This window comes from Prosopis cineraria, unplaced genomic scaffold, assembly GCF_029017545.1.
Source record: "Prosopis cineraria cultivar Desert tree isolate PC_DT_omini unplaced genomic scaffold, ASM2901754v1 PC7, whole genome shotgun sequence".
Classification (NCBI taxonomy): domain Eukaryota; kingdom Viridiplantae; phylum Streptophyta; class Magnoliopsida; order Fabales; family Fabaceae; genus Prosopis; species Prosopis cineraria.
Window position 1 is genome coordinate 6,548,920 of NW_026555338.1, and position 72,089 is coordinate 6,621,008.

The 72,089-nt window shown below is 32.1% G+C and overlaps 1 protein-coding gene across 1 annotated transcript; it reads left to right on the top strand.

Annotated features, from left to right (window-relative positions):
• The first annotated feature begins 3,165 nt into the window (after window positions 1-3,165).
• On the top strand, window positions 3,166-48,335 carry LOC129316440 (LOB domain-containing protein 7-like). Its single transcript, XM_054960869.1, has 4 exons — window positions 3,166-3,188; window positions 44,447-44,888; window positions 46,739-46,848; window positions 48,218-48,335. Exons 1-4 carry the CDS (start codon window positions 3,166-3,168, stop codon window positions 48,333-48,335), a joined length of 693 nt encoding a protein of 230 aa, XP_054816844.1.
• Window positions 48,336-72,089: the final 23,754 nt, after the last annotated feature.

Sequence of the window (72,089 nt, forward strand, 5' to 3'; positions counted from 1 at the left end):
ACATTCTAGATTAGTAAGATACATGTGAAAAATTATTAAAAATACATTAATATTAATAATAATAATAAAATTTGAAAAGTTAATTGCTTAATTTAACAACAAAGGCATGCTATCAAATACCAATAAAGCTTATAAAGGTTTAAATAACTTAAAAATCAGAGTTTAATAATATATAATTGCATAATTCCTTCACAAAAAAGATAAAAATTTCACAATAAAGTTCAAAATATCATGCTCAAAAGTCAAAACATCATGCTGTCAATTTTCTCTAATTTCCTATTCCTCTTGACTCTCTTGATTGACATTGTCATTATCATCCGAAGCTACATTTGAACTCCCAATGAGCATATCAACTGGTGATAATTCTTCAGATGATTTCCTCTCATTTTCAATCACCATTTCATTTTCTGCAATAAATGAACAAGTTTTGTAATATAATTTAGTGAAATTTGCTTCTAATCAAGAAATAAAAAAATATATGAAAATAATCACATATTACCATCATCTTGAAAGCCACGCAACCAGTTACGGGTGCAAATCAGAGCTTGAAAATTATCAGGAAGAAGAGTGCTCCGGTATTTTGTAAGAACATGTGAACCAATGCTAAATGCAGACTCACTTGCCACTGTAGTGATTGGAATGCTAAGTATATCAATTGCCATCTTCGAAAGAATTGAAAATCTACCTTTATTAGTATTCCACCATTTAAGGACATCCAACTCTTGATATACATGAGGCTAAAGTATTGCTTCATCCAGATAAAATTCAAGCTCAGACTTGCCAATAGACATAAAATCCATACTTGTATAACTAATCCAATCCTGCATTATGCAAACATTTGAAGTAACATATGTCTTAAAAAATTAAAATAAGATTAAAAATATAAAAAAAAACTTACATATAAAATCCCTTGAATATTGCTTGTTTTTGTTGAAGCATTAGAAGTAACGGAGGATTGAACTTGATACCCATGTGTTGGCATTGTTGAACTTGATCCAGCCCCAACATCAGAAATAGAAGTCACCTCTTTATACTGATTAAAAATATATTTCAATTTGCTTTGAATATTCCCAATCCTTGCATGGCAACTTATAGGATCAATTTTGGCATGCATATACTGTATCATTTGAAGCTTCATTCGTGGATCAAGCACAGCTGCAATTGCAAGGATATTGCTATAATCATTCCAATACTTATCAAACTTGTCTTTCATTCTTTTGGCCATTTCACAAATCACAAGGTCACCATTGAACATATTTTCATCTAACAAGAGTCAAATCTTTAACACTTGAGAGAAATACAAATTTGAAGTGGGATAACAAGACCCAGACATCAACCTTGTCATAACATCAAATGGCCTCAAGAAATTGCACATCTCCTCTCCTCTCCTCCACTCTTCATGTGTTGGGCAAGATGTGAAACTTGTATTATGACAAGATAAGCTGGTAAAAGCACAACGATATTTTAATGCACTTTCAAGCATTGCAAAAGTTGAATTCTATCTAGTGGGCATGTCCATTCGCAAGCCCATTGAATAATCAATTCCACCAACTTCATCAACACATTGCTTGAAAGCAATCATTCTTGCCTCTGATCCTCTTACATACTTAATGCTGTCCCTAATCTTGTTTAAAGCGGTACTTGTCACTTTTAAACCCTCTTGAGCTAACAGGTTTAAGATATGGGCACAACACCTTATATGAAAAAACTCCCCTTCACAAATCAAGCTTGCACTATCTTGCAAAGCTAGCCTTTCTTTCAATTTCTCCTGCATATTATCATTTGCAGAGGCATTGTCTAAAGTAATAGAAAATACTTTCTTATTTATCCCCTACTCCACCAAACAATCATATCCTTTTCTAGCCAATTCTACTCCAAAATGTAGAGGTTCCATGTGACAAAAAGAAAGTATTTTACTATTCAACGTCCAATTTTCATCAACAAAATAAGCAGTCAAACATAAATAACCTTCAGAGGTTACAACTGTCCAACAATCAGATGTCAAGGAAATTCTTCCAACACTATTTAACAATTTTTTTTTCAAGGTTTCTTTGTGCCCATGATATACTTTCATGACATCACTTACCGCTGTTTTTCTAGTAATGCACTTCACGCTAGGATTCAAGACAGTAGAATAATGCCTAAACCATTTATATTCAACAATAGAATAAGGCAAATCATGTTCAATTATCATCATAGACAAAGAATGTCGTGCCTCCTTTTCATCAAGTTTCCTAGACCTTAATTTTCCTTCTTTATCCATCAACATTAACCCAACATCATGATACTTAGCTAGTTGTGGAAAATTCTTAGTATGCCGTGCTAGATGAGATGTGCCATCAGCTCCAGATCCTGCTAGATCTTTATTACAACCATTACATCTAGCCTTTGTTTTTCCATCAATTATAACTTTGGAAAAAGATTTCCAAACATCAGACATGCAAGTTTTGACTCTTTTACTTCCAGAAAGCTTCCCTCCTTGTTCAGAAGCTTTTCTTTTACCAGAACAAATAGATTTTTCTCCTTGTTCAACAACATTACCCACCTTACTAGCATGCAAATTATCATCCACCTTACTACCACTAGCACCCACATTTTTATTACTAGTAAAACCACCAATTTCAATATATTTCTTTTGACTAGAAGACATTGTTTACTGCAAATAATGAGACATAAATAAAATTAAATAAAATCAATTAACCACCACTAAAAAGAAAAAAGAAACCCATGCCCCTCTCAATCGTGACTACTTAGCTAAGTGAGTATAATGATCACCAAACGATAGTATAATGATTAATGATCACCAAATAATACATAACAAGATTTTTTTTCAATACAAGATCTATTCCTAAATAGCTTCATGCAAATTCAAATTGTCTAGACATGTATAAAGACAGAACAGAAAACCACTTGTACTTAGTCTAAATCACCTCACGGGTCAGAGTAAATTCAATCTAAATCATTCACACACAGAGAGATAACTCATTTAGCCAGACAGCCACAGCATCCACTTTTCCATCCAAATGAGTCGAATATTGACATAAATAGAAAGAAACAAAATAGGAAAACTTGGAAAATTAGAGGATGAAAGCTCACCTGTGCTCCCAAGGATAGTTTTCGGTGATGAGGGTGAAATATTTTTGCAGAGTGTAAAACCAAAACGAGATGGAAAGGAGGGTGACGGCAAGGTGAGTAGATCTATGAGGCTTTGAGGCAAATAGATCTGAGACTGCAACAGTGTGCGCGATTCTGGCTGTGTGGTCTCTCGTCCGAGTGGTCTTTACTTGCTTTGCTTGATTCTGGCTGTGTGTGTGCAGTGTTCGCGATTGACGACAAGGTGATCGACGATGCAAGTGCGGTAGTGTGCTGAGTGGCTGAGTGAGTGCTCGGGAGACTATCAGACTAGAGTGTTCTACTATTCTTCTCTTTTTAACTTTTTTAGCTTCTGCATGCGTGTGAGGGCGGTGGCCGGTGAGGCTGAGTCAATAAATGTGAGACTGAGGCAGTGAGGTGCAGGTGAGGCGTGACTTGATTGACTTCGTGAGGCGTGAGCAGAGGCGTTCAGGTTAGTTGGTCAGCAGTGCAGTGAGCAAAGGCAGAGGCACAGAGCATTAAGAAACTAGAAAGTAAGAAAAGAAATGCAAAAAAAAATAAAAAAATAATGCGGGTATTCGGGCTTATTTGGGCTACCCGAATAAGCCCGAACATTAAAAAATATTTTTTATTCGGGTTTGGCCCTAAAATTTTCAGGCGGGTTCGGGTTGGCCTATCGGGCTTGGCCCAAATTACCGGCTCTAGAGCAAAGGATGAATAAGAGGGTTAAGAGAATATGAGAGTTATATTGCTTTAAGAACTTAAGGATACTTATAAATGAGGAGGGTAAAGGTATTTGTAGACCTCCCATTTTATCTAGAATGTTCCCACCTCTTAATAGACAGTGGAGATTGATTTGATCCTACAATTGCTACTATCTCTCTAGAATTCTCTATCGAAATATCTAGATATTTACATGAACTTTTCTAAAGGCTATCTTCAAGATATGTCTAGAACATTCTATAACATCCTAGAATATCTTAGAATATTTTAGATATCTCCACATCTCTTCATAAGTTTCTATATCCTTTTAGATTGTTTCAGATACTTCTAGAACAATCTAGAAACATTCTAGATTCTTCTTAAATATCTTGAAATACTCTCTTATCCTCTTAAAATTCATAAAATGTGACATTCTTCCTCACTTAATTTCATGACACCCTCATCGCACCATCCTTCTTGCAGTGTTGAACATGGTCGGAGAATTGCCACAAGAGGTCTTCACATTTCCTACTTGCTTTAGAGTCATCTTGACCTTTTCACTTGATTAAGTACTTAATATAGTTGGAAACTCCTCTTTTCCAAATCACCCTATCAGTTAGGATTTCTTATATTTCCTTATCGCACTTTGGATGATAGCTTTTAGTGCTCTTTTTGAGATATTTTGGGATAGAACTTCTTCATACCTATAAGACTTCTTCAAGAGGCTAACATGAATGATAGGATGAATATTGAGTTTGGGAAGAAGTTGCACCTGATGCATTGCCTTCTAACGCATTTGGCAATTGTAAAGGGACCTTTGTATCTTCTTTATGAGATTGAGAAATAAATAAATAGGCTCTTAACTTTTTTAAGAAATTATATTTATTTAAATATTGTTTAAATAATATTGAAACAGTTAAGATATAATAATAGAAAAAAAGAGGAATAAGTATAAAAAAAAGGGATAACAAATGATAGGTAGGAAAAAAATAAGTAGAAATAATTATCTATAAGATAAAAAAAGAAGGGGGGAAGATAAGAGGGAAAAAATAACAAATGATAAAGGAATAAGTAGGAAAAAATAATAATAGTTTATAGAAAAAAAGTAATAATCTGCTCTCTATAGTAATTACCGTCGGATGGTTATTGTAGTTCTACAATAGCATCCAACCTCTTTTTTTATTTTTGTATATAGTAATTTTTAATTTATTATGAAGAAAATAAAATAGTATAAGGGTTTTATAATAAGGTGGGCACGAGACTGATAATGAAAAATGAGTAGTGAATATAAAATCAATACTAAAAAATATTTCCTTCAATCCATAATATGGAACATCTTTTAAAAGCCTTGCTTGATTTAAAATGTCAGGGACAATATACTAAAAAAATTATTTTTCTAACTATACCACCATTTTATTTATTACATTTTTTAAGAAAATCATGCATTAAAATTTTAATTGTCATTATCAAGATATTTATATAAGGTATCTAAAATCACTTGAGCTCGATTCGATTTTCAAGGCTTAAATGAGTCAAGCTTGGAAATTGAATTCATTCAAATCTTTTCTACTCTCTATTCTTTCATATTCACTACCACAAAAAATACCCATATTTGACACTTATTTTTTACAATACTTGACGGTTAAAAACGATTTTTAATCATCAAGTAAGGGTGAGACATATATTAAAAAAATAATACTTGACGATTTTTAACCATCAAGTATTAATCTTATACTTGACGGTTATTTGAAAAAAATCGTCAAGTATATGAACTAAATATGCACTTTCCAGAATAAATACTTGACCCTTATTTTAAAACAAGCGTCAAGTATATTAAACAAGCGTCAAGTATTTGTAAATACTTGACAGTTATTTTAAAATAACCGTCAAGTATTTATGGCATAATTTTTTTTAATATGGTGGCTGCTTTTAAAGCAGCCCCCCTGCATAAAGATACAGATAAAGATAAAACCAGCCAGCCAGCAATGAAAATAGTGCAATATAATGAATGTTTGTAATAGTATCTCCTATCTAATTAACATAAAAATTCCTATACATTTAACCTTAAAATCTAAAAATTATATGCTCAACTTATTTGCAAACTAATGTTCCAAAACTAAGTGGCCTATCCAATAAAAATTGGCCCAAAAAATGAGTATATAAATGTAAAACTATTGTACCGGCCTAACTACTGTTGCTACCCACATATTGAAAACACATTGGGCCACCTCTTCAAGGACCTCTTCTACATGTGCAGCCGTATAACGAACGCAATAGATGTCCTCAAAGTACTGTAAGCAAATAGTCACAACAATTTCAAGTTAATAGGTAGCTAATTAAAATTGTTTAAAATTTATAATTGAAGTGTAATTAAATTTTATATATATACCTTGTCAGATAATGTGGTAGGGGCATGAGTGATAATGTCCTTCATGAACTTCATCAAGCAATAACCACAGTCATTGCTCTGATCTGGCTGGAATGGACACTGTAAAAAAGCACATGTCAATGAAATTGTAAAATATAATGAGACAGTTTCTTGATTAAAAACTTGACCAATTAAATGAATACCTTAACAGTGACCCATTTCTCTGAAGATTCAAATGCCCTCATCTTCAGGGACACAATCATGTCGGTCGCAGTGCGATACAACACCACAGCTCTAAGAAGGAATTATGGAATGAATGTGAGAAATATATATGAATTAAAACTAAAAATAAAAATAAATAACAAGTAAAAAAATCCAACTTACTCATTAAAAAGTACCACCATATCTTCCCTGTTGTTTAGCTCTCTATTAAGGGGATCGAGATACCATATTTTTGGAGCAACAGGATTAACCACAATAAGCATCCAGTGTCCCCTAACAAGAAATAGCACATGTTACCAAACAAATAAATATAAAAAATATTTACTCATAACAAATATTAACAACTCACCCTTGGCAGTAAGGAGCGAGAAATAAAGTATCCTTCGTTGCTCCCCTTTCTCGAAATTGATCCGAAAGCATTCTTGCTTGATTTTCAAGGGCTTCCTTTGTAATATTATTGTGGGGAGAGACATCATGAGGATTAACCAGCTTGATCTTCAACTCGAGGCCACCAGGAACCACGTATAAGGTATAAAGGTGACTTGGGTGAAAAAATATATAAGTTAATATGCTTGCATACTCACACACATAAATAATTCAAGAAATTAACTAATAAATCTTAAAGAATTACCTCATGTAAAAAGTTATCAAACTAGTGCTCGCCATATCATGCTTGAGGATTTCATTCAAAATTTCATCTCGAATGACTTTAAATGATGCTCTACCAAATAGCCTATCGTCAAAATTAATGATATCCCCAATCGGCACTTGACGAATTATCCTCGTAGCTGAAGCATAGGTCTTAAGAGAGTCACGGAATTTGTTTTCTACAACAGGCATAGGCATTGCATGTTGTAAAACTGTGGCTGACTTTTTAGTATAGCTCGACACCTTGCCCTTCAATTTGCTTTTCCCCTTTGGCTATACAATGAAAAAGTTACACACACACATACACACACACATTAAAGATTCTAAATAATTATATAAATCATATATACCTTTTTCTTTGTTGGCAAGGGGTCCTTTGGTAGCTTTGGGTCCTTTATCGGCTTTAATGTACCAACCATAACAAGGTGGCTGGGCCATGCAATGAAGCTTCCTAATACATCTCCTACCATCTGCATCTCATCGGTAGGATAAGGTAATGGATACTTAGGGTCGATTGCAACAAGCAAGGAAACCCTAATGCAATCGGGCGGGAGGGGAAGGTTATGGATTGTGTCCCCGACAATGTTATACACGCGTCCCGTTGCAACTATTTTGCATGACAGATCGTTTGCTAAACAGTTGCAGTCATTCTCGCCCTAAATAAATGAAGAATGTCAGTTGTTTAGATAAAAAATTAGTTAAGCAAATTTAGAAGAGAAAATGCATTACCTCTGGTATTTTGTTTGAAGGGACTGTACAGCTATCTTTCCCGCTGGGGCTAACATCAGCCAAAAGCTTCCTAGGGATCTGCCCCTTCAATAGCATGTCAATTAACTTCGCCTGGGCTTCTAGCTATTACTTCATAATAGCTTACTCTTCTCTCAACTCTTGGACCTCGGATGAAGAAGCCGATGTTCGCTTCTTAATTTTGCCAAAGTATTGCTTCTTTGTGACACAAAAGCCGACACCCCTAACACGACCAAGGTGGTCAGGGGTCCCCAACGCTCTAGCTAAGATATCCTTATGCTCAGGAAGCTTGCCCTATGATACTTCTTGAGAGAGGGAATCCTGTGAAAAGTAGAGCTAATTAGTATGCATTTTAATAATCATTTATTAATTGATAGATAAGAATAACACTTACAATTTTTTCAGCAATCTCTTTCACACCAGGGTTATTAATCACTCATCTTTATTTATTCGTGCCAATGCCTAGAGTCTTTGGCGAGATATAGTAACATCCGATCCCTCGGCCTCCACTTCTTTCTGCTCCACGTCTGCATACCCTAACCTCCCTGCTCTGTAAGGGTATTCATTCTTGGCCACTCTCTCCTTATTTTGGGTGCCCAGTTCCTTTAATCAATAACAAAAATATCTTGTTAGTACGTATAGATACATTCAATAAAAGGCACTAAAATTTAAATTTTAGAAACATAAATACCTTAAATTCCTTCTCGCGCTGAGAGACAACAAAAGCATCTCAATCTTCTTGCTTTACTAAAGGCTATAATAGGGAAGGAACTTGGGCTACAAATTCAGCATCAGGGTCTTTCAAATATTTTTATGTAATAAAATGTCTGAAAGACCGTAATGCCCTCCCAGCCTTTTGAAGGACAAAATCCTTCTTGCTCTCGTCTATTTCAAATCCTGACTGTAAAATAAAATAAATACATTAGGTGCATCAATTTAAAATATTATAATAGAATATAACTTAGTCAAATGCAAAAGAGAGTTTTCCGGGCTTTATCCCCTCTCTCTATTAATCTAAATGACAACAACAATAGCATCCCTAACAACAATCACATAAAGTTATATTCAAGAATAATTTTAAAAAAATTGATAGTATATATAATGGCTTAAAATGAGTATTACCAGGTCTTTATGCCTTTAGAAAAATCAAGTTATCCATAATGAGACTATATATGATCCAACAACAATAATAACAACATTAATAAGAAACCCAATTTTAATTAAAATCATATTAAACCACATCAAACACTATATAAATATCAATTTAAAATCTCAAAAATATTTTTTCATAAGCCAATTCTCAATCAATTGAAAAACTAGTAATGTAAAAATTGACAACTCAAGGAATATAAATCTAAATTAATCATTCAATTCCAGAACAAACACTCAGAACTTAAAAACAAGGTAATTAGGTGGTATACTATTTTCATAGCCTTAATGAATCTCCTCATATTAGCAAAATAATTGGACAATCCATTAATTTAATAATTAAGCAACTAAAAACTCAAAACTTCAAATACTCACTAAGAAGAACAATAATGCAAATCAAAATAAGTAACACAGAAACTGTTTATTGCATATGAAAATCAAAATCAACAACCCATACATTCAAAATAAAGATTAATGATTGGGAAAGCAAGAACCTACCTCAACAAGAATAGGGAACGCCGACTATGTAGAAAAACAGAGATGAGAGTGTGTTGCAGAGTGGTAGAGACCGAGAATTCAAACGAACGAGTGCCCATGAGACTTATGGAGGCCGAGAATCAAAAACCCTTCAAGAATCAAGACCGAAAATGTGTTTTTTGACAGTTAGAGTGATGAAATGTGGGTTTCGGTGGCTTTGTGTTTGTTTCTGAAGACGAAGGATCTGCAGAAATGGAGAGCGAAAAAGAAATCTGGAGGGAATTTAAATGACAATACTTGATGGTTATTATGAAATAATCATCAAGTATTACATATTTGACGCTTCTTTTAAAAGAACTGTCAAGTATATGGCAGACAAACTTGACGATTATTTCAAAACAAGCGTTAAATATGTGAAAAAATTTAATTTTTTTTCTACTATTAATTTGATGTTTGTTTATCGAAGACCGACGTGTAAATTTTAGCTTTATATTACGGTTATTTATAAAAAACATCAAATATATATACTTGACAGTTATCTTTAAATAATCATCAAGTATCTACCTAAATATTTGACGCTTGTTTCATAAAAACCGTCAAGTATTCTCTACCTTTTTTATTTGTCATTTTTTTCAAATAAACGTCAATTATAGGGCATCAATTATACACTTTTCTGTAGTAGTGATTATAGCTTAAAGTTAATACCCCATACATTTTACGAGCATAAAATCAAGTTGCATAAAAAGAATTAAAACTTTATATGTATATATATACACATAATATAATATCATGGTAGGCGTGCCCACCATTATAATGGCTTGGATGAGGGAAAGTGTGGCCCACCATTATATTGGTTTGGATAAGGGTATTCAGTGAGTGCACAGGAGAGCGAGACGTTCTTGGTGGTAGAAAGAAAATCTTATTTTGCTGGTAGAAACTTGAAGTGAAGATGCCTCCAAGTTTCAGTGTCTTCTTGCTCTCAGCTTTGACTCCATGGAAATTGTCCCTAGTGTTAGTTGATCGAGAGGATAGATTACTACTTGGAAGAGTCACTTGATGAATATTGTGGTACTGAGGAAAGATTGGCAATTCTTACACTTGAGCTATTCTGCGGAGGGCCAACCGGACTTCTTATGTACGGTAGTGTACGCCCTTCTACACTTTAATTTTCAAGAAGTGCTCTAGACAAAACTATTAAATCTATCCACTTTGATTATGGATCCTTGGTTGGTTTGTGGTGATTTCAATGACATCCTTTCAATTAATGAATGAATTGGTGGTGCGGTGGGAGATAATCTTAATTGATGTCATTAGTTTCAAGAATGGTTGGAAAGATGCAGTCTGATAGATCTGGGCTTGACTGAATTGAAATACACATGGAAGGGACTAGGCATGCATGGGCTTTCTCATTTATGTGAAAGATTAGATAGAGTTCTAGCCAACAATGCTTATCTCGGTTATTTTTAAAATTGTGCAATATAGGTACTTGCTCGAACACAATTCTCTGATCATAATCCTATTTTGATAAAACTTAATAATGGAGGGCCCCTGGGTAGGGGTTTAAAATTGTTCAAATTTGAAGCAATGTGGCTTGCTCATGAAAGTTTCAACTATTTTCTTAAGGAAAGTTGGAACTTAAATAATAATCTAAATATCAACTGTGATGAATTCAAAAACTTTATGCTAGTATGGAATAAGGAAGTGTTTGGGTATGTTGAAAAGAAGAAGGAGTTACTAACAAGATTGATAGGCATCCAAAAGTCTAATTCTTATCCTTACTTTACATTCCTGTCAAATTTAGAAAGAACTATACAATGAGAACTTGAAAAGATCCTAAAGCTGGAAGATACTAAATGGTTTCAAAAAGCCAAAACTAAATGGATCAAGAATGGTGATAGAAATACATGTTATTATCATTTAAAAACCACCATGTGAAGAAGAAGGAATAGAGTGGTAACTCTTAAAGATGATAGTGGAAGATGGATTAAAGAGGAAGAGGAGCTGTGAAAATGGGTAACTGATTATTTCAAAAGTTTATTTCAAAAAGATTTGAGTAAGTCTGGAACTCTAATTATAGATTAATCTTTTCCTGATATAGAGAGAGCTCGCCTTGAAGGGCTAGCTCAAGAGCCCTCAGATGAAGAAATCAAGAAGGCAATTTTCTCTATAGGAACATTTAAGGCTCTTGGTTATGATGGTTTTTCTCCTATTTTCTTTCATGCGAATTGGAGCATTGTTGGACCTACAGTTTGCAAATTTGTTAAAGATTTTTTCAATAGTAGACTATCTATTTCAGAAGCAAATAAGACTTTAATCTCCCTTATTCCTAAGTGAGCCGTTTTCACCCTATTTTGCTTTGCTCAGTGCATTATAAATACATAACTAAGATCTTAACAAGCAGAATGAGGAGCCTAATGGATGATATGATTTCCCTATTCCAATCAAGCTTTGTACTTAGGAGACATATTCAAGATAATCTAGTTATTGGCCAGGAAATTATACATTTAATGAAGAAAGCCAAGAGGAGGTAGGGTTTCATGGAAATAAAGATTGATTTAGAGAAAGCGTATGATCGAATTAGTTGGGAGTTCTTACAATAGGTTCTATGTAACACCCTAAATTTTTTTTCAAAACAATTTAACTCAACCATGGTAGAAAAGTGTCTACCATGGTAAACAGAAGTCAACTTATCCTATATATTTTTTTTGAAACAATTTTATAATTTAAAATACTACCATGGTAAGAAACGATAAAACATAACCTTATAAAATATTTCACCTTTTAAATTAACTACCATGGTAGAAAAGATTGAGCCCTTTTCAAATAATACAAAACAATTTCATACAACTAATACACATTTACAATCATAGTTGGGTTATAGCCACCCAACACATCTTATATCAATAAATTTAATAGAAAAAAATTTTATAATTGGCTTAAACTTGCACAATACAACATCTCAGATAAATTTTTACTTTCCACATGCCATTAGGCAAAAATCACATTTTTCATCCTTATACTCCCAACAAATGCAAACAATAAATCAATAACTAAAGTAAACAATTTAATCAATTCCCAAAACAAGCCAATTATTTGGCCTCATAATCATGCCATTTTAAACCATCCAAAACAAATCAGAAATCAAAGTTATAGTCATCCAAAGTATATCAAAAGTAGAAATAGTTTGAAGGGCATGATTACATCGTTACATTCATATAATTGTTAATAAATAAAAACCTTAGTATTGGCAATATAACACATTAAAAATCATAAATCAAATACCTAAAAGAGACAGTGGATCTATGCCACTAAGCCTCAGGGACTCCTCCACACGCCACTTGTGGCTCTTCTCCTAAAAATTGTTAACCACATAATGAGACTCAAAAGTCCCAATAACCAATGTCAATTTATGATAGTGTATACAAATAGTTAAATGTGTGCTTGCTAAGTAGGGAAACAGTAGTCATATAATTCTAACAAAATACAAGAAATATTACAATGCATAACAAACAATCATCCTTATCTCCCTCCATTAACCTCGAGCCGTAGCATTCACTCAGTGCTAAGTTACTTGACCAAAGGTAGCTTAGCCCGAGCCCTTACAAGCCACCTATTAGGCTCTAATAGGGGCGTACCACGTGGCACATAAATACAACAATAACAAGTCTCCTAACACCTCTCACAATAATCAAACAAATTCATAACAATATTGTACAATTATACAATATTACAATCTTCACAATTTTCTCATTTTCAACAATATTACAATATGACATCCCACTTGGCAAAAATACTTCAAAATGCATATCCACAATTTTATAAATTTTTCATAAATATAACAAGGTAATTTCTCAATAATAATTCATAATTTTCTCAATAATCACCCAATTAACATGAAGCAACACTAATCACAAATTAAAAGCATGATTACCTCATGGCATTTTCAATAAATTATTTCTTATAATTTCTCTCCGACCACAATTTTCACTAACAACACAATCTACAAATAACATGTTATTTATAAATATTAGTTTCAATTATTGAAACTAATAAAACAATTCTAATAATAGAATTAGAGAATATAACATAATTCCTAATCTCAATCTTAATACAAATCTAGAGTTAGTACAATTAAGTAAAATTTCTAACTCCTCTTTTAGTCATCAATAAATATTAATAAGCTAAAATCAACCTCTAAACCAATTTCTATTACCAAAATTTTCCTTTTTATTTCATAAATTCGCACCTAAAATACCCAAAATTGAAAATTGAGTCTCAAGCTTAGAATCATCATCCTATAGCCATAATAATCCATTTCTCATCCTAAATAATCATCTAAACCTCAATAAATCAACATATATTTTTGGATTTAATAAAAACCTAGCCTAGAGTTTGATCCATAAGCCTCAAATTCAAAGCTCACTAATAAATTTATACTCTAGAATATTTATTATACTACTAACAACTTCAACAACCACATTTATTCAACATAAATTCATCCCTCTTCCAAACCCTAGATTTTTTACCACCACAAAATCAGAAACTAAAGAGGAAGGATGGCTTAGAAAAAATTTTAGAGCACTTACTTAGTCTTGAAAAGCTTAAAATCTCACCCTAAATATCCTATTAGGAAGTCTCACCTTAAAAATGTAGCTCCTTAGCACCGGTGAACTTGCACTCACAGATGCTCCCTCTGTTCGCTATTCACGTCACACGAATGGAAATGAGAGAGTGTTTGGAAAAATGAGAAGGAAAAAGTGGCGCTAGTTTAGATAAATAAAACATGGGTCCCACCCCATTTTTGCTTTCCTTTCTTTTTTTCCTTAATATATATATATGTATGTATGTATGTATGTATGTATGTAATCACAGCACGCAAAAACGTCCGCTCCTCCTCTCTTTTTTCTTAATTTATTAATATATATATATATATGTACATTACCTGTGTGAGCAAAACGTTCCACCTCCCCATTATTTATTTATTTATTTATTTTTATTTAATTCCTACACACACACACACACATATTTACATTTCATTTCTCAATCTCTCTTTCTATTATATTTCTCTTTCTTCTTTCCTAATAATAATAATAATAATAATAATCTTTAAAATCTTAACTTAGAATTATATCCTAAGTTAGATGTAATAATAATCTCCTATTAATTTACTCACATCTAAATATTCTCTAAAATTTTTATTAACCCAAATTAACTATTAAAATTTACATTGGGATGTTACATTCTGATTGATGTAGGTCTGGATAAATCATTTATTAATCTAGTAATGAATTGTGTTTCTTCTATTTCTTATAATGTCTTATGGAATGGAGAACAATCTGATTATTTCTTTCCAAAGAGGGGTCTTTGACAAGGAGATTCTATCTCACCTTATCTGTTTGTGCTATGCATGGATAGATTATCTCATATTATTTCTAATGTTGTGCACAAAGGTGATTGGAAACTGATTCTTGTTACAAAATTTGGACCTTCAATTTCACATCTCATGTTTACTGATGATCTATTATTTTTTGGAGAGGCTTCAGAAGAACAAGCAAAGGTTATGATGCACTATGTAGACCAATTCTGTGCTGCTTCAGGGGAAAGAGTCAGTATTAACAAGTCCTTTATGCTTTTCTCTCTGAATGTGAAGGTTGATTTGAAAGCAAAGATAAAAACCATCACGAGAATGAAAATGAGCAGTGAGATAGGAAGATATCTAGGATTTCCCATGACTAATACATGAAAAACTACTAAAAAGTTTCAATACATAGTGGATCACGTAAAATCTAAGCTAGTGACATAGAAAGCTAACTACTTATCTATTGTTGGAAGGATAACCCTTGCCCGATCTATGTTGAGCTCAATTCCTCTCTACCCTATGCAGGTTGCTAAAGTTCCAACTAGCATATGCAAAGAAGTGGAGAGATTGTAAAAAATGTTATATAATGAGGGAGTTCTAATAGTCACGATTACCATCCTATGAAATGGGAGAGGATTACATTATCAAAGGACTATGGTTGTCGAGGATTCAAAAAACTCGCTTCCTTCAATCGTCCTTATGGAACTAAACTTGCTTGGCAAATTATTAGTGGTAATAAAAGTTTATGGGTAAGGGTACTTAACTAGAAGTACATGTTGAGAAATGACAATGATCTTCTTTCTACTTCTAATAATGACTCTCTAGTTTGGAAATTTATATATCAACAAAAGGAAGTGGCAGAGAAAGGGACAAAGTAGCAGGTAAGGAATGGTCTACATATAAGCTTCTTCAATGATACTTGGTTACTAGAAGGTAAACTAAAAGATGTGTTTGAGACCACTTATAAGAGAGGAAGAGGAGAGAGCACAGTTGCAGAATGGGCTAAGTATGGTAGCTGGGATTTCCTCAGACTATCTCATTTGTTACCCGTTGATATCTTGCAAAATTAATCATGGTTATGCCTCCTCAAGTTAACGTAGGTCATGATATCATGGCTTGGAAATAAAATCCTAATGGGTCCTTCACCATTAAGAGTGTTTACTTCATCATTGAGGAATGCCCTAAACAACTATGGAATCCATTATATAAAGTTATCTAGAGATGGAAAGCTGCAAAAAGGATAAAAGTGTTTATGTGGCTTGCTTTCCAAGAGAGACTACCAACAAATGGCATAGTAAATGGAACACACAATCTCCTTTGTGTGGTTAGTGCAATGTTGCCACCGAGGATGTTTTGCATATTTTAAGAGAATGCAATTATGCCAAACAATTATGGAATAGATTCTTGAGTTTCAAGTATTACAATCAATTCTACTCTGCTTCTTTAAAAGATTGGTTTGCAATTAATCTTAAAGGATCTTTTAACACCAATTTACATGAGAACTAGAATTTGATTTGGGGGGGAGCTATTTGGCAGCTTTGGATTTGGAGGGATAATTTCATTTTTCAATCCTAGCTTTTCTAAGCCTAGTGATCATGCAAAGGTTATTATCAATATTTAGAAATTATTTTTTGTACATGCTGATGTGAGTGATGGTAAGGAAGTCTCATGCGGTCAAGATGTAGATATTTGGATTTACCCTCTTGTTGACTACATCAAGGTTAATGTTGATGGTGCTATGTCAAGCACTAACAATAGAGCTGGTTGTGATGGGGTCATAAGGGATCATGTAGGTAATTGGGTAGCAGGGTTTATCCATTTTCTTTGAAGCTATAGTGCATATGAAGGTAAAGCTTGGACAATCTGGAAAGGTCTACAATTAGCTTGGGATATGGGCTTTAAGAAGGTTATACTAGAATCTGATGCTAAGGCTATTAGTGATGATTTAAAAGCCATTTCACAAGAGAACAATGACAGTCTTCTTATCTTGTAAATTTGATCTATGCTAAATTTTGACTGGAAGGTACAGGTTGCACATATACTGAGAATATAGAATTATGTAGCAGATGCATTAGCTAAAGAATGTCTCCATTCCTCTTCTTTACTTGTTGTGACTCCAACTTATTTACGGACCTTGTTTCTAGAGAGTCCCTGAGATCTCATCCCTCTTCTATTTAATTTCTGCCTAGGCTTAGGCCCCTCTTGTATTAAAAAATGTGAGAGAGCATGAGAGCATGCTAGAAAACACTTATATAAAATCCATATTCAGATATTTCTAGAGTGTGTTGAGGCTTTTTAAAATTGGGTACTAGATTTAAGTAAAGTCAAAAAGTGGAAAGAGATACTTTGAACCAAATAGAATTGTAGATTTGTGAATTTAGAACTATAATAAGATGATAGAAAATAGTTCTAGAGAATTCTAAATAACTCTAAGTAATTTTAAGAGCTGTTGAAATTATTTCAAAATTGTTTAAAGTAACTTGTAAATTAAAAATGAATCTAGGGAGCAAATTATAACTAAATAGGGTTTATTTTAAATTATTTGGGAGTAAAAGTTTAACTTATTAGATATTTGGAACTTATAAAACATACTCCCGAGCACTTTAAAATTAAAAAGTAATGATTAATATAATTTAGAGTTAGTTTGGGAAGTCTTTAGGATAAATTGAGAGGCTCTAAAGTAGAAACATTAGATAAAATTAATAAAATTTACTAGAATAGTTTTATAATTACATATAGCTTTCGTAGGATATTATCAATTGTTTCATCCATAGTAAGAAAATTTATTTTTCTCTTGATATAATAAAAAATGAGATATAATTACATTTTTATCCTTTAAATAATAATATAATTACATTAAATATCTTTATGTTAATCAATAAACGATCAAATTAGAGAAAGTGATTTAATTATTATAAGATAATTTTGAGCCCTGTCAAGAAAAGTAGAGAAAAGCTAAAGAAAATACTTTTGAATGTTATAGATTAAGACCTCTTAATTAATAATATATCTAAAAGCTTAATAAATGATAGAGTACAATGACGTCATGTGATCCATGTAGTTGACCCCACTTAGTGGGATAAGGTTTGTTGTTGTAGTAAGATGTCCTATATTTTAAACTAAAAATTACTTTTAAAAAGAGTCTTACAAATAGGACTGAAGGAAGTTTACCATTAATGGAGAGTATAAGAGAAAATGGAGATCATTGAATAGTAGGCCTAATTTTACAGCTTTTCTTATCCTTCTATTAGCTAACTATGATAATGTGAATCACACTTAGATCGGTTCGATTCTTGCCTTGTCTTAGGGGGGAAAAAATAGAAACTGGAGTGTTTTTTTTTAACCATTAGAGGAATTTTTTTTTAAACCATTGAGGCAACTCATTGCCTTAGAAACCAAAACATTTATGAAAGAAAAGGAAAAAGTTAATTAGTGGTACTGCATTGATTGGATGTTACAAGTTACAAATTAACATTAAAATATTGAATTATAAAAAATAATGTTTTGAGAAATGACAAAATAATCTCTTGAAATTATTTAAATAATAATATCATACGAGATGCAATAATTCTCCTAAAGTTAATTAAAAATTTTTGTGACATTAATGATTTGAAGTTGAAGAGGCAAATAGAAAGAACTGAAAAGGGATATAAGGAGTGGCTGGATCTTGAAATATGGATGGAATAAGAGAAAAAGATTAAGATTTATTGTTATTTTAATTTAATACAATAATTAGTTTCTTTTTTTTATTGCTTATAGGTATGTTTTAGTAGAGCCAATTTTATTCAAAACACAATCAGATGCTAATTATAGCTAATCTTATTAAAATTGCTTTTTATCTTTTGTTCAAACAAAAAAATTAATTGATTATATTAAAATTTAAACATAGGAGCAAAAAGAGATTGAGATTAGAAGGTAAAGTAAAAAAAAGTATTTAACTATTTACAAAAATAATAAATTATTCAAATTAATTTTGATAAGAGATTCATAAGTAGTAATTCAGAAGTGAAATTAGGTGATCAGATTATACTTCAAGTGAAAAAGTTTAGATATTTGGGAGCAATTATTCAACATAATGGAAAAATTGATGAAGATATTACATATAGGATATAAGTTGGGTAGTTTAATTGGAGAAAAACTAAAGAAGTTATTTGCGATCATAAGGTACTGAATAAACTTAAAGAGAAGTTTTATCAAACTATTGTAAGACCAATAATATTATATGGTGGTGAATGTTAGGCTTCAACAGGAGAGCAAGAGCATAAAGTTGAAGTAACAAAGATGAGAATGTTGAGATGGATGTGCAGACATACATGTAAAGACAAAATCAGAAATGAGCACATATGGGAAAAAGTAGGCATCACATCTATTAAAAGAAAAATGGTAGAAAATCATTTAAGGTAGTTGTACAAAGAAGACCACAAGAAGCACCTATAAGAAGAGTGGAACAGATAACTTTGAGTCAAGAAAGGTAGAGGAAGGCCAAAGAGAACACTTTTAGAAGTTATTGATTGAGACCTCGTAATTAATAATATTTCTAAAAGTTTAATAAATAACAAAGCATAATAGTATCGTATAATCTATGTAGCCAACCTCATTTAGTGGGATAAGGTTAGTTGTTGTTGTAATTCAAATTAATGTTATTATTTATCTTCACTTTTTCGTATTTTTAAAGGGGTGAAATATCTTTGATGAGTTTTATACTAAGAGAATGACAGTTAAATTTTAGAAATTTGAATTAAGAATAGTTAGGTTTCAAATAAAATTTTCTAAAAAATAAGTTGTAATAATGATAGGCCTATGAAAATAAGTTAGTGGAGGAAAAACTATACCTAGTTTGATAAAAGAGAAAGTAGAGAGAGAATCAATGAGCATGCTAGTTTGACGGGAAACTCTGGAAGCTTGGAGACACTTGATGCATATGGTCTTTCAATGGAGGATGAAGATGTTATTGGAACACCAAGAAACATGATGATGACGCTAAGATGTAGGAACAAAGGGAGGGTAATGACGATGAACAAATGTAGGAAGTTGAGGACAAGGGCAAGAAAGGAGATACTCCACTACCTTATCCTAGGGCTAAGGAGGCACTGAGAAGTCATATCATTATATATATAAAAGTAGGATTAAAGACTACGAGAGAATGTCACGTGTCCATTTTTAAGTTTGCTGTAATTCTATGCTTCGAGATGTCTTTTCTATGATTCTTTGCTCCAGAGTTAGGTTTGAGGTTAGGTTTAAGCTAATTATTATTTTTTAATGTATATCAAATATGTTATTCAGGTTTGAAGTTTAGGTGTAAGATGACTTATTAATTTTTAGATGTATATAAAAATTATTTTTTACCTATTTGAAATTCAAATCTCATCATATTTGAATTTAAATTAATATCTATCTATTTAAAGTTTCCATCCACTCTAAAAATATGCCGAAAATCTAGGTTCATATGATCAAATATATACATGCAAATATATTTGTATTCAAATTTAAATTAACATTGATCTATTTAAATATTTAGAAAAAGGAGTATGTATTTGAATATTTAAACTATCCTCATGATTTTAGAGAATTATAAATATGATAAAGTATAGATATTAATATATTTAATAATTTGGATCTCATGATGTTAAATTTTGCATATTATAAATTTCATAATATAGATATTAATTTATTTAATAATAAACTATTTAGAATTATTGTTTGTTATTTATGGAGAATATTGAGATGTTAAATTTTGGATAATACTAATATGTCAAAAGGCCCTCATGAAGTTTGTTAAAATTCAAATACATTTTAAATATCTATACTCACAAAAATAAATATTTAATATCTATCATCTTGATTTTTAAAAATTACCCCTTAAATTTCTCTATCAATTCAGCCTTATTCAATTATAAATTACTTGATTAAGTCAATAGCACATTTCACACCTTCATGTCCGTCTCACTTCTCTAATTACGTTTGGTTTATTCTCCTCTCGATTATTATTCATACGATCAATGGCTTTCACATATAAGATGCATGCAATTCGCATCATTAATACAACAAAAAGCAGTTATGATAGAGCCAACCTTGTCAACTTGTAAGTTATACTAGACATTGTAGATTCTCGCACACATACATATGGAAGTAATGAAAAATGAATAATTTTAATTAATATAATTAAAAGATTTCAACAAGTTTTTCTCTTTACAATCTACACATGCAATAGGCCTTTACATATTTCTCAAATATCTCATTGGCTATAGGTTTTGTTAAGGGATCTATAATCATACATTTTATAGAAATGTACTGTACAGTAACAATCTTTTGTGCTTACAAACTTGTACTTGATTTCTATATGTTTAGTTTTTTTGTGTGGTACTTTGGATCTTTAGTATAGGCTTGGCTACAATGTTGTCACAATAAATTAACACTGGATTTGTACTTTTATTTCCAAATCCAAGATGTTTTGAAATTTTTTTTCAAGCATATACTCTTGCATTGTTGCAATATATGCTATAAACTCAGCTTCCATAGAGTGTAGGAAAATACATATGTGCTTCTTAAAGCTCTAACAAATAGCCCCATTGTTCATAAAAAAAGTATAGCTTGAAGTTGATTTCTTTTCATCTTCATGTCTACCCAAATTTGCATCGAAATATCCTTTCAAGCATAAATTACTCCCTTGGTAATATAGTGCATAACCCATAGTACCTTTCAAGTACCTTAAGATTCCCTTCATAGCCTTCCATTATTCATCACCAGGATTAGACTAGTAGCAACTCAGAAGTCCTACCACATAACAAATGCTTGGTCTTGTACACATCATTGTGCACGTTAGACTTTTAACTGTATTGGCATATGAAACTGTTTCCATTTTCTTTCTAGCTCTCTATGTTTTAATATCCATACTAGGACTAAGCTTCACATTTAAAGCTACTAGAGTATCCATATGTAACATCCTTAAATTTTAAACTTGATCATTTAAGCCTAATAAGGGTAATTAAGTGTATTAGTGAGGTATGTGGCTAGAGAGGTCTAATGGGTGTGTTTGATTATAATTTCAACCCTAAATGCAGGTATGAAGGAAAGTCTAATCACTTGGGAATGAAAAGAGGAAGAAAAATCATAAGGCAAGGTTCTGTGCCACGTGTTATGGCTTGAGGATAAGTCATCACGGTGCATGTGCACTGGTGTGCCTGGGGAATACTTCTCTATGCCATGAGCCACGATACATGATGCATCCGTCGTGGCGCATGACCACTTTTTTACATAAATAAGAACATGTAATGAAGCAGAAAAAGAGAGAAAAAACAAGATAGATGAAGGAGAAATTGAAGAGCTATGCTAAGGCTTAGAAGATTTGAAGATTTAAAGTGTTTTAAAGCTTTCAAACACTAGAGGTAAGATTCTCAAGCTTAAATCTTCCTATCATCTTCCATTCTCTTAACATTGAAAGTTAGAGTTTAGTTAAAAATGATGATTTTTGGTCTATATACCCATTTACTTAAATAGAGTTAATGAGAGTTGATTGAGCTAATGGAACCTCCCATTCTTAACCATATGCATTTTTGATAGTTGGAGTTCACTAATAAATGAAAATCCACCATTAATAAGGTGGTTGGAGCAGTGTGGCTCTATTAATTGTTATATAATAGTTCAATGAAGTTAATGTGAGTTAACAAAAGCTAAGAAACTCTATGGGTATTTTTGTATGAGAAGAGAATGAATCTTAAGAGTGAAGAAGTATTGAGTTAAAATGGAAAGCTATAAAAAGAATGGATATTAATGGGCTTTATTGTGATTTATTGTAAAGTGACTACTTTGGCACCATTCAATCTTCTTGGAAGCTTTGCAAGTGAGTAATTGTGGGGTGAAACCTTTGACCTCTCAAAGGTTGAGGTAACCGGGAGAATTCTACCTTGTGCTTTTATATATTAATTAGTTTATTGATTAATAATTGATAATTTAAAAGTGTGAAATTAAATGAATTGCAATTGTGGCATGAAATACTTGAGAAATCCATTATGTTGATTTTTGCAAAGTTTGAGGATATGTTACATGAAAAATTGTATGAAATATTGTTAGTAGAGTTCTATGATGAGTTGTTCCTTAGAGTTCAATGGTGTGTGTGTTGATAGGGAGTTTCTTATATCCTTATGTTATCTTTAATTGATTCTATAGGCTAACAATACAATTAGGACCAAGTTTATGTGACTAAACTAGCCCAAGCTCACCTATTATGAAGGATAACCTGGCTAAAGGCTCCATATTCTCTCTCAAACCATGAATTCACCCGTTCTTGAATATCAGGGTGTTATATGCCTAACCAACACCCTTAAAGGTGATAATAGTATTGTCATAATAATGTACAGAACACCAAGACCACCATAGTGTCTATAAATTCTACATGGATTTAATATACCCCTAAGGTGAACTCCTACCTTCTCAACAATATGATCATGTCATACAACAATATGCAATTCTTGATACATTTTCTCAATATATATATTTCCAAGACATGTTAATTTTCATAATAAACATTCACAATGCTTCCTTCACTAAATCATTTTCACAACCATACATACATATTTTCCAAAAACTACATACCCACTTTATATATAGTTTCTAAAACAATCATAGTATATATATATATATATATATCACATATCATTTCACAAACACACAATCCAAATAAGCAAGTAAAATGGTTGGATTGTCTAGTTATCCCAACCCTTTTATTACAAAAAAAAAAGGTGAGTACGCATCGAATTACAAACTCCTTGAGCCTCCTCCTTGCTCAAAGGTAGCAAAAATGACAATCTATAACTTTAAACACTAATATGTCAATTCTCAACTTTAACATACACATTTCTAACTATAATTAGTTAGCTCTAACTCAAAATTCTCATTATCTTTATAACCCAGCCTCTTACAACTATCCATTAACTTCATTTAACCTCTATTAAGCTAAATCACTCCATTTTATATAACCTACATCACTCCAAATCATCATCATTAGGGTTTACTCAAAATCAAGAACTAACTCTTATAACTTCATAAAAGTACCAACCAGAAGTTAAGAAACTTTTAACCCAATAACTTTAATAAGTACAATGGGTTCTGTTGAAACCCTCACATTTTGGAAATCTTCATGTTTCTCTTTCAAAACCCACAATAAATGTAAAAAGGAAGGAGAGGAATGAGGAATGATGATTACCTTGATGATTTCAAGCTCAAAAACACTTCCAGGTGACGTACTAAGTAGTAAACCGTATGGTAGAGCCAAAGAGTCCTATAATATTCTCACTCCACTAACCACAATTAACCAATAAAAATCATGGTAATCAAAAGATTAACTCCAAGAGTGATTACCAAGTTTTAGTTTAAATATAAGGGATCCTAAATTTTTTAAATAATAATGAGTTAAATTAATCAAAATTCCTTATATCAGAGTAAAAAACAAGTTTCAGAAGCATGCAATACCTCAGAGGAGTGAAAGAATTTGAAAATGGTTGAAAAACAAAACATGTGTTGTGATACAGGGCAATGCGCTGCTACTCGTGCATACTGTGCTATGGTGTTTTGCTCTTTATGCCACACGCCATGCCTCAAGTGCCAAGCGCCATGGTATGTTGCACGTAAAAATCAATAGTTTCTGCTGTTATTTGACAGCAAAATTGGGGAAACTTTCAATGCGTCTCAATTATCTATTTGATGTCCAATTGACATGATCTATGTGTCCACGAAAAGCTCTTAACATGAACTAGCTAATGGCATGGGTTTCACTTTCAAAATAAGTCACACTAGGAAGTTGGACATCCAAACACATTTTGACCACTTTTCACAACTTTTACACAAAAAAGGTGTCCAAAACCCTCAATAAGTACTAAAAACCTTTCTTAACACCCGAACCATATCCATTGAACCTAGGACTATTAGTACAACATGTTACATGCATTTAAACAATGGTAGAACATAATTTCACTCCTCAACCCCTTTCTACCAAAAATAGAAGGGGAAGTAAATTTCTATTACATTGCACCCAAATCAATCAAAACATGTTTAGATTATCAATTCTACACTTGTACTAGTGTTTTGACCCTATGAACATATATATCTCAACATACACAAATACTCAAGGCCTAAAATACAAATCAAACATTTGCAATAACAAAATAGTACAAGTGTAATGGCATGAAACCTAGAATTGGCAATTATATACTATTACACAAAACAAAACTAAGCTAGAGGCATATGATAGTAATGTACTAATTCCTAGTCTTTTGAGCCTTCTCCCTTTCTGCACCAGAGCTAGAGCCTAAAAAGTGTTAAACAAGAGGGGTGAGTTTAGCCACTCAGTAACCAAGGTAAAACCTACCTTATACTATTATATATTAATTATAAACCAAGCAGATGCATATAAAACCAAGTACTTAAAAAGTGTTAAACAAGAGGGGTGAGTTTAGCCACTCAGTAACCAAGGTAAAACCTACCCTATATTGTTATATATTAATTATAAACCAAGCACATGCATATGAAACCAAGTACTTAAAACATGTTCACACACAATATAACTCATTATTGCTAATTTAATACTTCCTTATCTCACATATACTAGGTGCATTGCCACAATATTCTCATATATTTGGCCATGACCCATTTTTCATGCAACTTGCCACAACTTAACTCATGTGACACGTCATATATTTATATAGGTAATGATCAACCAACCTTATACCTTCTTTATTTCCTCAAACTGACACTGTAGGCTATAACACTGAATAAGGTTCCATCCATGTGACTGGACTACCCAAGCTCATCAATTGTGAGGTGTGACCGAGCCAAAGATCACATGACTCACTCTCGGACCATAGTGTAACCTCCTCTTATATTCACTCAATATAAAAGAAGATTACAGTGTTACCATTACCTCACATAAATTACAATAAACAAATTTCATTTCAAAAGCTTTGGTCGAAGTCTTATTTTGTAAAATCAATCAATTCACAATACAATCAAAGAAAAACACAACAGAAGTAAATCAAACACTTCTCAAATATATAATGGATATAACTCACCTGCATTCCTATTCCAATTGTATGTATTTTAACACAAAAATAAAACTAAAATGTAGTCCATGCGCCACAACATATAGCACAGAGCCACACACTCGCCCTTTCTATGCCGTGCGCTACGACATGTGTCACCATGCGCTGTGATGCGCCTGTTCGAATTTTTGCTGTCATTTTGATAGCAAAAATGATGAACTTCTAGCGTGAGCCATTTTCACATATAACATCCGATCGGAGTGATTTAAGAGCCCACACGAAGCTTAGCTCGTACACTAACTAATGAGATAGTTTGGACACAATCTAATGGTTCGATCAAAATTTGGATATCTGGGTGCAAAAAGTCACTTTTTCTAAAAATTTTACACACCCAAGCGCTCAATTTAATTCCTTTCTCTCATTAGACCATACTAGGCCTTAAACCAAGTATAAAAGGATCTAAGACACCTAATTGACCATAATTAATTACAATCATACTCATATTTCAAAATTTGACCCTTCTACAGCCAATTTCTAAAATTCACTAACTTTACACACTTTATCATTTCTTGGCATAATTTAGCCTACTTAGCTATTTCTCAACCCATATATATTCAATCATATTCATAATACAATCTTAGTTTTAAATTACTCATTTCATCATAATTTGTCCCTTGACTTAAGATTCACCAACACTACCAACCATATCAACACAAACATACACAAATCATAGCCCCTTTGTCTCAAACAACACATATACACATAATCGGGCTTGATTTCACAAAATTTCAATTCAATACATGCATGCAACCTATGGCAACTAATATACACTTATATATATACAATCTTAGTTCAATTCATTATATAACCTCAGAGTACACGGCTTCAGAACTCCAGTCGGTCCAGACTCTCTTCCCTTGCCCTGATCACTTTCCAGTCTTGTAAACATGTAACCATGGGGGTGAAATAAAAATCTCAGTAATAGAATAACTCACTCCTATTGACTATCACATGCAACAATATGAAAGTAAACATAGTATATCATCAAAACCTCATAAAATAGCATTTATATCATACCTTATTTCCTTTCTTAACTTTTCCTTAATCATAAAGGATTCCATAAAATTTCAAGATATTTTATCATATTGCATGATATACTAGCATGATCTCTACCAACCAAACCTCTGAATCACCCCAATATGAAACCATAGGCTCATCTTAGACTAATGTACACTCTTATTAGTCTTGAGCTCACTTGCAGTGGTAGAATTACCTGGCCAAAGATGTTCTAATGTACAATACGGACTATAGTTTCCCCCAATAGATATAATGGGGTGTTGTTGACTCTAACATCATATCACAAGGACACTAAGGAGTCTCTCATTCTAATACCATACCTCAATAGGTACTAAGAAGATCTTCTCCAACACCACACCTTTCAAGGTACTAAGGAGAATTGTTTCCAACATCGCACCTTTACGCGTACTAAGGAAATCTTGCCACATGGTCTTTATCTTCTCCTACACTCGAGTGAACTCCCACCCCTATGATCATGCTTTTTTTTTGAACCATTTAAAGTTTTCATTTATCATTTAACACTTTCTTACACATAACATATACATATAATACTTTTGATTACAAAACACACATTTCCATGCTTATTTCAATAAAAATCTGTTTCACACATAACAATCACTCAATGTAATAAAACATGCTTAGTTTAAAATCTTTTCATGCATTGCATAGCATACTAATATATAGTTACAATAAGCAATTAAACAAATTAAGTTATTCGATTACCTCAACCCTTCTATCACTAGAAAGGTTACCTGTGGATTTCAACTATCACACAAGCTTATCTCAAGCCTCCTTTCTCTACTCGCACATCCGATATGACAATCTTAACACATTTGGCACATTTTAGTCATTTGGTCCGTTTTGACTAAAAACTCATTTTTACCACTTAAAGCTATATTCACCCATAAACTCTTTTTCATTTATCCATTCTAAGTCCATGACTACCCAATTACTACTTTATATCATCTCAACCAATCTTATTTTACCAAATCAGATTTTTGCACTAACTTTCTCTCTCTAAAGGCTAAAATTAATCCCACGGATTCCAAGCTCTACCATTCAGCTCTAAACCAGTCATGAAGCTCTAATTTAACTTTTGAAAACCTTTTTATTACTATTGGGCAAGAATTAAACCCCTCAAATTTCACTAATTCAATTTTTCTATAACTCATTTTCAGATAAATTTATGTAGAATGGATGGTAAGAGTTATACGTAGTTTACTTGGCAAGTTACCAATTCGAATCACCTTCCACCGCTCTAAAATAACTTGTCTAAAGTCCTCAGCCCTTCTCCTCCCTCTATCTCATGTGTTTCTAAATCTTCACTTCTAAAAATCACCTAATTTCATGACTTAAGAAGTGATTTTTTAGTCCATGCGCCACGATACATGTAGCACAAGCCGCGGTGTGTGACACAATGAAATTTATTCTCACCACACGCACTTGCTTCGACCTGAAATGCACTCCTATCACCCATATCTATTCATACAACACACAAACAAGTTAAAATACTAATTAATCATTCGAATCTCTAATCCCACACTAACTTTTACTTCACCCTCGATTAACCTCTAAACTTAGGATTAAGAAATTCAGGATGTTACACACGGCTTTCCCCATTTTTGAATCCCTAGAGTGTTTCATACCTTAAGCTATTCTCCTCGTTGAACTGCTGGAGAAAGCTAGGTTCTAGTCCCTCGACAAGCTATGGGATAGTCCCTTGACTAACTGTAGGACAAGGCTATGCCTCAGTGCACTAGAGGATAGCCTAAATACCATATAGATTTTTCTTTACTCTCAATCCTTAGGAAAAATCCCACCCATTGATCATGCCATAAACATACTCACTTATTTTCACAATTTCATTTATTGTTTATCACATTCTCACATTGGGTTCACGATCATACGCTACCTAAGTGAGCATAATTTCTCATTTTTAATTATAACACATCAACACCCTTTTCAATCACAATAATCATCTTCATCAAAACCATTATCAATCACTCATTTAAAGCACATCATAAACATGCAACTCATATCAATTATCACTTTTGCAATTTAAAACTCATTTTAAAATCTCTTTAGCATGCTTAACACATATCAAAGTGATTTGATAAATATGAGGTTTTCATTGCATAATGCACTTATTCACAAGTCAAAATTTGCATTATAAACACATAATTAACATCCACATTAAAATTAACACATAACTACCTAAAGTAGGGTTTCCCTAGTTACCTCAAACCTTTGAGAGGTCAAATGTTTACCCCTCAATATAAGAGCTTCCAAGCTTGAATTCTTAAGCCAAATAGGTGACCAAGAGTCAAAACTATAATCAACCAAGTTGAATTTTATAATGTCCACCTTCACATTACCAAAATTCACCACATAATCACAACAAACAATCATAATTAGGAGCAAGGATTGCTCCTAAGCTCACATTATAGATATAACAGATAAAACTAATAATCTTTCAAAAATAATTGTGGAATATTTAGGATCCCATAAAAACCCTTCAAATTTTTAGTTTGAGCTCAAACTTAATGATTTATAAAGGTATTGAAAGCATGAGAAAGTTTTAGGAAGCAAAACACTTCAAAACAGGGCCAAAAATGTCATTTTTGAGTGTTTTGGTCCATACACCGCAGCTCATGGTCCATGCATTACAGCATGTGGCATAGAAAGTCAAGTATTTTCACTGTACAGTGTGCCGTGGCTTGTGCAAAATGCGCTGTGGTACACATGTCCATGACAGTGTTGTCATGACAGCTTTTCTAGACAAACTTCAAACGCGCGCCATTTCGCATAGGATGTCCGATTGGAATGATTTAAGCGCCCACGTAAAGCTTATTTGATAAGCTAACTAATGGTATAATTTCGTTACGATCCGACATCATATGAGAATTTTATACACTCAGATGCAAAAGTTAGTTTTTAAAGTGATTTTAAACCATCCAAGTACCCAAAACTCATAACTTATACCATTAACCCATTGTGAGGCTTAAACCAAGTCCAATGGACTAAAATACACTTGATTGAGCATTCAAACACACAAAAACATACCAAACACAAAATTTGGCCACTCAATGGCCCTTTCACCCAATATGGCCAAAATACACAATCAACACTACAAGCACTATTTAGCCTATATTGCCACATAATACATTACATATACATTGTCACCACATAGATAAAACGTTCCTTGCCCTTGTAAAAGTATTTTAGCCTATCACCACACAAATTGCCACATATTCACATCAAATACAATATTGGGCTAAAATACAAAATAACTTAGTGTGAAACAAGCACAACTAATCAAAATGATACGCATTCCTAGTTAGGAACATATAATCTGATTCATATAAGTTTATGTACACGACTCAAAATAAAATCAGGCTTTATAATGAGATTGTAGCTAGTATGCTAGCCCTTGCCCGATTCCTTCCCTGGCTCAGTCTCAATGGTAGGCCCTGTAAAATGATAACCACGGGGTGAGATAAAAATCTTAGTAACTAAGATAATCTACATTATTGATTAACATGCCAAGTTATAAACAAGCTTTAAATCAAGTAAAATAAACACACCATATAAAATCACCATAGGTTACATGCATGATCCCCAACCATCTAGTCCTCCAATACTCCCGATTGAACTGATAAGCTATTTTACAGAACCAAACTACATGTATGGTCTCCAAGCTCACCATCCATGGTAAGACTACCCGGCCAAGGTATTCTAAACCACTTTTGGACTACTAGTTCCCCTTTTTACAAGTAATTAGGATGTCGTTACTATAACACCCCATCCTATAGATTCTAAAGAGCATAGTCTCTAACTTTGCACCCTTATGGATACTAAGAAGAGTAAGTCTCCAACACCGCACCCACTTTTAGGAACTAAGGAGAGTAAGTACTGCACCTAGCGTCCCAAGGTACCAGTAGTGCCATATGGACTTAATCTTCACTAACTCTACTAGGGTGACCTCCCACATTCTAATATGTCATAATTCACTACATATCTCCACTTGACCATGCATAAACAACTTTCCAAACAAATATAAAAAATCTTACCATTTACTTTAAAAATATAGAATTTCACAAAACAATACTCCACTCATTTTCTAAAATAGTTAACCTTTAAAGAATCTATACATATATACTCAACAAATCATAAAAAAGCAACTTGAGAATAACTTATACAAGGTAATACATAATGCAAATTATCTAGTTACCTCAACCCTTTTATTACTAAAAGGGTTACCTATGGTACTAAATCTCTTCTTGTGTTAAGGTAAGTCTTCCCACACCACAATCTACATCAACAAGTACTATATGTTAATTTTTAATTAACACAAGCACTATTAGCTACTAATAACCTCCCAATTCTCCCACTTCTCACTCATATTCTCAACAAATAGGCTTGTCAAGATTATAATTTATTCACATAATCCCTTCAAGCCTCCCTCTAACTCTATCACATCATAATACTTAATATCTCAACTTATCACAATTCAAAACCCCATGATCAAGTTAGGGCTTAATCTAACTTTCACCAAACAACAAAGTAGCTTCATTATACCACATATCCAAGATCAATAAACCTAAATCAAAACTTTAGAGTCAATAGAAACCTTCAAAACATTGACTCATGGCTTAATACATTGAGACCAAATTTTCACTCTTCCAAATCCCATGGAAAATGAGATGAAAAGGTAGAGGAGAAGGGTAGGAAACTTACTTAAGAGTTTGAAGGCTCAAATTATCTTCAAAATCCTCCCAAAATGATGCCTTAACAGTGCCCAAAACTTGTCCCTTTGTGTTCTAGGGTTTTCACCACAAAAATAGTCATTTTCTGATCATTTTTTAAATTTCAAGTTGCTTGTTGTCCCATGCACCGTAGCGCACGCAACACAAGCTTTGGCTCACGATGCAGCAAGCAACAAGTTAATTTTACTCCCTCCAATGCCTCCCGACTTGATCCGACTTTCATCCTAACTCAATTTAGAGCCAAATATAATCCAAAAATCCAATAAGTAACCTAAAAACATAATTAAATAAATTAATCATATTTTTAACTAATTTATCCCTTAATTAGTTAATTTTTTTCTAGATTTAAAGTTTTTGGATGTTACAAATTTCATCAACATTACTAACTCAAGCATTAAACCCTCATTTCTCTACTTCTAAATTGCCCAATATTCACTCTACATGAGTTTGAACCTATCCATTGGGTCTTTTATCTATCTTTAGTCCCCAATAATATTAATGAGCCATTAAACTCCCATTAATGACATCACACTCTTCCAACCACCCATATTAAATGCAAAATTTAGATGTTTATGGTGCCCAACAACCCAATACGCTAAAATTCATTATACTTAGTTTTAGATACTCTAATCTACTCCCTTTAACTCCATTTGAGTCATAAATTTAGATTTATAACCTATATGGATTGAAAATCATCTTTCATTATCAAACCCTAACCATAAACTCATAAATGTGGAAGAAATGGGAAGATTAATGAGTATGGTACTTACCTTGAGTGTTTGTAGCCTCCCAAATACTCCCAATGTCATCCAAAAGTGAACCCTAGCAAAGCTTGGTGTCTCTCTCCATTTCCTCTTTTCTTTTCTCTCTTTTTGTGTCTCATTTTTGTAACTGATATCCGTAGAAAATGATCATGTGTTATGGTAGACACACAATGCGCCGTGGCACATGGCAAAAAGAGGTCCTCATTTGCATTTAAAGTGTCTATACACCATGGTAGATAATCTTCACACCACGATATATGGCACAGCAACATTAGCTCTTCCTTTTATTCTCCTTTCAATGCCCAGGTGGCTCAACTTGATATCAAACCCATAATTTTAAGCTAAAATACAATCAAAAATGATTATTAGACCTCCCTAGCCACACACCACCTCAACTTACTTAATTACCCTAATTAGGTTTAATTAATTAAGGGATTAAAAACTAGGACGTTACAAGTGCCCCTTGCATTCTCCACTTCATCATTTTTGTTTCAATTGTGTTCTCACATTCTCTTCTTCATTTAAGCCTAGGTGGACCAATTCACTCCCTAACAGAGTTCTAAGGTTGTCAACATGTCCAAAAAGCTCATTATTCATCTTTAAAGCATTCTTAACTTAATCAACTCTCTTAATTATTAATTTACCCATATTTAGATTAATTAATCCAAAATTAAATTTCAAAATGTTTCAAATATTGCTACAATAAACAAAAGCAATGATTATGTCAATAATAACTAGAAAAAAATAATACTTATTGCATTATCCCCTTCCCCCGGGGAAAAAAAAGAAAAGAAAAAAGATTAGGACTCTTCTAGCTTGCTCTAAGTACTTCATTGGTCCTATTTATAAGGTAGAGAAAACAAATTTTTGATCCTATTTATAGAGCACTCGCCAATTTCCAATTCTCCTTTTTACATTTTTTCTCTTATTAAATGCTTTAAATAAAAATAATAGTAATGAGATTTAAGAATATTTATTAGGGGTAAAAGTGAAAACTTGTTAAATTTTAAGACAAAGTTAATGAGATTTAAAGTTTTTCTTAGTTCTAGTGAAATGTGCTGAAAGTGACTTATAAATAGGATCAGAGGGAGTATAAAGGAAGAAAATAAAGAAGGAAGTTGGACAATAAATTGATGCACTTTATTCCATGAGGAGAAGACATGAGAAAATAATAAGCCACTTTTTGAATATTAAACAAAACTCTAACATGATGTAACAGTTAACTTAAGAGAATTTCTTATGGATTATTGTGTCCTTCAATACAAATTACATGCCCTATTTATAGGTATGGTCTTACACATCAAAGGTTACACAAATGATAAAAGCAAATAAAGGGTAATCAACCCTAATGATAGTGGGAGTTTCATGGGAGGACAATCAACTCTCATGATGGTGAAAGTTTTATGAGAGAAGATGAAGATGAAGAGGTGATAAAGATAGATATTCACTATCCTTGTAATATTCATAACACTCCCCTTAGATGTCCATTATATAAGAGTGTGCCTCATTAAAAACTTCAACTAGGAAAAACCCTATAGGAAAAAACCTAGCAGAAGAAAAGAGTACATCATTCAATGATATGCTATTCAATGCCGCCTCATTAAAAACCTTGCTAGGAAAACCCAATGGAAAAAAACCTTAAACAAGGGAGAAAGAGCACAACACGTATTAACTCCCCTTCTTGACAGCATCAATTGATATCTCTGAGTCTATGAAGTCCAATATCATGAACAAGCTTTTCAAATATTTTAACAGGAAGTGACTTAGTAAACATATCAGCTAGATTTTCTTTGGAACAAATTTACTGGATATTAATTTCACCATTCTTTTAAAGATTGTGAGTGAAAAAAAATTTTGGTAAAATATGTTTTATTCTATCTCCTTTAATATACCCTTCTTTCAATTGGACAATACAAGTAGTATTATCTTCATATATGATCGTCGGGATCATTTTATTAGAAGACAGACCACAAGTAGCTTGTATGTGACGGATTAATGGTTTTAACCACATATATTCTTGACTTGCTTCATGTACAACTAGAATTTTTTTATGATTAGATGATGTGGCTGATATTGTCTATTTTATAGATTGCCATGAAATGGCTGTACCACTATATATGAACAAATTACCTGTCTGTGATCTACCAACATGAGGATCTGACAAAAATCTAACATCTGCATAACCAATAAGATCAGCTTTAGGTACTTTGGAATAAAATAATCTTATATCCATAGTACCTTTAAGATAATGAAAATATCTTAACACCATTCCAATCTCTTCGTGTTGGTGAAAAAGTATATCTCGCTAATAAGTTAATAACAAATGAGATATCAAGTTGCATGTGACTAGCAAGATACATTAGTGCTCCGATTGCACTAAAATATGGTACTTCTGGATCAAGTAGTTTTTTATCACCTTTTCGAGGTCTAAAAGGATCTTTATCTACCTTCAATGATCTTACAACCATTAGGATATATAATGGATGTGATCTATTGATATAAAATCATTTTAAGACCTTTCTTATATAAGTTTCTTGATATAGAAAAATTTCATTATTCATATATTCCATTTGTAATCCAAGGAAAAATTTTGTTCTTCCTAAATCTTTCATTTCAAATTCTTTCTTTAAGCAATTTATAGCTTTTGAAAGCTCTTCAAGTGTTCCAATGATATTTATCTCATCAACATAAACAACAATTATAGCAAACTCTTTTCTAGATCTTTTCATAAAAATACAAGGACAAATTGGATCATTTTTATAACCTTCTTTCAACAAATACTCACTAAGTCGATTATACCGCATATGCCCTAATTGTTTCAATCCATATAAGGATTTATTTAACTTGATCAAATAATTTTCTCAAGAACTTGAATTGTATGCTTCTAGTAATTTGAATACTTCAACAAGTTTTATGTAAATGTCACTATCGAGTGAACCATACAAATAAGCTGTAATAATATCCATTAGATGCAAATTAAGTCCTTCACTTATTGTCAGGCTAATTAAATATCAAAAAGTAGTCGCATCCACCACTGTTGTGTATATTTCAACAAAATCAATTCCAAGCCTTTGTGTAAATCCTTGAGTCACAAGTCGTGCCTTATATCTTACAATTTCACCATTTTCATTTCTTTTGTGCACAAAAACCCATTTATATCCAACTAGCTTGACATCTTCAGGTGTATGGACTACTGGTTCAAAAACATTTCACTTAAGTGATTTTAATTATATCTCAATTACGTCTTTTCATTTTAGCCAATCCTCTCTTTGTTTGCATTCTGTAATGCACTTTGGTTCATGATCCTCATTATCATTTATTACATTAGGTGCTAAATTATATGTAAAAATCTCATCAACATTGACTTCATTCTGGTCTTATTGTATTCCATTTATAACATAACTTATTGAGATCTCATTATTTCCACACATTTCAGGTACGTAAATTTCTTTTGGAATTGAAATATTAGTAGTGTCAAGTGACTCTTCGTGAGTTACTAACTCTTCATGATTATCCTTGATCTAACCATCTATGTTTCTAGCTCCTTTTTTTTCCAGGATTTTTATCTTTGGAACTAATGGGCCTTCTAATTTTTATGCGTAGTTTAGAATCATTTGCAATAACAAGCTATCCAACCAGGACATTAATTCTAATTGGAGCATTAGTGGCTATAATATGTGATTTAGTTACTTTCTTTGGGTTAGTAAATACATTTGGCAATTGATTTGCTAAATTTTGTAAATGAATTATCTTTTAAACTTCTAATTCACATTGCTTTGTATGAGGATCAAGAGGAGATAATGATAATTCATTCCAACTAATTTCTTTTTCCATCAACTTATTTTCTCCCCCCAATGTTGGAAAAATTGATTCATCAAAATGACAATCAGTAAATCGAGCAGTAAATAAATCTCTTATTGATGGTTTTAAATATTTAATTATAGATGGAGATTCATATCCAACATATATTCCCATCCTTCTTTGATGAGCCATCTTAATACATTGTGATGGAGCAATTGGAACATATATTGCACATCCAAAAATCCTTAGATGGAAAATATTAGTTCCTAACCAAAAATTAATTTTAAAGGGGAGCTCTTAAGATAACTTGTTGTCTTGATACGAATTAATGATGCTGCATGTAAAATTGCATGTCCTCAAGTGGAAATTGGAGATTTGATTGCATAAGTAATGGTCATGCAATCAATTGTAAGCATTTAATTAGTGATTCTACAAGTCCATTTTGTGTATGAACATGTGCTACAGGATGTTCAACATCAATTCCAAGAGACATACAATATTCATTAAAAGCTTGTGAAGTAAATCGGCAGTATCTAAACATATTTTCTTAATAGGATAATCAGGAAAGTGCACTTTTAATCTAATAAGTTAGAAAGCAATCTTGCAAACGCCAGGTTACAAGAAGATAATAAGCAAATATGTGACTATTTTGTTGATGCATCAATTAAAATCATAAAGTACTTAAATGGTCTACATGATGGGTGTATAGGCCCACAAATATCACCTTGTATGCATTCTAGAAATGTGAGGGACTCACTTTCTATTTTTGTTGGGGATGGTTGAATAATTAACTTTCCTTTAGATCATGCAGCACATGAAAAATCATAGGATTATGGAATCTGTTGACCTTTCAATGAATGTCCCCATGATTTTTTGATTATCTTTCACATCATAATTGAACTGGGATGGCCTAACTAGTCATGCCAAACATTGAGTTTATTACCATTTATAAACTTTTGGTTTACAATAACATGTATTTCAATTGTATTAATAAATGTGTAATACAAGCTAGAGGAAATGGTAGGTAATTTTTCTAATGTGCACTTTACTAGAAATTAAATTCGTGATAATAAGATATTCTTTATTTTCTTCATTTGCTATCTCAATATGGTATCCATTTCTGCGGATATCCTTAAAACTCAATAAATCTCTACTAGACTTAGTAGAATAAAATGCACCATCAAGTGTAATTTAGTCCCTCTAGACAATAATATTTTAATTCTTCCAAAGCCATCAATCATCTTTATACTTCCGGATATAGTTTGAACATTGGATTCTTGCATTGCCAAAGAACAAAAATATTTTTTTATTTTTGAGTATTGTATGAGTTGTTACCCTATCAATAAGACACATATCTCCATTATTGTTATTGGTACCAATCTAATGAATAATCATTCTTCATTAAAAAAATATAAAAATATAAAATTAAAGCATGGAATACAAAAACTTTATTCATTGAAAAACAATAACATCATAAGTAAATTCTCTGAAAAAATGACATTATAAGTAAATTCTTTATTTCAATGTAAGAAAATTGGAATGACAATTAACTATAAAATTTGACAACATCAATATCTAAGAAATTTACTTCTGGATATTTCCATCCCTAATCAGGTGATCAATTCTTCTATTAGGATCGACAAAGAAATTAGCAACATCCAAATGAGTAACATCCATGCCATCATAATCAGAATCGCCTTCTTCAGAAGCAAAATGTATTTCTATCTTTGCCTCTTTGTTTTTTACTTTTACTTTTAAGTGATTCTTGATAAAGATCAATCAAATGTTTTGCAGTACAATAGATATGTGACCAATGACCTTTACCACTACAACGACGACATAAATTTTCAGTATTATTATTATTATCATCCCCACTTGTTCCTTTCTTGTGTTTATATTCATTGTTTGTCCACTTTTGGTGGAAAGATGTACTACCACCATCATGACCACGGCCACAACCTCATCCACAACTATGGCCACAACAACGGCCATAACCCCGAGTTGATTCATTTGGCACTACATTCACTTTAGGGAATGGGGTAAAACCAATTTGACAAGATTCATGATTTTTCATCAAAAGCTCATTATTTTGTTCAGCCACAAGAAAACAAGAAATTGATTTAGAATATTTTTTAAAACCTTTTTCACGATATTGTTGATGTAGGAGCACGTTGGATGCATAAAATGTGGATAATGTTTTTTCTAACATATCATCATCAATGACTTTTTCTCCACATAATTTCAATTGAGAATTGATTTTAAAAATTTCAAAGTTATATTCACTCACAGATTTAAAATCTTGTAAATATAAATGCATCCAATCATAATAAGCTTTTGGAAGAATTACAGTTTTTTAACGGTCATACCTTTTTTTAAACTGTTCCAAAGAACAAGGGGGTCTTTTATAGTTAAATACTCAATTTTCAATCCTTCATGTAAATGGTGATGAGGAAAGATCATGGCTTTGGCCTTATTTTGATTGGACACTTAATTACCATACTTGATTGTGTCTCCAAGACCGTTGGCATCTATATGTAGTTTTGCATCTAGTACCCAAGATAGATAATGTTTCCTAGTAATGTCAAGAGCCACAAACTCAAGTTTCAAAAGATTCAACATATAGATACTATAATAAAAATATGATAAAAGTTAGATGATATTCAAAATTAAACAAGATTAAAAGGATCAAATGGTTAGAAAATAGATCAAATCATATATGAACATAAAAATTACCTTGTAATGAGAAACTTTGCTATAAAACCTTTAGATTACCAAAACTCTCATACTGATAACATGTTATATAATTAAGCAACTAGAAAATAAAGATATTGGGAGAAGAAGTAGAGACGAGAGAATGAGAGAATTTTTTATGAATTATTGTGTCCTTTAATACAAATTACATGCCCTATTTATAGGCATGGTCTTACACATCAAAAATTACACAAATGATAAAAGCAAATAAAGGGTAATCAACTCTTATAATGGTGGGAGTTTCATGGGAGAAGATGAAGATGAAGAGGTGATGAAAATGGACATCTACTATCCTTGTAATATTCATAACACAATTCATATAATTTAAAAAAATTAATTAAATTAGGGTTAAGGTTCAATTTTATTACTACACTTATTTTTTAAGACCATTAGGCATCATATACTTTTAAGTGGGGTAATTTTTCACCTGAAATATTTTTTTGAGGTTTAAAAATGCCCTTTTGTTAGAAGGCCAATAACTTTGTCATTTTTTGCTGATGTGGCATGTGCATGGAGCTTACGCACAGTGATAGGTAAAATTCTGACCATGTTCTTTAGTATTAATTTCCTCCTAAACTTTTTTTTTTATGAGTGTTGGCACCACAAATTTTTTTTCTAAGAGCACTGGGCATCTTAAAATATTATTAAAATAAAATTTAATAAATATCACCAAAATATTAAATATTTTCATATTTAATAATTTAAATATTATTATTTATAAATATTCATTCAAAATTTATAAATTACTTTTTAAATGTTAACAACTCAAACTAGCACTTTATAAATTTATAAATAACTTCTTATTTGTTATATATTGATATTCAATCTTCTCTCTAAGGTAGTGCCCAAATCTTTTATGCATGTTGAAACTTACTTATATTTTTACTTTTAACATTGGTTAAGTTCCTTAAATTTTAGGTCATTGTCTATAATTTTTTTGGTCAACTAACAATTTTTCTTCAAAATATTACACTACTCAAATTTAATAATCTTTGTACATTGTAGTGTTCGGAGTAAAATTAGAAACATGACTAATCAAGACTAACAGTATGCCAACAAAGATGTTTATTTGAAAGATGTTGCTTATTTCATTAATGTGCTACAAAACAATTTACTTAACAATAGAAAAATGGAAATATATGAAAAAAAATTCCTTTATTAATTTGGAGGTTCATTCCCTTCATTTTTAATACAAAATTGTAAAATATCAAAAGTATTAAATTGCTTGGTGTAATGTTTTAAATAATAATATTTAAATTATTAAATATTAAAATACTTAATATTTTAAAAATATTTATTAAATTTTATTTTAACAAGACTTCAAAGCGCATAGTGCTCTTAGAAAAAGATTTCAAGGTGCTCAATGCTCCTCAAAAAAAATTTAGAGGCAAATTAACACTAAAGAGCATGGTTAAAGTTTTATATGTCACTATATATGGGCCCACACATATACTACATTAGTAAAAAATGAAAAAATTAATGGTAAACTAATAGAAGGGGTTTCTTACTCCTCGAAAAAATAGTTTAAAGGTAAATTTCTCCCTTAAAAGTATGGGATACCCAATACTCCTAAAAAATAAGTATAAGTACAAAATTGGACCTTATCCCATTAAATTACCACTCTAATTAATGAAACATATTTATCTGGTGAAAATAAATATTGATTTTATGAGAGACCATTTGAAAAAAGTAAAATAAATACTTTTTGAAACTTATAGTTTTGCTTATACATTAAAACAAAAAGACACATAATAATTTCTCTTATATTTGAAAATAAAAGGGGTAACAATTAATTTGAAGTTTAGGAAAATTAAATGTACTGCTGATAGCTTACACAAATTTGGGCCCCTCTTTAGTTGATGACGCTTGTAGTTTGTATCTTTGATCATAAATTATGTTTTTGCTTATATTTGCTTCTCATTGATTGAATAGATGCTTTCAGTTTTGATTTAAGAAGAAAAAAAAAATAGAGGGAGAAAAAACTCTGTTGGTCGTGGCCAATATCGATCCCAATGAAAACAATTTCAGTTGTGGCTAACAATAAGCCCAATTTATTAGCTTCACTTGTTTATGGGTTGAGCATCAAATTCATTTAGGCCTTGGGCCTTGATTGTTAAGTCGACTTCAAAGACATTTAAAAAGCATGACAAGTTCTCGTTGAAAGATTGAGTGATATCAACAAGTGCTTGTCTAAGTAATTAGAGGCATGGCCAGTTTATCATGGGATCTCCTATTCAAGTTTCAAGGTACGCGATCGTGCAGCTGAGCATATACCAGTAGTATCCACAAAACTCTCACAACAAGAGCCCCACCTACATAGAGATCTGGATTAGTTTGGAGTAAGTTGAGCAGATAATAGAACCCAAAATACCCAAACACTTTAAGATATTCGGTGGAAAACCAAAAAACCACAAAAAAAAAAACAAAAGAAAAAGGATCGAGTGGTTCTTATTCTTGGGTGCCACATACTCATTTTTGTTTGTGTCAAAAGTTATAGCTTTGGGAGTTACAACTATTATTGCAAGTTACCCAAAAAAAGAAATTGTTCCATTGGAAATGGCCACCATTTTTTATGAAGAGTTAATGTGTATAATACTTGAAAACTTTATTTTCAAGTTCAAGAGCTTCTAATATCTTTAAATATATAATAATATATGGATACTTGTTAATTTTATAATAAAAGATAACCATTTTCAATCTATTAAAATTACTTGACATTGACCGTTAAATTTTAAGGATAGAAATTAATAAGTTGAAAAAAAGGGCTGTTATATAAAGTTAATAATTATTCATATACCATTATTGACTTAAATTCAAATGCCAAAAGTTCCTAAAAAAAAGAAAAAAGGTTTCTCGAAATTTTTATAATTTAATCCTTTGGGTTATTGTCCTCCTATAGAATCACGAATACCAAGCTTAATTGCCAACCAAACATTTTATTAACTAGCGTGGTTTTTTCTTTTATTTTTTTTCCCCTCCAACTAACGCTATTTACACTTTTTTTTTATGTAAAATGGAAAAATAGAATGAATGAGAGGCCAGAGAAGGTACCCAGTCACGTACCCGCAATGTTATTGTACAAAGCTCGATGAGCGTTGACAGAGCATTCCCAAAAAACTAAATGCCAGGTTGGGATCGGCATAGCGCGTGCTCATCAGCCTAATGGATTATTTTAGCCCTTCATTTCATCTTAAATAATCATTAATGTTAATTTTAAATTAAAATATTTTTACTATTATATTTATCAAAATAAAAATATATAAAAATTATAAAAAATTAATATTAAATAGAGGACAAATTCCATGCTATTTATCACCCTCTTTAATTGATTCACTATTTACTCTCTTGAATTGGATCAAAATATAACATGTAGGACACTTTTAACCACTTTATAAGGTCTAATTTTTTTAAAAAAAAGTAGTTTAAATGGTTTGTGTTATTAAAATAGTAAAAAATTATCATTATTTTTGAAAGTTATTCTCCGTTTAATAATCTATCTTAATTACCTTTATTTTTTTTTCTTATATAATCTCTCTCCACAATACAATGAGCTTTTGGGAAAAAAAAAATATTGATATTGACTTTTGTGAAATGTCATACTCCCACTAATCCTATTTATAAGGTAGAGATAGAAAATTTTTTTTTAGTCCTACTTATAAGTCACATCATTAAATTTTCATTACAAATTTCTTTTTTACCCTCTATTAAATATTAGAGAGAGAAAATATATTATTGAAATATGTATATTTAGTATGGACAAAGTTAATAACTTATTAAATTTTAAGAGAGTTAATAAATTTTTTAAGGTTTTTTTGTACTGGTGAAATATGTTAAAAGTGACTTATAAATAGGACCATGTGAGTATAATTTTTTTAGTAAAAAAGAAAATTTTCCCTATATTACAAATCTAGGAGTCTGATATCTTAAATTCATTTTTTATACAATACACCACTTTAATGTTTGGAAAAGGTACAATCTAGCTCATAACTTTAACAAAAAATTAATTTTAATCGTTAATTGATTAGAAAATGAGAAAAAAAAGATATCAAAAATTACAAAAAAGAGGCAATAAATTTTTGAGTTCTTTTTTGTAATATTTTTGAATCATTATCTATAATTTTTGGATCTTTAATATAATTTTAGCACCTTGATGTGGACATATTTCTTGATAAGATGAGTCTTGAAATCTCTCCATCATTGTCCCCAATAAGTTAACAGCCTTCCCCTACATTTGATTGTTAGGAATATCATAAATAAATTATAATTAATAATAATTAGTATTTTACACATAATAACGATTGTCTTTGAACCAAAGTAAAAAATCCTATGTTAGAACCTCATTTTGCACTAGTGCCCTCTTCTTTCTCTCTTTTTTATCTTTTCATCTTTTTTTTTAATATTTTCTCTCTTCTCTTTTTCCCTTCTTATTCATCCATCCGTATGATTTATCAATAATATGATTTATCAAATTTTTTATATTAATTATACATTGTATTCTAAGATTTTCCTTCGTTGGTTAGATAATCAAAGACATTTTAGTTATCGCCAACAAGACATAAAGAGCACGAAAAAACTTTGTTTTTTTTTTTAACGGTTTTAATTGTTGAGCAGAAACATGTTGACGGCTAACAAAACATGAATGCAAAAAACATTATATTTATTGCTAATTAATATGTCCCTTGAAGGAAAGTACTAAATTTCAGATCTGAGAAATCCAATATTAAATTTGCCCGTTCAGACAAAAGCTGACTTCGACTTGCCTCTGTAATGTTAAAAAAATAAAATAAAAAACAAAAAACAAAATCTGAGAGAAATCAAGTACTTACGATATGTATTACCTTTGTCTCTTCCATAAGTAGGAGAGAGAATACTTACAACATATATTACCTTTATCTCTTACGTATTCACTCTTTGCCCTCTGTTAAATATTTTAGGATGGTTATTAAATGTTAAAATATTTTATTTTTAAGATATATGCTTCATTATTTTTATAGATAAAAAAATTATCGTGTATCTCTTTGTTTTATTTATAAGTAAAACTAAAAATTTTAACAAGCATTTATCACATTTTTTTAAATTATCACATAAAATTAATGCTTATTTTTATTAAACAAACTTCTTTAATTACCGTGATAGTTTAGTCTAAATTTTTAAATTTTAAATATAATTATTATATTTAAACAAGTTTATTAAATTGTGTGAATTGAGTATTAATTTCTTCTATATTTGAAAATGAAAGGAGTATATTTGATCCGTGTAAAGGTGAAAAGTTCAGGTTTTAAACTTGATTTTGGTGAAATATGTTATAAATAACTTATAAATAAAATTTAAAAAATATTTATTTTCTTGGCTCTTCCATAAAAATGCAGCTAGCTCTCCTTTTGCATTCATTCATGCAAACCCACATTTAACAATAGAGAGAGAGAGAGAGAGAGAGAGAGAGAGAGGGATGGACAGTGACAGCTCTCTCAAGCTTGCTCATTTTGCAGGCATAAAGGGAGTATATGCCATGAGAATTGTGAATACAGGCAAATCTTCCCAGGAAATAGGTACAGTGAGTTTGAGAATGCAGAGAGGCTGTTTGGTGTGAGCAATATGCTCACAATCATACAAAGTGTGGAGGCACATCAAAGACAAGTTGCTGCAGATTCAATGTTTGTGGAGGCTAATGCATGGAGAAACCACCCAGTTCGTGGGGTTCTTGGCTTTGCTTCTGACCTCATTTCTCAGATTCACTCTCACTCAAACCAACTTCAAGTAGCCAGGAAACAGCTCCAGATCTTCAATCATCATCATCATCATCAAGATGATGATGACGATAGGCTTCAAAGCCAAAACATGATGATGCAAATCCAAATGCCTACTTCTTCCTCTTCACCAGAAATCCCTCCGCCGAGTGGCCTGCAGCTTCATGATTCTACTGATGAAATAGTAAGGCTTCTTTGGTATGTGTTATAATTATTTAGAATTAATGCGAAAACATTGTTTACCTCTTATTTTCTGCCATTATATTGGGAAAAATCTGGTAATGTGATTTAATTTTGCATAAATGCCAATTTAAACTTTAGACTATAAATTTAAGAGCATTGTATCTAGAACTCTAAACTCGTGCTTCATGCAACTCTAACCTCGTGCTTCATGCATTTTCACCTCTCCAAACTCTAAAATCGTGGCAGTCTCTCTCCTACAATTGACTTTGAGAATTAAATGACTAGAAAATTATAGAAAATGGCTAAAAGAATTACAAGGAAAAAATGAGCCAAAAATTATAAATGAAGGTTAATAATATATTAGATATTATTTGTAATTGTTGAGTCTTTTTTTTTTTTTGTAATTTGGAAATCCTATTCTATAATTTTTTTTAATCAACTAATAGTTAAATTACTGATATTAAAGAAATTGCTATGATTTTAAATTTTCAAAAATAAAAATGTATCAAAAATGAGTTTGTAACCTCAAATACTCCTGATCTTATATAGTTGAAGGATTAAATTATTATTTTACCCAATAATTTTTTACACCTGAGGTGAAGTCGGATAGATTTCTAAAAGTAAAGGTTGCCTAAAGTTTGGTGAAAGGATCAATTTTTGCATTAACTATGTGACGCAATATGTACCAATGATAATTATTGCAGGTGCTTTATATTGAAAACTACTGCTGTCGGTGCAATAGTCCTCTTCCTTTGGGGGTCCAATTGGGTAAGAGCCTTAAATATACTGTTTTTACGCAAAGGGTAATTCGGCTTTTACTAACTTTTTTACACTATGTTTTGATTTTTAGTCTCACAGCAAAAAAATAAAAGCATAATAGTTTTGTATACATCTTATTCTATTTATAAATTATTTTTAACATATTTTATTAAAATAAAAAAAATATTAAAATTTATTAAATCTATTTAAAAATTTAATAAGTTCTCAATGTTATTTTTATTAAATATATAGAATTTAATAACATATTACTTTCTCATACCAATATTTAATGGAGAGTAAAAAAAAAATTTATGATAAAAATTTAATGAATTTTTATAAATAAGCAAAAAAAAAAATTTTTTGTTGCTCTCTTATGAATAGAAATAGGATTGGGAAGGAGTATACATCAAAGTTCAATGTCATTCTTAATATAGACCCGGTTAACTAGTGCATTGAGATTAAAAATTTGATTAGATTGATTATTTGTCATTATTGTGTAAAAACTGTGTCACTTTTTCCCTAAAATACCCCTCATTTAATAAGGATATTAGATATGGCTTAAAAGAGAATGAAAAAAATGTTAAATTAGTGAGGGTGGTTTGAAAAAAAAATTATTAAATGAGAGAGATAACTAAAATTGATGTCCTGTATTTAAGACCAAAATATATCCTTTGAGTAGTTCTTATATTTAATACTGGAAGGAGTATTGAATATAAAATATAAAAGATATATCTAACTCATTGCATGAGAAATGTGCATGTGTACTTTTTTAAAATTATAAAGAATACTTAAAATAAAAAATTTATCCCTTTTAATTATGAAACCATAATACTTTGTTTTTAAATATAAAATAAAAATAATTAATTCACATAGTCTAAAAAATTTAATTAATCTTAATAATTATGTCTGAAATTGAAATGTTTAGACTAAAATGTCCCTATAGATAATGTTCATTTTTTCTCCAATTTAATAATATTATCCATTTATGAGAGGCAATTTAAAAAAAATGTAATAATTGCTTCTTAATGTTTGTATTTTTTTCTTATAAAAAATTAGTGAAGTATATGTTCTTGTTAATTAATGTGAGCGCAGCTTAGTGTTATGAGTGAAATTATTTCTTTTGAAGAAGTGAAGCCATTGGAGGTCCAAGAAATCATGAGGCTCCTTGAATATTACAGGCGTCGAAGGGTTCAACAAACAAGGTATTATTCAATTACATTTTTAATTAATATTTCCTCTATCTTTAAATATAAGAAAAATTATTATATGTCTTTTCATTTTTTTAGAAGTAAAATTATAAATTTTATAAAATATATCACATGTAATTTTTTTTAAAATTTTCCCTCATAAAGTTATGTTTATTTTCACTAAAAACTTTATTTCATTAATTGCATGGATAATTTAGTCCAAAATTTTTAACTTCAAATATAATTATTATACTTAATCACCTTTCTTGAATGGCATGATTTAATTATTTTCTCTTATATTTATACATGGAGGGAGTAAAATTTAACTCAATCTTGTAATTTTCTGTCTTTAATTTGGTTGGATAAACTGACAAATTAACCTTTCAATAATTTAAATTATGGCTACAATATTCAAAATTCTCATAAATTTTAAAACAGTCATACAGAACCCCTCACTTTTAAAAGTTTAAAACTAACCTTCTTAATATATTATTTTTTTACTATAGAATCCTTTGCTGTTCTTTTTTTAATTATTTTTGTCAAAAAACATGTAGCAGCTTATGTGGCAAAGAAAGCTAATAATAGTTTTATAAAAAATTTTATTTACATTTTTTTGTTGTTATTAACTTACACTGAATGCCATATAAGTTGCTATGTTGTTTTTTAATATGATATGGTAATTTCTATTCATAAGATAATTAAAAAATAGTAGTAGGACTGTTTGTGGTAAAAAAAAATAAAAGGATAAGAAGGTTAATTTTAAACTATTAAATGTGAGAGGATTTTGTATAACTGTTTTAAAATTTGAGAGAGTTTTGTATAGTTTAGCCTTAAAAGACTAATATAGAGCTTGGAATAAAAAATTAAAAGTATGGGAAGAAATTGATATCATCCATACATGTGTCATAGAATTTGGTGGAGAACTTCATATTTTATTTAGCAATTTAAAATAAGGATTAATATGTAAATTAGAATTTGAATTATAGGTTAAGGAGCAATTTAAACCATAAATTCATATTTGATATATTTTAAATTTAAATAATTAAACTTTAGCCAATTTTGCCCTACCATTAAATTAAAACAAACACTCGTTACTCTCAAAAAAGAGGTTTGATTTGCAATTTTTTTTCAAAAGAAGATAGGAGAGAGAGCGTGTGAAATTTGAGAAAAATTGCCCATCAAGTCTCATTTTTTTTAAAAAAAAAAAGTAGCTAACATTTGTTTTAATTTGATGGTAGGAGCAAAATTGCTCCTAGTTTAATATTTTATGATTTAAAATATATTAAATATGAGCATAGAGCTTAAATTACCCTAGACTTTTAATTCAAGTTTAAATTATATATTAACTCTTAAAATAATTATAAGTAAAATGAGTGTTTTACAGGAGTGAGATTAAGGTAAAAGGCGAGGACCAGAGCAACGTTGGGAAAGATGAAAAGAGAATTGCTATAGCAGAAGTTTCAGAAGATGAAAATTTGGACATTATTTGGTGTCATTTTTAAATTTAAAATAATGTTCATTATAGTTATATAATGATTATGTAATTATAATTATCTTTTTTCAGTATTAATTTGTATTTAATACCATAAAAATATTTTCTATTTATATCAATATTTTACACCTAGCTGAGTTTCTCTCTCTCTTTCTCTCTCTCTCTCACACGCATTCGCGCGCGTGCTGAGAGAGAGAGAGAGAGTAAATAAGTAATTTGATTTTTAAATTATAAGTTCAAAAGCATATGGAGTCTAATAATACAATTCAAATTGTACCATTAATAAAAATTAACTTTGATAATTAGTTGATCATAAAATGAAAAAAAAAAGATTTCATAAATTACAAAAATGAATTAATAAAATTTTCTTAGTCATTGTCTGTAATTTTTTATGTCTTTGTCAATAATTTTTAGGACACTTATTATATTTTTTTATCATTTCCTGGTCAACTAATGGTCAAAATTAACTTGTGTTAACAGTAAGGTTGTATTGTTTTAATTTCAAATGCTAAAGAAAAAATATTGCACAAAAAATAAATTTGAGGTCCCAAATATTTTTGAACTTATAATTAAGGTTCAATTTACTCATTTACCCACACATACGTACGTACATACATACATGGAGCCATGCTTTAAACATGTGCTTAACTTAAAAACAGTTATACGTGCTTTCATCCAGTTTTCATTATTTCTTATACTATTCATGATTTACATTCCTTTTATAAAATTAAACTTTCATTTGTTGGAAGCAAAATGCATGTTATCTAAGAACCCGTTGATCTAATTTCTGGCCTATATAATTTTCTGCAGAAATAGGGGTATCTGATACCAGTCGTGTAGCACCTCTCATATCTGGTACTAAATATCCGAATTTTGGCTAGCGTCCGTGCTAGAACATTCATACTTGAACAAACTATGTTAACTACTCATGATTCTGATTGTCGCTACTAATGAGTTTGTCTGGATTGATCCCATCATACTTGAGTCTTACTAGCTCTCCCTACCTCTCCAAAGCAGAATTATTCTTTTCAACAGGGGGAATTATGAAATTAAGAAGAGAAAGATTAAAATAAAAAAAACCTTGAAAATCCATTAAGGTGATGGGTGAATTTAAGTTGAGAATTTGGATTTGAAATCTCATATTTTAAATATAACATTTGACATTTATATATTCTAAATTTTTTGTTTGGATGATATAAAAAATTTTAAATTATAATATTAAAATCCTTTGTTTACATATTAAATAAGATTTCAAATTTCAAATTTCAAATTTTAAATTTTATATTTGAATTTAAAACCAACTCAGATAATGTTGGCAGTCTGGTCCTAGTAAAAGTCGATAGTTTAAACGGTTCACTTCCACCAGGACCAGATTGCTGGTGCCTACCAGGATCGAACCACAGATGTTGATCAGGACCATACTACAGGCGATGATTGGGATCAGATGGCTGACTTCCACCAAAAGCATAACGTCAGCACCGATCGAGGCCAAATCACTGGTGTTGACTAGGAATGAAGTGCAAGTGATGACTAGGACCAAACAATTGACTTCTAGTGAGATTGAATCGCTGATGCCAATCGAGGTCAGGCAACCGACTTCTACAGAGACTAAACCGCCTGTGCTAACCAAGACCAAAATGTCAACTTCTAGCAAGACCTCACCATCAATAACAATTGGGGTAGGACTATCGATGATGATCAGGATAGGATTGCTAGCACTGAGTGAAATTGCACAGTTAGCTATTCGATCTTGGTCATCGCTTGCACTTTAGTCCCGTTCAACGCTGGTGGTTCGATCCCAGTGAAAGTCAGCCATTTGATCCCGATTGTTACTTGCACTCCGATCCCATTTGGCATCGATGGTTCGATCCCGATGGAAGTTAGCCTTTTAATCCTAGTCATCGCTTGCACTCTTGTCCCATTTGGCAATGGTGGTTCAGTCTAGGTGGAAGTCGGCCGTCTAGTCTCGGTCATTGCTTGCACTTCGGTTCCTATTGGTGTTGACGGTTTGGTCTTGTTGGAAGTAGTCATCCAATCTCGATGATTGCTATTACTCCAATTTCGGTTGGCATCGACGATCTAGTCTTGATTAGCACCGGCAGTTAGGACTTAGTCAGTGCTAATGGTCCTGTCTTGGTTGACGCCGTTGGTTTAGTCCTGATAAAAGTTATCTATTTGATCCCAATTGGTGTTAATTGTCTGGTCTTGGACGACAGTGGTGGCAGTCCCTTATTATTTTTATTTTAGGATTTTTTCAATTAATATATGTTATCATGCATTCAGAACGTTTACATTTAACTTTAGAATTTCAACAATATTATCACATTTATTTTTAAAATTAAGTTATGTCCTATAAATATCACCTTAATGCATCTTCTTTTTAAAGAAAAAATTGATATTGACTTGCCACTTTCTAAGTTTTTATTTTCTCTTTATTTGCTCTCTTTCTTTCTGCCCCTTTGCACTCCCCTATTCTCCATCACTAGGATTATTTGCAGTGCAAAATTGGATATAATTTGATTTTATATATATGCTTGTCATTAACAAAATTTGAGAAGATTATGTTATTAAGAGTGAATTTGATAGTAAAAAATGAAATTCTAATTGAGAACATAAAAGTTATATTCTAAAGTAGAGATTATGATGAGCTTAGTGAAATATACAGGACAAAAAATAAACCCAAACTAACAAATGTGATTTTATAAATTATTCATTAGTCTTTTTTATAAGTAAAACGTTAACTCCATGAATACATTTTCCATATTATGGCGTAATTTTTGCATTTTGGAAATCCACAATTATTTGGATTCTCATTTGTGAATTATCGTTCTTGCTTTGTTCTTTTTTTGGCCTTACATGCTTTTGCTCTAGAAACCTTAAGTTCATATTTTTCCTTTCCTGTTCACTATCTGCCTCTCTTTTTAACAACTGTTCCTATTAATTTTGTTTAGATATTGTCTAAAATCATTTCATATTAATACATTACCATATTACATTTTTTTTTTATTTTTAAGAAAGCTTCTTTTTCTTCTTACTTTCCTTTCTTGTTACACTATCTCTTTTTTCAAATGATTTCTTCTTTTATGACATAAATCTCAAGCATTAAGTGTTGATTATTTATAAATATGTTAATGAAAATATGATTTTTGTAAATAAATACTTACTATATTAAAATATTAAATTTTAAAAAATAAATTTCATAAAATCTTTAGATTTTATTTTTAACTTTATTATATATACCTATATATATTGGGTTCAATTTGCATTGTTAGAATGAGAGGAAACATAAACCATGGCAACGTCACAAAAGTATCTGGTTTTCATTTTGTCTTTGCTACATCTTTTTGTTTTTTTAAAAAAATTTCTTATAGCTTTGTTTCCGTACAACATGATGTACCTTCAAGTCCAAATCCAATAGGAGATGGGCCTTCACCATCGCCTGATGTCCAAATTTCCAATAGTTACAACTCTTTAAAGCATGAGATTTACTAGAAAGTCTCATTTCATTCAAAGTTCATTGAGCCTGCAATTTCTCTTCCTTTGAAACAAGCTTTAGTTTCTAGTGGCTCCAACTCTGTGAACTACAACAGAAAAGTCCATGATGGTTTTGAAGCAATTGATCCTCCAGTTTCCTCTTTAATTTAAAGCAAGCTTGAGTTAACTCTTTAAATTTTCTGAGATTAATAAAAAATATATATATATTTCAACCTTAAGTGATATCAAGACTTGCCCGGTGCTATTAATTATATTGCACATCAAGAAGTGCAATGTGCTATGTATCTTTACATGATATGAAGACTTTTATGTGAAATACGATGCATATAAAAATGTTTCATTGCAAGTATATGGGTTATGCAATATATGTACTAGCATGTTAAGATTGATTATATGAGGAATCAAGCAAAATAACGATTAGGTAATCAAGTTCTTAGTTTTGTTTAAGTCAAACGAAACTAATTGAAATTGATTGATTAATCAAAATTAAAATTGAATTTAATAAAAATGCAACGAAATGCTTAAATTCAACAACCACTTAAGTAAAAAGCAACCTAGAGTCACTAATGACTGATTAACTTCTTAGACTTCATTTTAACCCAATTAATTAATTTCAATGCCAATTTTGTTAAACGAAAGTTTTAATAACTATTAGGGTCTTTCAATCCACTAATAATCCTCTATGAAATTAATTATATTAAGTCTAACACAATTATTTGAGAGGCAATTCAAACCAAGAACACTCTACAATAATTATATAGGACAATTAGGTATATGTCTATCCTAATTACAAATTAGATAAAATCTAATCTCATATATTATTCCATCCAATTGTCCAAATGACATTCTCTCTTGTCAATAAAAAATCCCAAAACCAAAATCACATTTAATGTTGGTCAAGCATCAAATAAATTTTCAAGCACAAGATTGAGCAACTAAAATCAACATTGAGCTTAATTAATGGGTAAAAATGAGTCTAATCCATTAAAAGGTTCCTAGTTCCTCTAGGTCTAATCCATCACTAATCTCCCATGAAACCCAAGTTTTTCCATCTCATCTATGGTGTTTTTATCTCTTCCCTGGTAAGTTTCTAGCTGCTAGAATCAAGTAAAGTTGAAAAATGACGAGCCAAAACATTCAAAACCGTAAAAATATTAGTTTTCTACAAAATTGTGTTACCTTAACTAATGCTTATGCTGTGACATAATCGGGTTACACTGCAGCGTAAACCACTATGTCACTATAACTATGCATTACATTGTAGAGTAATTTAGAGATGCTATAGGGTAAATCTTATGTTTTCATCTTCAATCTTTACTTGCATAAAGCACTTTGACTCTTAATTTGGATCATCCTACACACAACATAGCATCATTAATGTAATTTTTTGATACATCATTAATGCAATTTTAGCTTAAGTAATCCATTCATTTCAACAAGATATACTACCAATTCTCCCTTCTCATATTCAAAAAAACTTTTCTTTTTTCCTTTTTCTCAAATAATAGTCTCATTTTCTCTCAAAATTACTTAGATGACTCCAAATTAAATCCAAAATTCCCTAATAACACATGAAAATATTTGGAGTCATCAAACCCCTATACTTGAATTCTTGCTTGTCCTCAAGTAAAAGAAAATCACTGTACAAAAAGGACAATATAAATTGTGAATGTATCAAGGTCAAAAGCAAATCCAACTTTCCAACACTCATTTTAATCATAAACTTTTCCAACCTTTCAAGAATATAAGTAGCAAGGCAATTAATTAAGCAAATACTAGTCAAGTGTTTGCACTCTATGCTCAAGGTTTTGACAAGTCAGTGTTTCCCTGATTTTCACTTATTCAACCCATCTACTATAAGCATGTTTCTCATCTTAGCTTCCACTTAATTATGCCAATACACACACAAATTAAAAGGACTTTTCAAAGGTTGTAATGTTTCAAATATGGTGATGAAAGTAAATTATTCAACGGGATAAAAATACATACTCTAGTTAGTGCTAAGCATTTTAGATGAGGAGCAAGAACATTGAAGAAATCACAGCTATTTATAATAGACATTAATGAGGATCTACATTTTCTCGTGCAATATTCTTTCTTTTTCTTATTCACTATTTTTTTTCACACTTTTCTTTCTTTTCTTCTGCCAACTATTTTTTGCTTTTTTTTTGTTTTCAATTGAATTTTCACTATTCTTTTTTTTTTGTTTCTATCACCTTTGAATCCCTAACAGGTAATGTCCTCCTCTATGATATTACTAAACTTATTCACTCTTATCAAACAAAGGTAATTAGAAGTTTATAGATCTCTAATTCACCATAAATCACAAATGTTAAAAATATAGGAATTTAATTCTTTAAAAAGTTTAGACCCAAAAAATTCTTTTGAAAATAGTTCAAATCATCCAAATTTATGTACTTATACATAATGGAAGTGTTCAAGAATGCATAAATAATATATAAGAGAAAATAGGGGCAAAATAGTCACTTTTACCCAAAAGGGACTATATGTCGTCAATTGTGTGCAGCATAGAGAGATCAATTTTCATTCTGTGCCACGTGCCATGGCATGTGCACAATGTGTCATGGCACACATGACAATTTTTTTGTCTTTTTTGCTATCATAACAGTTCATTAGGCTGAACTTCTAACGTACGCCATTTTCACATATAACGGTCAAAATTGGACACCTAGGTGCAATAAGCTACTTTTTCTTTCAAAACTTGCACCTTAAGTGTTTAATTTTCATTCCTTGTTCCATTAGACCACCCTGTGCCTTGAGCCAAATCCAAAAGGATTAAATACACCTTATTAGGACAAAAAATCACATATCATATCAAACACTCAATTTGACCTCTTAACGCCACGTTACACACTTGTGAACATATATAAGGAATAACACATACAATCACATATACATATATACTTGTTTCACTTTCAACCATCCAACTCACATATAGGGCTAAGCCTCTTCATATGGTTGGGAATCACAAATATACTTGACTCCTACAAATAGGGCTAAGCCTCACCATTTGGGCAAGTTCCACACACAACACATCTCATCGTAATGAATTCATATACAATACAAATGGAACAAGTTATATAACATAATATAAACTTGCTTGTATAACACCTAGGCCTACCCACATATTTGCCATTGTGATACACTCGGTGAGATGCAATATCATATACACAAGCAAGTTTTCAATAGCAAAATTATATATCAACATTCATATACACTTATGCATCTTAGTTGGCAACTTAAATCTTTAACGACATGTTTATATATTCATTATGTTCAATTGTAGTTATACCACTACCAGATGAGGCAACTCTTTTCTCATTTCCTTTCTCGGCCTTCTCGTGCTCTCTTTACCTATATACAAAGGCAACAAAGTGAGACATACGTCCTAGTAATTTAGATAAATCATAATACTAGTTAGTTAGTAAAATCATAATCAATAGATACAGTAGTATAATTTCAATAAAACAATATTAACATACATGCACATAATATCATTCTCATTCATGGCTATGTACTTGCACCCCTTTTTCCCCCTAGAGGAGCAAAGTCTATGCTTGAACTAGGACTTCCAGCCTTACATGAAACATAGCCCACCAAACCACTATCTTAGTCTGGGAATCATTAGTATGGGTGGTCTCCTGAGCCCCAGCTAGCAGAGCATTCTCAAAGCTTGGATTGTCAGGACTTTCTAGCCTTACACAAAGTAGGACCACAACACCCTACCCTAATCTAGGGTACACTTGTGAATCATTCTCCTAGGTCCTTCCTAGTAGAGAAAGCTCTATACTTAAGACCTTCAGGACATACTAGCCTTGCACAGATTATGGCTACGACCCCCTACCCTAGTCTAGGGTACACTCATAGATGCAAATGCATATGCTTATGCACATGTCTCTTCTCATACATTCCATATGTCACTCACATACTCGAATGCATATTCCTTTCACAATATTGCTACTTTATCAGTTCATAAATCACAATGCATATAGTTATACAAGATATTTGTAAATAGTTTAACAAACTAACAAGTAAAAGAGTTACTTCAGTTATATTTTAATCTAATTACCAAGAGTTACCAATCACACTAAACTTCTCAAGCAAATTCAACCTTTATAAGCAATCCTTAAATGCTCAGTCTACGCAATAAACATTCTTTGCTTAGTTCCTAGCATTTACACAACTACCATTTAGCTAAACTAAATCCTTCAGCACAAAAAATAGGTCAATTAGTACCCTTTAGGCTTACATAATTGTTGCACCCGAAAATGCGACGCGGACGACACGAGAGCGGAGGTTTCAAACTTTAGAAGGAAGACCGAAGAAATAGGAGTCGCCACCAAGATTTTGAGAGAAATCTCAGGAAACCATTTAAAGGTGGATAAGGATGGTCTACAAATTTCGAAAAAAGGTTCGGGAGTCAGTTGAGTATGGTAAAGGTGTTAGGCACCCCACAACACCCGTTCGTAAGAATAGTTACCTAAAGTTTGTTGTGCTATATTAATATGGTTTTAAAATATTTTAATTATCATTCTTATATTCATGTGTTTGATATAAAAATGATAACAATTAAGCGAGAAATATTTATTTATTTACGGGGAGAACTTGACTCAAAATCTAGCTCTGAGGCCTACGTACCCTGTGATAGGGATCAAAGTCCACGTAGTTTGGGCTTAGAATATTATTGGTGAAAATATTTTTGAAGAGAAATTAATTAGAAATAATTCACCATTTTGCAAATAAGATAATTTCTAAAAATTTTGATGTGTGTGTTTTAAATTGCAAAAAGTGATTTAATTTCAATCATTTTCTCAATTGTTTTTTGTATTTTTGGAATAAGAAAAAGGTAAAGGGTTTAAAAATTATTTTTATTTTTATTTTTTATATTTTATGATCGAGAATTTAACTGTTATACCTGTAGAGTCTTATTGGCTCACACGGTAACAATTATTCTTTATATCCGTGGAGAATCCAAACTCTCGCACGATAAAAGAGTTTAACAACTTAGTTTATTTACTTAAGTTTTTTTTAATTATTATTTTTCTTAGTGCATTCATATATACTTTTCTTTTTTTTAAAAGACTCTTAATTATCATACCTGTAAAGCCTTATTGACTTTTATGGTAATACGATTATCCTAAATATCTGTGGAGATTCAAAATCCTCACACCATAAAGGATTAAATATTATATATATATATATATTAAAATATTTTAATATGTAATTATATAATTTTCATTTTACAATATAAAAATCTTAATTTCTATACCTATGAAGTCTTATTGACTTTCATGGTAAGATGATTATTCTAGAGGTCTATGGATATTCAAAAATCTCACATGACCAAAATATATAATTGGTGAATATAATTATAATCTAAATTCATTAATTTAAATAATTAAAATTATAAATTTTTTTATTTTATTTACAAAATTTATCTATTTATTACCATATAAATTGTGAATCACGATATCTGCGTGGATTTATTATCCTACACGATAATGTGATTAATTTAAGTCTCTACGAAGATTCTTGAAATCTCTCATGAAACTTAAATATTTAGTATAAAGAGAGAATTAATTTAAAAAATGGGCAATATATACAAATTAATAATTATGACATCTGCGATAACAAGCAAGAATAAATTATGCAGGGCATGTAAAAGAAGAAATCAGAACACTGCAATATGATAAACGCAAATAGTCACAATGGAAATTATGACTATAATGAAATGAAACTCCAGGACCACAGGTAGCAAAAATTGTCACTGCAATTATAACAATCGTTTCATCACAATTAATGGGACATAAAACAAATTAACAATTGCAGAGATAACGAAGTTGAAAATAATAATTTGTGACCCAGAATCATGAAGTGCATTATTTGAGAACTTTAAAACAAAATGGCACTAAGAAACCATTAATCTGAACCACCATGAATAATCAATCACAGTTCATTAAACCATGAAATCAACATGAAGTCACTTTCAATTTTCGTATTCAATTACTAAAGTAAAAGTGAAACAATAACAAATTAGCCCAAACCTTCACAGATAGCAGAATCTCACTTGAGGACGAAGCCATAGCAAAAGGTTTGCATTCTTTCTCTCAAGACAATGCTTTCATCACTTCAACCTCGAGTTTTGAATATGTTTTTGGTTCTTGGTTTCTTGTAAACCATCCAAAACTTGTGTGACTGGGAGAAGAAAATGATGATCTCATTCTGTCCAAAAACCCACGTGTGCATGCAGGCTACTGTTCATGCGTGTTCTTCTTTTCCATCCATCCTCATGCCCTGTTTTCTTTTCTTTTTTTTTTGCTACTCTCACTCTCTCTCGTTCTCGGTACCCTTCGTGTGTGCATCTAGCGTTCTTTGTATGTGCTTTGTTTTTCTTCTTCAGTCTCTCTCTCCTTTTTGGATCCTCCTCTCCTTTCTCATCTGTGCTATCTTACTCTCCCTCTCCCTCTTGTTTTCCTCCAGTTTATCTTTTCTCGGTCTCTTCCTTACTTAAACCTCTCGTTCTTCATCTCTAGTTCTCCATCTTCGACTCTCTGTCTCTATTCGTTCCTTGTTCCAGCTGCTGTGCTCTCTCACTCTCCTTCTCTGTCTCTCTCCCCTCCAGAAATTCCTCTCTCTCTTTCTTGTTTTCTGCTCAGTTTCTCATTCAGCCGTAGTCTCCTCTTTCCGTCTCTGTTTTCTTCCTTTCATCTCTCTTTTCTCTTTGTCTCTATTTTTCTTGTTCAGTTTCTCTTCTCTCTTAGTCTTTTCTTGCTCTCTGTCTCTCGCTCAAACACTCCCAGCTCTCTCTCCTTTTCCATTTTTTTCTCCTCCTCTTCCTCCACCAAGAAAGGGCTAAGAAGAGGAACATAAGCATACTCCTCCTCCTTTTCTGTTCTTCTCCCGTGTCTGATGCTCTTCTTTCCACCTTCTTCTCGGTATACTGCTCTCGTCCGTCCCCCTTACTCTTATGCTCTGTTTTTTCTTTCATTTTTCTTGTCCATCCTCGGTCTCTCCTTCCTCCATTTTTCCTCTTCCTGATACTCTATTTTTGCTTCCTTTTCTGTTTCCTCTCGAACTCACTCCTTCCTCTCGTTTTTCTCCTTTGTCTCTGTCTGTTTTTTTTCTTTTGTTTTCTCACTTCACTTCCTTGGTCACTCTCACTGTTTCGATCTCTCTTTTATGTGTTGCTTCCTCCCTCTGTACTCTCTCCTTTTTTCCTGATCTCTGTTTCTCTTCTTCCTTTTCTATTTTTCTCTTCTGTTCCTTCTTCCTTTCTTACCTCTAGTTTTTATTCTTGTCTCCAGTCCTCCCCCTCTTGGTTCTCTCTATTTTTTTTATGTATGGCAGAAAGTCTGCTCTCTTCCTCTTTGTGCTTGCATATTCAGAGAGACCAAGCTTTATGCATGCATGCGTCTCCCTTCTGCTCACTTGCGTGTCTGACTTCATTTCCCTCTGCTCTCTACTTTTGCTGTAATGTGCATGCTTTTTTCTCTCCTTCTATTTTTTCTTGTGCTATCGTGTACGTGTGTGCGTGTTCTGCTTTGTGAAGCTTCTGCTCTGCCTCTTTTCTGCTCTTTCATCTGGTTTGGCCGAGAGTCTGCTCTTCCTTCCCTAGTCTGACATTTTTTTAATGAAGGACCATAACTGATGGATGGTTAAATGCTTCAGCATTTAACCTTCGGTGAACACACACACGTTCCAGCATTTAACCTTCAGTTTACACACACGCAGATATATATATATATATATAACCACAATTTTTTAGTTGTTTATTGAATTTTCATTTTTTTTATATTTATTATATTTTTAGTTTTTTTAATGAGTTAAAGAAATAAAATCCTAATCAGCAGATTATAATATTAAACCCTATTAATTAAAGTGTTTTTTTTTATTTTGAAAATATAATCCTAAAAAGGATTAAATTTTATTTTTTGTATCTTTATATTTTTTTGTTATTTATTATTAAATTTAAAAAATGTCCGAACAAAATACGGTGTTCATAATAACCTATTCCCTAGAGCCATTAACCCTAAAGCTTATTCAATTAACCAAAATACCCTACTAACTCCTTTATTTACTAATTTATCCATTTTCAACCTAATATTATGGGTTAATTATGCCCATATCCTAAAGGTTCAACTACTGAACTTCATACTAGTCACAAAACCTTAATTTTTCATTTGAAAGCCCTTTTAAACCTTTCCCTTAGATTTCAATTCCTTAAAACTTCTTGATTTGATATTTCTATTGACTAAACTTAAAGAAATTTGGGTAGAAATATAGCTCAAGGTTGTACAATACTTACCTGACAAGTTATTTGCTGAAGCAAACTCTCAATCTCCAGCAAATTGATGCCCTAGTAGAGATAAACTTCCTCTCCCTCTATGCTGCATTTTCCCTTCCCTTTTTTTTTGATTTTATGAGCTAATTATGTCAGCTTAAGTAAATTTTCTGCCATGCACCACGACGCATGTAGCACATGCCATGATGCATGGCACATTGAGATAATTATCACTGTTGCTCATGCATCATGTCCCAAATTTCCATTCTACCAACCGATCCTATAACCATACCAACCAACCAACAACATACATTAGTTCACTATCCAAAATCATAATCAATTTATTAATTACTAATCTATCCCTGATTAGCATTTAGTTTCCTGGATTGAAATTCAGGATGTTACAATTCTCCCTTCCTTTAAAGAAATTTTGTCCCTTAAATTCAAACATAACCATAACTCACCTTATGTATTAGTACAAAAATGACTTTTTACAGCAGTTAAAAATGACTTTTTACAGTGATTAAAGAGGCGATGTTGTTCCAGGGGGTGTAGAAAGTCTATCTTTCTACATCGGTTACAAACTCGATGTTAAAAATTATATACAAAAAAATAAAAAAAATTTACTTTAACTTTTAACACCAGTTGGCAGTCCAACCGGTGTTAAAAATCCACTTTTAACACCGATTATTACCATAACGGATGTAAAAAATATTATATTCTATAGCGGTTATGGTAATAACTGGTGTAAAAAGTATTTAATTTTTTTATACTATATTTATTTTATCAATTTTACCCATTTCTGTGCATAAAAATTGCCAAATTAGACAACTCAATTCATTTACAATTATTTATCAAGTATTTATCAACTATACAAAACTATTTAATTATTAGAAAAACTAACAATTGTCTAAATTATGTCAACTATCAAAATTAAAACATGTCTAAAAGTAACAAAAAACCTCATAAGTTCTCCACAAAATAGGTTGCCCAACGTATGCGGATGTCTTCAATTTTAGCTTCAAGAAATACATCCAAATTATCGAACATCTAAAATTTGATTCATAAAATAGGCGTATTAATCAATCTCAAATAACATAATAAAATAAAATTTTTAAAAATATATTTACCTCTTTTGTAAATTCGGTCATGCCTAATGTGATGATATTGAGCATGTGTCTCATGACATATAGACCGCATAAGTTCGTCTTCACCAGTTGTTTATGACTCTATATAAGAACAAATCATAAAAAAGTAGTAAGAAATCTTAATAATTGAACATATTAATAAAGTATAGCATCACCTTTGATTCAATCCATGTGGGATCCTTGAGTTCATGTCCATGCTTTTGTAAGACTACATTTTGATATGTTCTCATTGCCCTATGATCAAGATCACCAAGTTAGTAAATATATTCAAAAAAAAATTAAATTAAATAGTTTAGTAAAAGTATTCTTACAAGTCTATCGTCTTCTTCATTTCTTTCCCAAGTTTATAATGGAGGGAGCATAAAAAGACGATAGTGTTGTTCTTTATTAAAAGAACAAATAACTGCCAATGGTCCCTCCTAAATATGATACAAGTTAAAGTAAATCCATATTGAAAAAAACTATTAATTATAAATTGATCCTTATGAGTGAACATATGGAGCAATAAAAATGTCCTTTTTGACTTCACATATTCTCTATTAAAGGTACGCGACCCTTAACTCTAGAGTATTATCTTTCTCTGTCATGTGATGAGGGCAAAGGAATCCAAACTTATCATCTTTGCTCAACGTAATGCACAAATGATGAAGGTACCTATAACAATGCAATTATATTAGTTTACTAAACTTGATGATTAAGTTTACTTATAACAATGCAATTATATTAAAGAAAAACATACTTACATCATAAATAGTTCAATGTGTGGTGTGGTAAGTTGATTATTCGACAGAAGTCGAATCAAATCTTCTCGTTCAATTGTCACTATCATGTCTTTCTTACCCACAACCTCCAGATCCATTTCCAAACTCTTGAATTCGAATGATGAATCATACGCCATTAAGATCATTCACTAATGCGGAGTTAACGAGGGTTACAGAAGTTTTAGGAGATTCGGGGAGGAAAGCCTCTACATAATAAAAAGGCAAGAAATAGTTAATAAAAAACATATATTAGGAATTTGCTACATAATAAAAATTCATAAATTTCATACCACAGCTTGAACTAGATTCACAAGTCTCTTGGGCCATAGGATAAAATTGCCAACAGCTTCAACCACAGTCTTCACCTCATCAGTAGGGAATGGAACCAAAGCATCTGGTACTTTTGGATCTGCAACTACCACTTTCACTTGATCATCTTGAATTTGCTTGTGGTGGATGGTTGACCTCAAGCTATTGATGCTACCAAGAGCAACCAAGCATTTATCAGGATCTTTTAGAAATATCTCACATGTTTCACCAATGTTGTCACCAGAAGGACCCTCTGACACACACTCAAGAACATTACTCCCTTTTGTACTATGAAATGCAAGAGATGTATGAACTGGTTCAGTAGTTGTCTCCTGTAGTGAGCTCAACTTGCTCATCATCTCTTCCTTCATTTTCTCTTTCATTTGTAGAAGCCAAGCTGTAAATGAAGCTTCAAACTCATCCTTAATCTGTTGCCTCATAGTGGATATGAATGTATCAAGCTCTTCTTTAGTTACTACACATCCTAAATTGGGATGTGCAAGTGCTCCAAAGTAGACCTTAATGCCCACACCATATCCAACGCCCTTCATATGACCTGGATGCTCTGGCTTGCTTATAGTAACTATTAAGATATCATTTATGCCCTCTGGAATGAAGCTTCCTTAGGCTTGTTGCTCCTTAAAAGCATCTTATAATATAAAAATAACAATATTAATTAATAATATATACAATTGTATAGAAATTTAAAGCGATAAGGAATAATAATTTTACTTACAATCCTCTTAGCAATCTCTTGTGTTGTCTCACTTGTATAGCCTCTTTTCTTGTATTGATATCCATATCTCCATTTCTCCTCTCGAGAGACAAGTGATGGTGGAGAAAGGAGTATGGAAGGATCAGACTTAGCTTCTTCTTTTCTGTTCTTCTGTTTCTCTGCCATCAATATATCATCAGCTCTAGCATAACCTCCATAAGATAGGGTGTGGGGGCATTGATTCTGCCAAGCAATTTCTCGCCCTTTAGCTCATTTTTCCTGTTAATAAATTGAATTTTAGATTTTATAATTGAAGTAAATCTAAATAAAATTTAAATCAATTAAAATCAATAAACCAAAGCTTTTTCAGAAGTCTGAATCCTGAAAAATTCTTCTTAAGTATCTTCATCAAGGAACTGGTATGTATCAAGAGGATTAGGACGAGTCTGACCTTCTAGCACCTCGATAAAGATATATCTTCTAGCAAGATTAGTCTTAAAATTTCTCTAATGTGTTTCATAGTAGGAAATCAACTTGTGTCAACAAGCTTGATTAGATGGAACATCGTATGTGAGCTATAATGAAGATATAAGATAATAATCAGTAATTGCCCAATAATATATAACCATAAAAAATTTTAATTTTTAATTATTTACCTAAATACTTTCCCAAATTTGTTCCTTCACACATTCTGGCACATCAGGCTAGTCTTCAAACACAATAAGAGGCTTAGTATGTAATAGGAAGCCAAGAAAACTAACAAACTTGGCTTTATGTGGCCTTATTGGATTCCATCTCTGGTTAAATTGAATTGATAACCTATGCCTAGCACTCCTACTTAAAGTCAGATCTCTCAATCGTGTGCCACGTCTCCCCCTCCTCATAGACTAGCTCTAACTCAGCTCCTCATTAAGGGTGCCCTAACTCGGCTCCTCACTAGGAGCAACATCACCAATTGATTGGCTTGTAGTGGGCTGGCTCTGAGTGTCATCACCTTAATTCTCCATATTCCTATTAATTCAAATAAATGAAATTAATTAAAAAAAATCAAAGATAAGATAATTAAGAAAAACAATCCTACAACATAAATTTAATTGAACTAAATTAACATACTTTAATTTCAAAACTAAACTCATATAGAGATATTCTCCTATATCCTTTCATGGTGATCACTTCTTATAGCATGTTCATTTTCTACTTCATCTACGACATCTAAAATTGGTAGCCCACTTGAGAAGTTAGGAGTTTTAGAAATATCAAAATTTAATTCATGATCGTCATCACTATCAATTATCCTTTTTCCTTTAAGTACTATTGACTAACTTTTATTTACTGGATCTGTGACATAGAAAATTTCTTTAGCTTAGTCTGCCATAATAAATAGCTCATCTCCAAAAGTTAGTTTTTTAAGATCTACCATTGTAAATCCTAACTTATCATCACGAATACTGTTGACATCAACCCACTTGCATTTGAAAATAGGAACTTTAAATTTTGTATAATCAACCTCCCAAATCTCTTCAATAACCCCAAAGTAAGTCCTGGATGCTAGTTTAGGTTTCTTATCTTTTGAACTAGAGAAGTGTATGGTTTTAGCCATTATCATAACTCCACTATTTTGCGTTGTACTCTTCTCATCCGAGGACTTTGTATAAAAGGAATACCCATTAATATCATAGGCACTCCAACATATAACATCAAAGTTAGGACCTCCAGCTAACCATTTAACTATATCAGAAACACCACTTTCATTCAAAATTTTCTATTTGAACCAATCTATAAAAGTCATATTGTGCTCTTTCAACAACTTTTATTCTGTCATTCTCATTTGATAATTTTTTTCCTTTAGAAGTTCTTTATGAGAAGATATGCAATCTTTAACTTCATTAATATTACTCAAGATATATAAATATACTTTATGTAATTCATCATAATTCATGCTCTTCACTGATACTCCACGTGTGCCTTGACCATCTTGCCTTTTCTCATAACGAGATTTAGGAAGTCCAAGTGATTTTGTACTTGACAAGTAGTTAGAACAAAACTCCGTAGCTTCTTCAGCAACATATTTCTTAACTATCAATGCTTCAGGTCGATATGGGTTCCTGACATACCTTTTTAGTATTTCATGTATCTCTCAACTGGGTATATTCATCGAAAATAAACAGGACCATACAATTTTACCTCCCTTACTAGATGTACTATTGAGTGAACCATAATGTCAAAAAATGTAGGAAGAAAGTGCATCTCAAGTTGGCACAAGATAGTACAAGCTTCTTGTTCTAACTCTTCCAGTTTATGGGGATCAATAACTTTACTACATATAGCATTGAAAAAAAAAACAAAGGCTAGTTATGTAAGTCTTAAATCTTCTTTCAATATACCTTGAATAGCTAAATGTAATAGCTGTTGCATCAAGACATGGCAATCATGAGATTTTAAGCCTACTAGTTTTAACTCTTTCATAGATACAAGCTTCATAATATTTGAAGAATACCTCGAAGGAACTTTGATTCCATGTAAACACTCACAAAAACTTATTTTTTCATATTTGCACAATGTATGAGAGGCTAGGGAACAATAAGTTCATTTACCTTCTAGTCTTGGGTGTAAGTCTTTCCATATTCCCATTTCTTTCAAATCCAATCTTGTATTCACATCATCCTTAGTCTTATCTGGTATGTTCAAAAGCATTTCAATAATACTATCACACACATTTTTCTCCACGTGCATTACATCAATATAATGCCTTACTTCAAGATTGCGTCAATGTGGCAGGTCAAAAAAGATAGACCTTTTTTTCCATATGCTATTTGCACCAGTATTCTTTTTAGTCTTACCGAAGACAATATTAATGTTTTTCACACGTCCATACACTTGATCCCCAGTCAAAGCATCCGGAGCATCATTGTGTTCTTGGTGACCATGAAAAGCTTTCTTCAATCTACGATACGGGTGATCTCGTCTAAGAAACCTCCAATGGCCAAGGTAGACTATCTTCCTTCCACATTGAAGTTGATGGTAGTTTGTGCTTTTTTCACAAATTAGGCAAGTTTTATGACCTTTCACGCTATAACCAAACAAATTTTTATATGCAGGAAAATCATTTATAGTACAAAAGATCATAGCACATAACTTAAAATTCTCCTTCTATTTTGTATCAAATACTTCCACACCTATCTCCCACAACACTTTTAAATCTTCAATCAGAGGTCTTAGATAAATAACAATATAATTTCTAGGTTGTTTTAGTCCTGAAATCAACATGGATAGCATCATGTACTTTTATTTTATGCACAACCTAGGTGATAGATTGTAAATAACTAAAAGAATAGGCTATGAACTATGTATACTAATAAGACTACCATAAGGATTCATTCTATCGGTAGAAAGTTCAAGCCTCAAGTTCCTTAGCTCATTGTCAAATTCAGGAAAAAATTGATCAATTTTCTTCCATTAAGGAGAATCAGCTAGATGTCAAAGATTTCCATCAGATATCCTCTTATTTGCATGCTACATCAAGTTCTTTGCATCATTAGTATTTGCAAACAAATGCTTGACCCTTGGTATAATTGGAAGATACCATAAGATCTTTGTACGAGCCTCCTTCTCTTTGTACCATGGTGCCTCACATTTCAGACACTTCTCCTCCCCTTCAAGCTCTTTTATGTACAACACATAATCATTAGGACACGCGTGTATTTTTTTATACTTCATATCCATTGGACACAAGATCTTCTTGGCATCATAATAACAATTTGGTAGTACATTACCTTTTGGAAACATTATTTGAAGTAACTCTAGCAACCATGTGAAACTTTGGTCACTCCACCCAGCTCTTGCCTTTAAGGTAACTAGTCTTAACACCCTAGATAACAAACTAAAATCAGTACACCCCGGGTATAGAGGCTTCTCTGCATCAGTGCACAAGTTATCATACAGATGTGCTCGTTCAAAAGCCTCTTTCCTAACATCATGGATCATGTCCTCTAACCGATCTTCATTCATTTCTACATCATCATCAAGATTATCATCTTTCACATATTGAGATATGTTACTATAATTTTCCAATCGTTCACTATGCCAAATCCATATCGTATAATTTTTGCAAATCCCATCACAAACCAAGTTCTCTCTTATTTTAGCAACGCCTAGTCTCCTCTCATTCAAACAATTAACACAAGGACAATAGAACCTTTCACAACTATCAACAGCATTTTTTTTAGCAAATTCCAAAAATTCTTTCACCCCATTATCATACTCATCACTTGTTCATCTAGCATTCATCCAACTATGATCCATGTGTCACCTCCTAAAGAATATAACTAATGTTATTACTTTCAAACTATTTCAAGAAACTAAATTCCTAATTAACTTAAGATTTGAAAAAATTTCGGTAGAGTCTCGTTTGAAAATTGAATCTCCCAATATTTTTTTTAAAAAAATTTACAAGAGAAAATTGACAATCTTAAACCAAATAAATTATCAAATGCAACAACCTGAGGCCTTATGAAGCCACTAACAGCACTCCCAACAATAATCAATATCATTAAAAACTAAATTTAAGCAATTTAGAGAAAAGAATGAATTCAAAATTTTTTTTTGATAGAGTCTCCCCTAAAAATTGGACTTCACAAAAGTTTTAGAAAATTTTACATGAGAAAATTAACAATTTTAAACCAAATAAATGATCACATGCAACAACTTGAGGCCTTATAAAGCCATTAACATCACTCCCAGCAACAATCAACATCATTAAAAACTAAATTTAAGCATTATAAAATCTAAAAATTCATATTCAAGACATACCTGGGTGGTGGCAACTGTAACAACGGCTCAGCACTATGAGAGTGAGGAAGGGAGAAGGAGTGGTGGTAGGGCAGAGGCACTGAGGAGGAAGGGGAAGAGGTAGGGAGAGAGGAAGGGGGTATGCAAGAGGGAGAGGGAGTGGAAGGGGGAAGGGGAGGAGGCGAGTGAGGAAGAGAGGGAGAGGGAAGGGGGAAGGGGGCGGGTGAAGGGGCTGGAGAAGGAGGGGGATACAAGGGGGAAGGGTTGGGCGAGGGGGAAAGGGAAGGGGGAGGGGGCCGTAGAGGGAGAGGGAGACGAGGGGGAAGGAGGCGGGTAAGGGAGGGGGAGATGAGGGGGAGGGGGCTAGGGGAGAGGATAGGGTAGGGGGCGGAGAGGGAGGGGGAGGGGGGGGGGGGGGCGGGACGGGGAGAGGGAAGGGGGGAGGAGGAAGGTCGGAGGGGCGGAGAGGAGGGGGAGGGACGGGAGGGGGAGGGGGCGGCGACGGGGAAAGGGGGAGGGGGAGGGTGGTGAGCGGCGAGAGGGAGGAGGGGAAGTAAATGGGAGATATTGAAGTAGAGCAAATGAAGAGCAGGAAGGAAGAAGGAGACTATGTAAAGGAATGGAGGGTAATTTAAAAAATTTTCTACACCAGGTGAAGGGTCACCCAGTGAAGAAAGTCAACTTTTTACATTGGGTGGAGGTCTACTTGGTGTAAAAAATCAACTTTTTACATGTAGTAGACTCACCTGGTGTAAAAACTTGGGTTTTTACACCTTACCTTTTTACACAGGGTGCATGGCCACTCGTTGTAAAAAGTAGTGTAAAAAGTGTCAAATACTTCAACATAATAACAAAAATGCCACTGCCTTAATTTTTTACACCATTTGCCTTCCAACCGATGTAAAAAATACCCCCGTAAATTTCATATTTTGTACTAGTGATGGGAACAAATGGGGATATTGTTTCCTTATACTCTCCTCCATCTCCCATGTCACCTTATTAGGAGCCATTTGTCACTAAAACACTTTTACCAATTAGATAGTTGCTACACAAATGCTTCTCTTTGACATCTACTATTTGATCTGGCTCAACTCGATAGGTGAAATTCTCTTGAAGTTTTACTTCTTCTGGCTGAATCATATGTGACGGATCCAGTTAATACCTTTTCAATTGTAACACATGAAACATGTCATATAACCTAGATAAAGGTGGAGTTAAAGTTATCCTATATGCCACAGGACCTACTTTACTCAGAATCTGATGTGGTCCCATATAGCAAGGTGATAGCTTCTTAGCCCGTATGGATTTACCAATACTAGTTAGAGAAGAAACTTAAAGAAAAAACATGATCTCTGACTTTAAACTCTAATGGTCAACACCGCCTATCAGCACAACTCTTTTGATGGCTTTGGCTAGTAAGAAGTTTTTGCTAAATAACTTGGATCTTCTCTGTGGTTTGATCCACAATGTTTAGACTAATAATGCTCTTCTCACTTAACTCCACCCAGGATAGAGGAGATATACACTTTTCCCCATACAATGCCTCAAATAGTGCCATCTGAATAATCGAATGGAAGCTATTATTGTAGGCGAATTTAGCCAAAGGAAAATGGTAGTCCTAGCTGCTTTTCCATTTATGGTCACATGATCAAAGCATATCTTCTAGAGTCTATATTGTACACTTAGTCTACCTATCAGTTTGTTGTTGATAAGAGGTACTAAGTCTCAACTCAGTACCCATAGCCCTCTGTAATACTCCTTAGAACCTTGAAGTAAACTAGGGATCTTGATTTGAGACTATATCCTTGGGCATACCATATAGTCTTACAACCTCTTTCACATATACCTTTACATATTTTCCCATATCATAAGTGGTCTTAACTGGTAAGAAGTGTGTTGACTTTGTCAAACAATCCACAATAAGCCACACATAGTCATATCTAGACTGAGTTCTTGATAGACCAAATACGAAGTCCATTGATATATTGTCCCACTTCCACTATGGAATCTCTAAAGGTTGAAGTATACTAGCTGGTCACTGATACTCAATCTTCACTTTTTGACATGTAAGACATTGGCTCACAAACTCAGTAATATCCCTCTTTATACCTTGCCACCACCAATGCTTCTTTATGCCATGATACATCTTAGTCACACCAGGATGTATGGCATATTTGCTCAGATGAGCTTCTTCCAACAGTCTCCTTCTAATTCCCTTATCTACTGGTACACAAATTCTATCCTGGTATAGGATGAACCTATCATGACTGAACTAGAATAAGGTAGTGTGACCCTCTTCAATATCCTTTAACATACTCAACAGGAACTTATACTTCATCTATGCTTATCATATCTCTTTCCAAAATTTATTAGAAATAGTTATATAGTCAACTACATTCAAAGAATAATCTGATGCCTCAAGCTGTACCTCTAGCAATGATAATAACAACTAGTGTTCTTGTATCATCAAACCTCACCATATGTAGTGATTTCTGACTCAACGCATCAGCTTCTATGTTAGACATGTGGCACAGAGGCCACAGTTACTCGCTTTGTATTGTACGTTGCGGTACGCGGGTACATGCATCGTGGCGCACACACCTAAATTTGCTACCAAATGGCAGTTTCTGATATGAAATTCAAATGCGTGCCATTTCCACAGATGATGTCCAATTGGGATGGTTCAAGCACCCACATGAAGCTTGTCCTAAAATCTAACTAATGCCAATGGTATCATATCAATTTGATATTTCTATTTAAAATTGGACACCAAAGTGCATTTTGATCATTTTTTACCAAAATTTTGTCACATAAGTGTCTCAATTCGAAACTAGTTATCATTAGCCACTTTTTGGGCCTTGACCAAGTCTAAATAGACAATACACACCTGATTGACCACACACATGCACAATATGACATACATACATATATTTGGCTTGTAAATTGCCCATTTCACACTTTGGGCCAAACTCACATTTTCATTTCTTTATCTCATACATGGCTAAATCATCACATATATTCTCCACAAATCTCATATTCACACACAATTACATTCATCCACTAGCCCCTGTCCAGTCATTTCCTCATTCACACATATATAAGGGCTAGGGAGCTCAAAATCATAAAAACACAATATTTACCACAATATGCACATGCTCAAGTCCTAAGGCAACTTATACAATTTTTGGCTCATAATTTACAAATCATTACACCATATCTTACAAGGACTCATGTGAGAGATGTCAACTTAACCTATATCCTTTCCCTTTAACCCGCTAGTACTAGAACCTGAAAAATGTAAATAAGCATGGGTGAGATAAAAATTTTGGTAACCAATTTAGTTCATTAAATGTCTATTACCACACATAACCATGTCAAAGTAACAGTAATCATCTTATATCATATATATGTAGTGTATCGTAACTAAATCATCACTTTCGCATATAAATCACGTTCCAAACACTTTTACACCTTAGCATGATCAACTATCCACTGATCCTCTAAAGCTTACCGACATGAAACCATAGGCTCTCCTAGATCAACTACTTATTAACCTGAGCTCACTTTCAATGATAGAAACAGCCAGCCAAAGGTAATCTAACTCACCTACAGACTATAGCTTTCCTCTTCACACACTTGTGATAGAGGCATTGTTGACTCCTAATCATACCTTAACGGGCATTAGGGAGTTGCCAGACTACTTGGATGTGCCTTGGTAACAGTCTCATAATATGTTGTACTGGATTACCCATAGTACTAGCTCGTATAACGCTCTATTGAATGTCCTATGATGCCAACCTGACTATATGAATTTTTCACTCACATATCTCCACACACACCCACTCTCCCACATATCCTGAGTGAGCTCCCACCCCCTATGATCATGCTTTTTCACAATTATCACTACTCATTCACATTTCCACAATGTATAAGGTCATAACATATATATATATATATATCATTTGAAATCGATAACCTTTTGAAAACAATTTCACAAACTAATGCTCATGCTAAAACCATTTTCAATACACATCATGCATAAAAACTCATAAACAACTATTTCTCAATTTGTATTTACTTCTACATAGCTATAATAGTTAATAAAAATAATAAAATATATGGTTACCTTAATGCTTCTGTTCAATAGAAAGGGTTACCCATGTAACTTCAACCCTATTCAAGCTCCTTTATCATAATTCACGTGTCACATACTAGAATCTATACATAATTGGAAATCAGAGTCAAT

Coding starts and splice junctions, on each gene's coding strand:
- LOC129316440 (XM_054960869.1), top strand. CDS start 3,166: ATGGAAAGGAGGGTGACGGCAAG. Junction 3,189..44,446: donor GAAAGGAGGGTGACGGCAAG/GTGAGTAGATCT, acceptor CTCATTTTGCAG/GCATAAAGGGAGTATATGCC. Junction 46,849..48,217: donor CGAAGGGTTCAACAAACAAG/GTATTATTCAAT, acceptor AGTGTTTTACAG/GAGTGAGATTAAGGTAAAAG.